Source organism: Ranitomeya variabilis, chromosome 1, assembly GCF_051348905.1.
Source record: "Ranitomeya variabilis isolate aRanVar5 chromosome 1, aRanVar5.hap1, whole genome shotgun sequence".
In the NCBI taxonomy this organism is placed as follows: domain Eukaryota; kingdom Metazoa; phylum Chordata; class Amphibia; order Anura; family Dendrobatidae; genus Ranitomeya; species Ranitomeya variabilis.
In genome coordinates this window covers 172,362,865-172,425,779 of record NC_135232.1, presented here as the reverse complement: position 1 = coordinate 172,425,779, position 62,915 = coordinate 172,362,865, and the positions used below count along the sequence as shown (strand labels likewise).

At 47.1% G+C, this 62,915-nt stretch overlaps 1 protein-coding gene across 1 annotated transcript; it reads right to left on the bottom strand.

The window, feature by feature from the left end:
* Window positions 1-22,089: 22,089 nt before the first annotated feature.
* ARL14EPL (ARF like GTPase 14 effector protein like) lies at window positions 22,090-60,742 on the bottom strand. Its single transcript, XM_077280790.1, has 4 exons — window positions 60,681-60,742; window positions 50,983-51,083; window positions 43,386-43,519; window positions 22,090-23,689 (listed from the first exon to the last, which is right to left on the bottom strand). The coding sequence occupies exons 2-4, from the start codon at window positions 51,073-51,075 to the stop codon at window positions 23,464-23,466; spliced, it is 453 nt and encodes a 150-aa protein (XP_077136905.1). The 5' UTR covers window positions 51,076-51,083; window positions 60,681-60,742; the 3' UTR covers window positions 22,090-23,463.
* Between the last annotated feature and the right edge of the window lie 2,173 nt (window positions 60,743-62,915).

Sequence of the window (62,915 nt, the reverse complement as noted above, 5' to 3'; positions counted from 1 at the left end):
ACTACAATGTACTGGGCACTGCAATGTACTGGTGACTACAATGCAGTGGGCACTACAATGTACTGGTGACTACAATGTACTGGGCACTACAACGTACTGGTGACTACAATGTACTGGTGACTACAATGTACTGGTGACTACAACGTACTGGTGACTACAATGTCCTGGTGACTACAGCGTACTGGTGACTACAATGTACTGGGCACTCCAATGTACTGGTGACTACAATGCAGTGGGCACTACAATGTACTGGTGACTACAATGCACTGGGCACTGCAACGTACTGGTGACTACAATGTACTGGGCACTACAACGTACTGGTGACTACAATGTACTGGTGACTACAACGTACTGGTGACTACAATGTACTGGGCACTACAACGTACTGGTGACTACAACGTACTGGTGACTACAATGTACTGGTGACTACAACGTACTGGTGACTACAATGTCCTGGTGACTACAACGTACTGGTGACTACAATGTACTGGTGACTACAATGTACTGGGCACTGCAATGTACTGGTGACTACAATGCAGTGGGCACTACAATGTACTGGTGACTACAATGTACTGGGTACTACAACGTACTGGTGACTACAACGTACTGGTGACTACAATATACTGGTGACTACAACGTACTGGTGACTACAATGTCCTGGTGACTACAACGTACTGGTGACTACAATGTACTGGTGACTACATGTACTGGGCACTCCAATGTACTGGTGACTACAATGCAGTGGGCACTACAATGTACTGGTGACTACAATGCACTGGTGACTACAATGTACTGGTGACTACAATGTACTGGGCACTGCAACGTACTGGTGGCTACAATGTACTGGTGACTACAATGTACTGGTGACTACAACGTACTGGGCACTACAACGTACTGGTGGCTACAATGTACTGGTGACTACAATTTACTGGTGACTGCAATGTGCTGGGCACTGAAATGTACTGGTGACTACAACGTACTGGTGACTACAATGCACTGGGCACTACAACGTACTGGTGACTACAATGTACTGGTGACTACAACGTACTGGTGACTACAATGTCCTGGTGACTACAACGTACTGGTGACTACAATGTACTGGTGACTACAATGTACTGGGCACTGCAATGTACTGGTGACTACAATGCAGTGGGCACTACAATGTACTGGTGACTACAATGTACTGGGCACTACAACGTACTGGTGACTACAATGTACTGGTGACTACAATGTACTGGTGACTACAACGTACTGGTGACTACAATGTCCTGGTGACTACAGCGTACTGGTGACTACAATGTACTGGTGACTACAATGTACTGGGCACTCCAATGTACTGGTGACTACAATGCAGTGGGCACTACAATGTACTGGTGACTACAATGCACTGGGCACTGCAACGTACTGGTGACTACAATGTACTGGGCACTACAACGTACTGGTGACTACAATGTACTGGTGACTACAACGTACTGGTGACTACAATGTACTGGGCACTACAACGTACTGGTGACTACAATGTACTGGTGACTACAATGTACTGGTGACTACAACGTACTGGTGACTACAATGTCCTGGTGACTACAACGTACTGGTGACTACAATGTACTGGTGACTACAATGTACTGGGCACTGCAATGTACTGGTGACTACAATGCAGTGGGCACTACAATGTACTGGTGACTACAATGTACTGGGTACTACAACGTACTGGTGAATACAATGTACTGGTGACTACAATATACTGGTGACTACAACGTACTGGTGACTACAATGTCCTGGTGACTACAACGTACTGGTGACTACAATATACTGGTGACTACATGTACTGGGCACTCCAATGTACTGGTGACTACAATGCAGTGGGCACTACAATGTACTGGTGACTACAATGCACTGGTGACTACAATGTACTGGTGACTACAATGTACTGGGCACTGCAACGTACTGGTGGCTACAATGTACTGGTGACTACAATGTACTGGTGACTACAACGTACTGGGCACTGCAACGTACTGGTGGCTACAATGTACTGGTGACTACAATTTACTGGTGACTGCAATGTGCTGGGCACTGAAATGTACTGGTGACTACAACGTACTGGTGACTACAATGCACTGGGCACTACAACGTACTGGTGACTACAATGTACTGGGCACTACAACATACTGGTGACTACAATATACTGGGCACTGCAATGTACTGGTGACTACAATGTACTGGGCACTGCAATGTACTGGGCACTGCAATTTACTGGTGACTACAATGTACTGGTGACTACAACGTACTGGTGACTACAATGTACTGGGCACTACAATGTACTGGTGACTATAATGTACTGGTGACTACAATGTACTGGGCACTGCAACGTACTGGTGACTACAATGTACTGGGCACTACAACGTACTGGTGACTACAATGTACTGGGCACTGCAACGTACTGGTGGCTACAATGTACTGGTGACTACAATGTACTGGTGACTGCAATGTGCTGGGCACTGCAATGTACTGGTGACTACAACGTACTGGTGACTACAATGCACTGGGCACTACAACGTACTGGTGACTACAATGTACTGGTGACTACAACGTACTGGGCACTGCAACGTACTCGTGACTACAATGTACTGGGCACTGCAACGTACTGGTGACTACAATGTACTGGGCACTGCAACGTACTGGTGACTACAACGTACTGGGCACTGCAACGTACTGGTGACTACAATGTACTGGGCACTGCAATGTACTGGTGACTACAACGTACTGGGCACTGCAACGTACTGGTGACTACAACGTACTGGTGACTACAACGTACTGGTGACTACAATGTACTGGTGACTACAACGTACTGGTGACTACAATGTACTGGGCACTACAACGTACTGGTGACTACAATGTACTGGTGACTACAACGTACTGGTGACTACAATGTACTGGCCACTACAACGTACTGGTGACTACAATGTACTGGTGACTACAATGTACTGGTGACTACAACGTACTGGTGACTACAATGTCCTGGTGACTACAACGTACTGGTGACTACAATGTACTGGTGACTACAATGTACTGGGCACTGCAATGTACTGGTGACTACAATGTACTGGGCACTCCAATGTACTGGTGACTACAATGCAGTGGGCACTACAATGTACTGGTGACTACAATGCACTGGGCACTGCAACGTACTGGTGACTACAATGTACTGGGCACTACAACGTACTGGTGACTACAATGTTCTGGGCACTACAACGTACTGGTGACTACAATGTACTGGGCACTACAATGTACTGGGCACTACAACGTACTGGTGACTACAACGTACTGGTGACTACAATGTACTGGTGACTACAATGTACTGGTGACTACAATGTACTGGGCACTGCAATGTACTGGTGACTACAAAGTACTGGTGACTACAATGTACTGGTGACTACAATGTACTGGGCACTGCAACATACTGGTGACTACAATGTACTGGGCACTACAACGTACTGGTGATTACAATGTACTGGGCACTGCAACGTACTGGTGGCTACAATGTACTGGTGACTACAATGTACTGGTGACTGCAATGTGCTGGGCACTGCAATGTACTGGTGACTACAACGTACTGGTGACTACAATGCACTGGGCACTACAACGTACTGGTGACTACAATGTACTGGGCACTACAACGTACTGGTGACTACAATATACTGGGCACTGCAATGTACTGGTGACTACAATGTACTGGGCACTGCAATGTACTGGGCACTGCAATTTACTGGTGACTACAATGTACTGGTGACTACAACGTACTGGTGACTACAATGTACTGGGCACTACAATGTACTGGTGACTATAATGTACTGGTGACTACAATGTACTGGTGACTACAACGTACTGGTGACTACAATGTACTGGTGACTACAATGTACTGGGCACTGCAATGTACTGGTGACTACAATGTACTGGGCACTCCAATGCACTGGGGACTACAATGCACTGGGCACTACCATGTACTGGTGACTACAATGCACTGGGCACTACAAAGTACTGGGCAATACAACGCACTGGTGACTACAATATACTGGGCACTGCAACGTACTGGTGACTACAATGTACTGGGCACTACAATGTACTGGGCACTGCAATGTACTGGTGACTACAATGTACTGGGCGCTGCAATGTACTGGGCACTGCAATGCACTGGTGATTACAGTGTACTGGGCACTGCAATGCACTGGGCACTTCAATGTACTGGTGACTACAATGCACTGGGCACTACAATGTACTGGTGACTACAATGCACTGGGCACTACAATGTACTAGTGACTACAATGTACTGGGCACTGCAATGTACTGGTGACTACAATGTACTGGGCACTGCAACGTACTGGTGACTACAACGTACTGGGCACTGCAATGTACTGGTGGCTACAATGTACTGGTGACTACAATGTACTGGTGACTGCAATGTGCTGGGCACTGCAATGTACTGGTGACTACAACGTACTGGTGACTACAATGCACTGGGCACTACAACGTACTGGTGACTACAATGTACTGGGCACTACAACATACTGGTGACTACAATATACTGGGCACTGCAATGTACTGGTGACTACAATGTACTGGGCACTGCAATGTACTGGGCACTGCAATTTACTGGTGACTACAATGTACTGGTGACTACAACGTACTGGTGACTACAATGTACTGGGCACTACAATGTACTGGTGACTATAATGTACTGGTGACTACAATGTACTGGGCACTGCAACGTACTGGTGACTACAATGTACTGGGCACTACAACGTACTGGTGACTACAATGTACTGGGCACTGCAACGTACTGGTGGCTACAATGTACTGGTGACTACAATGTACTGGTGACTGCAATGTGCTGGGCACTGCAATGTACTGGTGACTACAACGTACTGGTGACTACAATGCACTGGGCACTACAACGTACTGGTGACTACAATGTACTGGTGACTACAACGTACTGGGCACTGCAACGTACTGGTGACTACAATGTACTGGGCACTGCAACGTACTGGTGACTACAACGTACTGAGCACTGCAACGTACCGGTGACTACAATGTACTGGGCACTGCAACGTACTGGTGACTACAACGTACTGGGCACTGCAACGTACTGGTGACTACAACGTACTGGTGACTACAACGTACTGGTGACTACAATGTACTGGTGACTACAATGTACTGGTGACTACAACGTACTGGTGACTACAATGTACTGGGCACTACAACGTACTGGTGACTACAATGTACTGGTGACTACAACGTACTGGTGACTACAATTTACTGGGCACTACAACGTACTGGTGACTACAATGTACTGGTGACTACAACGTACTGGTGACTACAATGTCCTGGTGACTACAACGTACTGGTGACTACAATGTACTGGTGACTACAATGTACTGGGCACTGCAATGTACTGGTGACTACAATGTACTGGGCACTCCAATGTACTGGTGACTACAATGCAGTGGGCACTACAATGTAGTGGTGACTACAATGCACTGGGCACTGCAACGTACTGGTGACTACAATGTACTGGGCACTACAACGTACTGGTGACTACAATGTACTGGGCACTACAACGTACTGGTGACTACAATGTACTGGGCACTACAACGTACTGGTGACTACAACGTACTGGTGACTACAATGTACTGGTGACTACAATGTACTGGTGACTACAATGTACTGGGCACTGCAATGTACTGGGCACTGCAATGTACTGGTGACTACAAAGTACTGGTGACTACAATGTACTGGTGACTACAATGTACTGGGCACTGCAACATACTGGTGACTACAATGTACTGGGCACTACAACGTACTGGTGATTACAATGTACTGGGCACTACAATGTACTGGTGACTATAATGTACTGGTGACTACAATGTACTGGTGACTACAACGTACTGGTGACTACAATGTACTGGTGACTACAATGTACTGGGCACTGCAATGTACTGGTGACTACAATGTACTGGGCACTCCAATGCACTGGGGACTACAATGCACTGGGCACTACCATGTACTGGTGACTACAATGCACTGGGCACTACAATGTACTGGGCAATACAACGCACTGGTGACTACAATATACTGGGCACTGCAATGTACTGGTGACTACAATGTACTGGGCACTACAATGTACTGGGCACTGCAATGTACTGGTGACTACAATGTACTGGGCGCTGCAATGTACTATGCACTGCAATGCACTGGTGATTACAGTGTACTGGGCACTGCAATGCACTGGGCACTCCAATGTACTGGTGACTACAATGCACTGGGCACTACAATGTACTGGTGACTACAATGCACTGGGCACTACAATGTACTAGTGACTACAATGTACTGGGCACTGCAATGTACTGGTTACTACAATGTACTGGGCACTGCAACGTACTGGTGACTACAACGTACTGGGCACTGCAATGTACTGGTGACTACAATGTACTGGGCACTGCAACGTACTGGTGACTACAATGCACTGGGCACTCCAATGTATTGGTGACTACAATGCACTGGGCACTCCAATGTACTGGTGACTACAATGCACTGGGCACTACAATGTACTGGTGACTACAATGCACTGGGCACTACAATGTACTAGTGACTACAATGTACTGGGCACTGCAACGTACTGGTGACTACAACGTACTGGTGACTACAATGTACTGGGCACTCCAATGTACTGGTGACTACAATGCAGTGGGCACTACAATGTACTGGTGACTACAATGCACTGGGCACTGCAACGTACTGGTGACTACAATGTACTGGGCACTACAACGTACTGGTGACTACAATGTACTGGTGACTACAACGTACTGGTGACTACAATGTACTGGGCACTACAACGTACTGGTGACTACAATGTACTGGTGACTACAATGTACTGGTGACTACAACGTACTGGTGACTACAATGTCCTGGTGACTACAACGTACTGGTGACTACAATGTACTGGTGACTACAATGTACTGGGCACTGCAATGTACTGGTGACTACAATGCAGTGGGCACTACAATGTACTGGTGACTACAATGTACTGGGTACTACAACGTACTGGTGAATACAATGTACTGGTGACTACAATATACTGGTGACTACAACGTACTGGTGACTACAATGTCCTGGTGACTACAACGTACTGGTGACTACAATATACTGGTGACTACATGTACTGGGCACTCCAATGTACTGGTGACTACAATGCAGTGGGCACTACAATGTACTGGTGACTACAATGCACTGGTGACTACAATGTACTGGTGACTACAATGTACTGGGCACTGCAACGTACTGGTGGCTACAATGTACTGGTGACTACAATGTACTGGTGACTACAACGTACTGGGCACTGCAACGTACTGGTGGCTACAATGTACTGGTGACTACAATTTACTGGTGACTGCAATGTGCTGGGCACTGAAATGTACTGGTGACTACAACGTACTGGTGACTACAATGCACTGGGCACTACAACGTACTGGTGACTACAATGTACTGGGCACTACAACATACTGGTGACTACAATATACTGGGCACTGCAATGTACTGGTGACTACAATGTACTGGGCACTGCAATGTACTGGGCACTGCAATTTACTGGTGACTACAATGTACTGGTGACTACAACGTACTGGTGACTACAATGTACTGGGCACTACAATGTACTGGTGACTATAATGTACTGGTGACTACAATGTACTGGGCACTGCAACGTACTGGTGACTACAATGTACTGGGCACTACAACGTACTGGTGACTACAATGTACTGGGCACTGCAACGTACTGGTGGCTACAATGTACTGGTGACTACAATGTACTGGTGACTGCAATGTGCTGGGCACTGCAATGTACTGGTGACTACAACGTACTGGTGACTACAATGCACTGGGCACTACAACGTACTGGTGACTACAATGTACTGGTGACTACAACGTACTGGGCACTGCAACGTACTCGTGACTACAATGTACTGGGCACTGCAACGTACTGGTGACTACAATGTACTGGGCACTGCAACGTACTGGTGACTACAACGTACTGGGCACTGCAACGTACTGGTGACTACAATGTACTGGGCACTGCAATGTACTGGTGACTACAACGTACTGGGCACTGCAACGTACTGGTGACTACAACGTACTGGTGACTACAACGTACTGGTGACTACAATGTACTGGTGACTACAACGTACTGGTGACTACAATGTACTGGGCACTACAACGTACTGGTGACTACAATGTACTGGTGACTACAACGTACTGGTGACTACAATGTACTGGGCACTACAACGTACTGGTGACTACAATGTACTGGTGACTACAATGTACTGGTGACTACAACGTACTGGTGACTACAATGTCCTGGTGACTACAACGTACTGGTGACTACAATGTACTGGTGACTACAATGTACTGGGCACTGCAATGTACTGGTGACTACAATGTACTGGGCACTCCAATGTACTGGTGACTACAATGCAGTGGGCACTACAATGTACTGGTGACTACAATGCACTGGGCACTGCAACGTACTGGTGACTACAATGTACTGGGCACTACAACGTACTGGTGACTACAATGTTCTGGGCACTACAACGTACTGGTGACTACAATGTACTGGGCACTACAATGTACTGGGCACTACAACGTACTGGTGACTACAACGTACTGGTGACTACAATGTACTGGTGACTACAATGTACTGGTGACTACAATGTACTGGGCACTGCAATGTACTGGTGACTACAAAGTACTGGTGACTACAATGTACTGGTGACTACAATGTACTGGGCACTGCAACATACTGGTGACTACAATGTACTGGGCACTACAACGTACTGGTGATTACAATGTACTGGGCACTGCAACGTACTGGTGGCTACAATGTACTGGTGACTACAATGTACTGGTGACTGCAATGTGCTGGGCACTGCAATGTACTGGTGACTACAACGTACTGGTGACTACAATGCACTGGGCACTACAACGTACTGGTGACTACAATGTACTGGGCACTACAACGTACTGGTGACTACAATATACTGGGCACTGCAATGTACTGGTGACTACAATGTACTGGGCACTGCAATGTACTGGGCACTGCAATTTACTGGTGACTACAATGTACTGGTGACTACAACGTACTGGTGACTACAATGTACTGGGCACTACAATGTACTGGTGACTATAATGTACTGGTGACTACAATGTACTGGTGACTACAACGTACTGGTGACTACAATGTACTGGTGACTACAATGTACTGGGCACTGCAATGTACTGGTGACTACAATGTACTGGGCACTCCAATGCACTGGGGACTACAATGCACTGGGCACTACCATGTACTGGTGACTACAATGCACTGGGCACTACAAAGTACTGGGCAATACAACGCACTGGTGACTACAATATACTGGGCACTGCAACGTACTGGTGACTACAATGTACTGGGCACTACAATGTACTGGGCACTGCAATGTACTGGTGACTACAATGTACTGGGCGCTGCAATGTACTGGGCACTGCAATGCACTGGTGATTACAGTGTACTGGGCACTGCAATGCACTGGGCACTTCAATGTACTGGTGACTACAATGCACTGGGCACTACAATGTACTGGTGACTACAATGCACTGGGCACTACAATGTACTAGTGACTACAATGTACTGGGCACTGCAATGTACTGGTGACTACAATGTACTGGGCACTGCAACGTACTGGTGACTACAACGTACTGGGCACTGCAATGTACTGGTGGCTACAATGTACTGGTGACTACAATGTACTGGTGACTGCAATGTGCTGGGCACTGCAATGTACTGGTGACTACAACGTACTGGTGACTACAATGCACTGGGCACTACAACGTACTGGTGACTACAATGTACTGGGCACTACAACATACTGGTGACTACAATATACTGGGCACTGCAATGTACTGGTGACTACAATGTACTGGGCACTGCAATGTACTGGGCACTGCAATTTACTGGTGACTACAATGTACTGGTGACTACAACGTACTGGTGACTACAATGTACTGGGCACTACAATGTACTGGTGACTATAATGTACTGGTGACTACAATGTACTGGGCACTGCAACGTACTGGTGACTACAATGTACTGGGCACTACAACGTACTGGTGACTACAATGTACTGGGCACTGCAACGTACTGGTGGCTACAATGTACTGGTGACTACAATGTACTGGTGACTGCAATGTGCTGGGCACTGCAATGTACTGGTGACTACAACGTACTGGTGACTACAATGCACTGGGCACTACAACGTACTGGTGACTACAATGTACTGGTGACTACAACGTACTGGGCACTGCAACGTACTGGTGACTACAATGTACTGGGCACTGCAACGTACTGGTGACTACAACGTACTGAGCACTGCAACGTACCGGTGACTACAATGTACTGGGCACTGCAACGTACTGGTGACTACAACGTACTGGGCACTGCAACGTACTGGTGACTACAACGTACTGGTGACTACAACGTACTGGTGACTACAATGTACTGGTGACTACAATGTACTGGTGACTACAACGTACTGGTGACTACAATGTACTGGGCACTACAACGTACTGGTGACTACAATGTACTGGTGACTACAACGTACTGGTGACTACAATTTACTGGGCACTACAACGTACTGGTGACTACAATGTACTGGTGACTACAACGTACTGGTGACTACAATGTCCTGGTGACTACAACGTACTGGTGACTACAATGTACTGGTGACTACAATGTACTGGGCACTGCAATGTACTGGTGACTACAATGTACTGGGCACTCCAATGTACTGGTGACTACAATGCAGTGGGCACTACAATGTAGTGGTGACTACAATGCACTGGGCACTGCAACGTACTGGTGACTACAATGTACTGGGCACTACAACGTACTGGTGACTACAATGTACTGGGCACTACAACGTACTGGTGACTACAATGTACTGGGCACTACAACGTACTGGTGACTACAACGTACTGGTGACTACAATGTACTGGTGACTACAATGTACTGGTGACTACAATGTACTGGGCACTGCAATGTACTGGGCACTGCAATGTACTGGTGACTACAAAGTACTGGTGACTACAATGTACTGGTGACTACAATGTACTGGGCACTGCAACATACTGGTGACTACAATGTACTGGGCACTACAACGTACTGGTGATTACAATGTACTGGGCACTACAATGTACTGGTGACTATAATGTACTGGTGACTACAATGTACTGGTGACTACAACGTACTGGTGACTACAATGTACTGGTGACTACAATGTACTGGGCACTGCAATGTACTGGTGACTACAATGTACTGGGCACTCCAATGCACTGGGGACTACAATGCACTGGGCACTACCATGTACTGGTGACTACAATGCACTGGGCACTACAATGTACTGGGCAATACAACGCACTGGTGACTACAATATACTGGGCACTGCAATGTACTGGTGACTACAATGTACTGGGCACTACAATGTACTGGGCACTGCAATGTACTGGTGACTACAATGTACTGGGCGCTGCAATGTACTATGCACTGCAATGCACTGGTGATTACAGTGTACTGGGCACTGCAATGCACTGGGCACTCCAATGTACTGGTGACTACAATGCACTGGGCACTACAATGTACTGGTGACTACAATGCACTGGGCACTACAATGTACTAGTGACTACAATGTACTGGGCACTGCAATGTACTGGTTACTACAATGTACTGGGCACTGCAACGTACTGGTGACTACAACGTACTGGGCACTGCAATGTACTGGTGACTACAATGTACTGGGCACTGCAACGTACTGGTGACTACAATGCACTGGGCACTCCAATGTATTGGTGACTACAATGCACTGGGCACTCCAATGTACTGGTGACTACAATGCACTGGGCACTACAATGTACTGGTGACTACAATGCACTGGGCACTACAATGTACTAGTGACTACAATGTACTGGGCACTGCAACGTACTGGTGACTACAACGTACTGGTGACTACAATGTACTGGGCACTACAACGTACTGGTGACTACAATATACTGGGCACGGCAATGTACTGGTGACTACAATGTACTGGGCACTGCAATGTACTGGGCACTGCAATTTACTGGTGACTACAATGTACTGGTGACTACAACGTACTGGTGACTACAACGTACTGGTGACTACAATGTACTGGGCACTACAATGTACTGGTGACTATAATGTACTGGTGACTACAATGTACTGGTGACTACAACGTACTGGTGACTACAATGTACTGGGCAATACAACGCACTGGTGACTACAATATACTGGGCACTGCAACGTACTGGTGACTACAATGTACTGGGCACTACAATGTACTGGGCACTGCAATGTACTGGTGACTACAATGTACTGGGCACTACAATGTACTGGGCACTCCAATGCACTGGGGACTACAATGCACTGGGCACTACCATGTACTGGTGACTACAATGCACTGGGCACTACAATGTACTGGGCAATACAACGCACTGGTGACTACAATATACTGGGCACTGCAACGTACTGGTGACTACAATGTACTGGGCACTACAATGTACTGGGCACTGCAATGTACTGGTGACTACAATGTACTGGGCGCTGCAATGTACTGGGCACTGCAATGCACTGGTGATTACAGTGTACTGGGCACTGCAATGCACTGGGCACTCCAATGTACTGGTGACTACAATGCACTGGGCACTACAATGTACTGGTGACTACAATGCACTGGGCACTACAATGTACTAGTGACTACAATGTACTGGGCACTGCAATGTACTGGTGACTACAATGTACTGGGCACTGCAACGTACTGGTGACTACAACGTACTGGGCACTGCAATGTACTGGTGACTACAATGTACTGGGCACTGCAACGTACTGGTGACTACAATGCACTGGGCACTCCAATGTATTGGTGACTACAATGCACTGGGCACTCCAATGTACTGGTGACTACAATGCACTGGGCACTACAATGTACTGGTGACTACAATGCACTGGGCACTACAATGTACTAGTGACTACAATGTACTGGGCACTGCAACGTACTGGTGACTACAACGTACTGGGCACTACAACATACTGGGCACTACAACGTACTAGTGACTACAACGTACTGGGCACTGCAATGTACTGGTGACTGCAATGCACTGGGCACTACAACGTACTGGTGACTGCAATGCACTGGGCACTACAACGTACTGGTGACTACAGTGTACTGGGCACTGCAATGCTAGTTTGCAATTTTCACTTAGAAACACTACTGCTTGTTGCTGGAAAATACTCATGGTGTCAAGATCATCACTACACCTGTAGACAAACTCACAAAGGGGTATAATTTCCAAAATGGGATCACTTGAAGGGGGATTCAGCCCTTCTAACACTCTGTATATGAAGTCTGCAAAGTATTCTAGCAAAATCCTCATTCCAGGAGCTCCATTCCTCCAGAGCCTTCAGTAGAAATTGCGGGGCAAATTTTGGTGCCATTTTTACCCATTCCCCAGTGTGAAAATAAATGTAAACTCTGGGGTTAAAGTAAAACTTTGGTGGTAAAAATTTAATTATTTTTCTTATCTGCCCAATGGTATAAAATTCTGTTGTGTCAATATGATCACTGCACCCCTAGATGAATTTAATGAGAGGTGTAGTTTGTAAAATAGGGTCACTTATTGGGGATCTGCTGTCCTGGTACCTCAGGGGCTCTAACAATGTGACATGTGAAAGAAGAATGATCTCCAGCATGAATTTTCATGGAGTTAAAAATAACAATTTATTAGAGACATGCTTTAAAACCAATGTTGGGCTATATGCATGATGAAAAAGGGGTCCCTTGTGTTCCAAACTGACGCGTTTCGACCGCTCAGGTCTTATTCATGGTACCATGTCTCTAATAAATTTTTATTTTTAATTCCATGAAAATTCAACTCTTTCTTCTTTCACACTTTGCTATAGACAAAGGCTTTGATCAGGGCGGCTCTGTGTGTGGGTGAACATTGGATTTCTTCTGAAATTGGTGAGCTGACAATTTTCCTATTTTTTTCCCTACCCTCCATGTATACTATTGTGACATGGCACCCTCAAACCAGTCCATCAAAATGTGAACTTCAATATGGCACCTATTCCCTTCTGAGCTTTGCACTGTGCCTCAAAAGTAGTTTTTGACCACATAGGGGTATTGGTGTACTCAAAATTAATTGCACAACAATTTTTGCTGTCCAATTTCTCCTGTTACCCTTGTAAAAATAAAAATAAAAATATGGGGGCTAAAAAAACATTTCTGTGGGGAAAATGTGCTTTTTTTTGTTTTTTCATCTTCATGGCTCAATGTTATAAACTTCTGTGAAGCACCTGGGGGTTCAAAGTGCTCACCACACATGTAGATAAATTCTTGAGGGGTCTAGTTTCCAAAACGATGTCACTTATGGGGTTTCCACTGTTTAGGCACATCAGGGGCTGTCCAAACGCAACATGACACCCGAAATCTGTGTTCCAAAACGTCACTTCATCTTTTCTGAGCCCTGCTGTGCTTCCAAACAGTAGTTTTCCAACACAAATGGGTTATCGACGTACTCAGGAGACACTGCACATTACATTTTAGAGTCCATTTTCTCCTTTTACTCTTGTGAAAATAAAAAATTTGTCGCTAAAAACATTTTTGTGGGGAAATTGTGATTATTTATTTATTTATTTATTTTTCACGGCTCAACATTATAAACTTCTATGAAGCACCTGGGGGGTTGAAAGTGCTCACCACACATCTAGATAAGTTCCTTAAAGAGTCTAGTTTTTAAAATGGGGTCACTTGTGGGGGGTTTTCCACGCTTTGGAAACATCAAGGGCTCTTCAAACACAACATCTGCTAATGATTCCAGAAAATTTAGCATTCAAAAAGTCAAATGGCGCTCCTTCCCTTCCAAAACCTGCCGTGCGCCCATCAGTAGTTTTCCTCCACATGTTGGTTATCTGCTGTGACGGATCGCACAGGGGAAGTGGTGTGTCGACTTCACTCACCTCTGGGGAGGGGAGAGAAGGACCCAGCAGGGGATCGGCTCTCTGGCGCCACCACTTGCCCCAGGTCAATCAGGGAACTGCACCGAGGGCAAATAGTCACCGGAAAGGCTTCCCTTATAGGTACGAGTTATTGAGGCCCTCCCAGTAAGGGGTGATATACATCACCTGTCCAGGCCGGGGACATATATGTATACCACCCGGCTGTCACTATCAGATTTCTTCACTAACAGTACGGTATGCTGCCACCAGTTCCTCGTTAGATATAAGCCCCGTCCGACAATACGCTTATATCGGGTCAGATAACCACCCGGGTAGCGTATAATAACCAACTGAACGTGCAAACATGGGGATTTGTGAATTGAGATAAAAGAGCAGGCCAAGATCAATTTTATATTTAATTGCCAAAAGGCGCACTAGAAATATACAGGTATATACAAAAACAGATATGCAAGTATACAATCAGGAGTGTAGTACAAGGGTAGAGTATAGATAGATTGCAATTACCGTGTTGTGTAGCATGAGACCACAGGGAGGCGCTGATGGATCACAGGTCCAAATCTTAGTTACGTGATTCCCTGGCCGTGTCAGGTAACAGACCTCCTGCCAGTAGAAAGACTGGGTCCAAAATGACGATCTACCTGCTCCCTCCCACACGCTGCGCCCACCTCCCTCCTCCCATAGAGTATGATTTTCCAGGTACAACCGTGGAAGGGCCATAACTTTTTGTCCGAAGGTCCAAATAAGGCGGCAGTGGCTCCACTGGATTTTATCTGTGCAGGGAGACCAAATATGACTACTGCATTTATTTCCTGGTAGCTATGCTTTGTAACTCAATAACATAGTGCTAGGGGTGGCTGGATGTTATGGGCTCGTGGGGAAAGGAATGCCGATTCCGATTATGTGCTCGGCTAGGCTCAGAGATGTTGCATTCTGTTATTATAGGTCATTTTCCAGATTCAATACCTCAGATCCTTGCTGTGACCTGTGGTGCCACGATGTCTCCATGTGCTTGAGTCAGACAAAGGAATGCAGTTTGGCTGGTCATTGAGGAGAGTTCACACTTATGTGATAATTACCAGGGGCACAGGGTCTATACCTATGCCCCCCCCTGGAGTGAGCTTCAAAGGGGTTGTTACTTGAGTTCATTAAAGGAAAACATTGGACTGCTCTGTCCAAGGAAGTGCCTTCACGGGATAATGAGGTCCCTTTGACTGATGTGCATTTCATTCCCCTTTATGACCTGGGAGAATATGCAAGGGTGGGGGCTGAGTTTGGAGCAGGTATTTTGGGCAAACTGTATCTTATAGAGAAGTCCATCAGATAGAAAAATGATATCAAGTAGATAAATATTTTCCCATATCTCACATCTGCGTACTCAGGAGAAATTGCACAACAAATTGTGTGGTGCATTTTCTCCTGTTACCCTTGTGAAAATAAAAAAATTGGGGCTAAAATAACATATTTGTAGGAAAAATGAGATTTTTTATTTGTACGGCTCAACGTTATAAACTTCTGTGAAGCACCTGGGGATTCAAGGTGCTCACTACACATCTAGATAAGTTCCCTTGGTGGTTTATTTTACAAAATGCTTTCACTTTCCACTGTTTAGGCACGCTAGGGGCTCTCCATATGCGACATGGCGTCCACTAATTATTCCAACAAATTTTACATTCAGAAAATCAAATGGCGCTCCTTTCCTTCTAAGCCCTGCCATGTGCCCAAACAGTGGTTATCATATGAAGTATCAACATACATAGGAGAAATTGCACAACAAATTTTAATGGACAAAAGGTCCATTTTTTCCTGTTACCCTTGCAAAAATAACAAAATTTGGGTCTAAAGTTTAAAGTTAAATTTTTGTGAAAAAAAAGTTAAGTTCATTTTTTTTTCTTCCATATTCCTCTATGATGAGGAACTTGTTTGTGCTTCTGGGTGGCCTGTGGGCAGGTCTCTTCTTGGTTTCTCTGGCCTAGAGCAGGAAGATAAGACTCTGCCTACAGTCCTGCCCCGGAGCACGAGCATCTCATTAAAGGGAACCTGTCGCCCTGCCTGTGAATCCCAGCCCCGCAACGTGAATAAATCAGAAGACACTGCGGGGCTGGGATTCACAGACAGGGCAGCCGCACAGGCGCAGTCAGCTAGACTGCATATGAGGACGGGCAGCGCTCACTGCGCCTGCACCAGACAGGAGAAAAGAGCGCAGGCGCCGGATCATTTCAAAACAGCGGTGAGGAGGAGGCGGCGCCAAGAAGATTTGAGTGACGGCTGTGTGGCGTCTGCCGCAGGAGGGAAAGGCCTGCCTCCTTGACTGAAGACAAGGTATTTAGGACAAATTACAAAACTGACTATTTCTGCAGTTACAGCACCCAGAACTAAAAGAGCCACCTTGTCAGAATGCAGCATTACTGCTGCACAAGGTGGCTCTTTTAGTTACAAACGCCTGGGGGGGGGGGGGGGGTGACAGGTTCTCTTTAACTGAAAACTTGGAACACTGATTACACAGAACCACAAGATGGATTTCTACACCCCAGGAACAGTGACAACCTGACAATGCCTGTAATTTACTTGGCAAAATCCTGCTGACACGTTTGCTTTAGCTATTTTGTGTGACATAACTCTGATTTAAGAACATAAAAATTCAAAGTTTTAAAATTGCTAAATTTTTGCAAACTTTCTGAAATTTTCACAAATAAATGCAAGTCATATTGAAGAAGTTTTATCACTGTCATCAAGTACAATATGTTACGAAAAACAATCTCAGAATCAGTGGGATATGTTGAAGCATTGTGATAAAGTGACAGTGGTCAGAATTGTAAAATTTGGCCTGGTCATGAAGGTGAAAACAGGCTTCGGGATGAAGGGGTTAAATGAATATTCCCATCTTCAAGATCCTTTCCCAATAAAGTAGTAGGTGTAATAATATTAGCAAATATGTACCTCCAATTATAAATGTATAGTTCTTCCATGTCACTTACGCCAAATAAAGCTGCTTTGTTTTTTATTCTTCCTGGTTTTTGGCTTTGAAACAACTTTTTTGCGACTCACATGTGATTTTGATGCATTTCCACAGCGGAAAGACACGAAAAACGCATGTGTGCTTTTTACCTGCAAATGTTTCACCTGTAATGCAAGTCTATGGGAAAATCTGCACTGAAAGCTGAGAGAAATTGACATGCTGCAGATGACGTGCTTATAAGCATAAATCAGCTGCTGGCATCACAACAGGACGCTGTGAGGGAGCGAAGGGAAGGGACGTAGAATGGTGTGGGGGTTTTCTGATGGGGGCCATGCAACCCAGGAAAGGGATGAGGGGGCCCTGCATACCAGGAAAGGGATGAGAGGGCCATGCATACCAGGATAGGGATGAGGGGGCCCATGCATAGCAGGATAGGGATGATGAGCCATGCAGACCAGGATAGCAATGAGGTGACCATGCCTACCAGGATAGGGACAATGGTACCATGTATACCAGGATGGGGAATGAGGGGACCATGTATACCAGGATGGGGGATGAGGGGACTATGCATGCCAGGATGGGGCATGAGAGGACCATGTAAACCAGTATGGGGATGAGGAGACCATGTATAACTGGACTATGACTGGATTGGGGACATATATATACCAGGATTTTTTATACCAGAAATTTTTTTTCTCCTCTAAACCATAGGTGCGTCTTTTGGTCCAGTGCGTCTTATAGTCCAAAAAATATGGTATATGCATATATGCATATAAGTTAATTACAATGCAATTCTGAAAGTGAAATCTATAGAAACTTGGTGCAAAGTAATGCACACAAATAGTGCAGTGCAATACACAAAATTAAAGGGAACCTGTCACCTCATTTTTCGCATATGAGCTGCGGCCACTGCCATTAGGGGGCTTATCTACCGCATTCTGTAATGCTGTAGATAAGCGCCTGATGTAACCTGAAAGATAAGAAAAACAAGTTAGATTATACTCACCCAGGGGCGGTCGGGTGCGGTCTGGTCCGATGGGCGTTGCAGGTCTGGGTGCGGCGCCTCCCATCTTCATACGATGTCGTCATCCTCCTTGCTTCCTGTCGCGGCTCCTGCGCAGGTGTACTGATCTGCCCTGCTGAGGGCAGAGTAAAGTACTGCAGTGCGCAGGCACCAGGAAAGGTCAGAGAGGCCCTGGGCACTGCAGTACCTTGCGCTGATCTCAACAGGGCAGAGAATTACACCTGCGCAGGAGCCGCGAAAGAAGCAAGGAAGTGGACGTCATTGCATGAAGATGGGAGGACCCAGACCTGCGATGCCCATCAGTCCGGACCGCCCCTGGGTGAGTATAATATAACCTGTTTTTCCTATCTTTCAGGTTACATCGGGGGCTTATTTACAGCATTACAGAATGTTGTAGATAAGCCCCTTATGCCGGTGGCTGCAGCTTATATACGAAAAATGAGGTGACAGATTCCCTTTAAATCCATAGTAGAGAGATAAAGATGCATTACAGTCAGACATATCCAAGATTAAAAATAGACTGTGTCACCATATTGACCTCTACCTTGACCCTATTTTTTCTGGGTGTCTTTTCAATTGAGCTTACCAGCACTGGTTTTGAAGCTGGCAGTGCACTGTTACCTCTAATTCTACCCATCTTCAGCGCAGTGCTTACAAACCAGACAGCAGCTGTGGTTGGTATCATAGACAACAAGCTATAAACAAAAAAAAAGTATTATCTCAAGAAAGGCTGCAAAATGTATTAAGTAGTATATTGCAAAAGTTGTTTTTACAAGTGCTAAGTAACAATATCAATGTATGAAGATGGGAATCACCCTTGTAATCCCTTTTAAGTTTTTGGAAGAAACTTCCCTATGCTTGAGGGAGGACTCTGAAATGTTACAGTAAGCCCTGATCAGAGGGGCATGGAAAGACTCTGAAGAGAGATGTTCTTAAGAGAGACATTTTGAAGATTATAACATTCCATATGTTTCTTGCCTTTACTGAACTTGGGAGGTAACTGTAATAATAAAAAAAAATAAAATAAACCAAGATCTAGATGCCGAGACAGCAAAAAAAGGATATTATTCATCAATGCAAAAATGTCATCATTGGTAGAATGGTAATCCTGAATTAGAGGGATGTGCAAGAATAAAGTGATAGATAAGGAGGGAACAGCAAAAAAGCAACACAAATCTAACTAGAGCTTTGAAAGCCAAAAATAATTTTTTTATTTTCATTTGACCAAAACAAATGATAAAACTTGGTGACAATAAGTAACAAATAACATCCACAGATAAATACACTATGCTTATGAAAAATAGAAACAATTCTGAATATAAAATTTAACTTTATTTGTCCAAAATAGAAAACCTGTACAAAAGTACCAAACGTTAGAAATATACGTATAAAACGAGCATAAACCTGGTTTATAAAAAGAGACAAAGGACATAAAAATAACAGAAAGTATTGTTCAAGCAATGGCTTGCATAGTCACACACTGGAAAATGAACTGATCTCTTCACAACAACAAACTTCAAATAAAATATACTATAGCATTAAAATAAAATATAACATTCAAATATTTTTGTAAACATTCTGGAAACTGCAGCCTGAGTCCTCATGTGCACAGCGGAGCTACATCGCACCTACTGATCTATGGGGGTTCTGGGCACTGTAATACTTTAAAGAGTAACCGCAGTTTTATTTATATTTTCATAAATCCATAATATAAGTGAAAGGAAGAAACTTTGTAATATATCTTATTACATCCTCTTTTCTACTCATGAACTGATCTTCACTGGTAAAATCTGTCTTCAGTAAATCAAAATGTTCCAGTTATGGAGATAGGAGATGACGGTGCTCATAAGTTCTATGTTGCAGGACAACTCCCAGTAGACGGTATGTCTCTTCCTCCTCTCTCCTCTCCATAGAATTGTAAAAGCACCAACTGTCATTTATCTCAGTAACGTGAACATGTCTTCACTGAACACAGATTTTACATATACATTGAGAGAGAAAGATCAGTCCAGGAGGAGAAAAAGGCAGATTTCTTTGTTAATATATTACAAAATTGCATATTTTCTTGCATACTATTAATTTAGGAAATAAAAATTACAACGACGGTTACTCTTTAAAATGATCCTATTAAGCAAGGACTCCTCCAAATAGAATATGCCACATTTTCTTTTTCATATGGAGACTATAGAAAAAAACAATGTATTCCTTTGATGGGTTCCGGGACACACGGATGTAAAGCAGGGCCTCGTAGAAGTCTGAGGTTTGCATTACATGCCACACAAAAATCCCAACTGTGCTGTCTGCTTACATGTAGAGTTACACATTGGTACATTGTTAATAAAAGCTTAAAAGACTGCCAATAAACTAGCCATTTACATAAACAGAAGTTAATGGGGTTGTTACAGAAATGACACGACCCAAACCAGGTCAGTTCTTCTTACCGACACTTAAAGGGAACCAGTCACCATGAAAATGAAGTCCAATCTGCAGGCGGAGGCAGAGTAGACTGATATATAGTTTTGTGAGAAAAGATTCAGTATAATCTGTGTTTCAATCAATTTACGGTAACCTCTGCTGGTTCTGAGATTTTGGGTTCAGTGGGCGGTCCTATCAGTGACTGACAGCCATCTCTGTGTGCCCTCTTATATAAGGAAAGCTGTCAGTCACTGATAGGACCGCCCACTGGACCAATGATATCACAAACAGAGGTTAAAATTATGTAATCACAGGTTATACTGAATCTTTTCTCACTAAACTATATATCAGTCTACTCCCCCTCTATAACATGGTGCCTGCAGATTAGACTGCATTTTTATGGTGACAGGTTCCCTTTAAAGTTGCTGTCATATCTATTCTTTTCAGTAAAGCTACTTTCACACTAGCGTCGTGCACTGCGTCGCTATGCGTCGTTTTGTAGAAAAAACGCATCCTGCAAAAGTGCTTGCAGGATGCGTTTTTTCTCCATTGACTTGCATTAGCGACGCAGTGCGTCGCATTGCCACATGTCGCAGCCGTCGTGCGACGGATGCGTCGTGTTGCGTCGGACCGTCGCCACCAAAAAACGTTGCATGTAACGTTTTTTGGTGCGTCGTGTCCGCCATTTCCGACCGCACATGCGCGGCCGGAACTCCGCCCCCTCCTCCCCGCACCTCACAATGGGGCAGCGGATGCGTTGAAAAACAGCATCCGCTGCCCCCGTTGTGCGGCACTTTCACTGCAATTCGTCATGCGTCGTACGACGCTAGTGTGAAAGTAGCCTAAGAGTAATTGTACCACATTTTTCCGATCAGGACCATTCTGTGGGTCTGTGAAGCTTAGTAGCAGCTGAACAGAAATTATTCAAATTATTATGACTTATCTGACTGACATATGAGTCACTTTTGGGATAATTCCTACTTATTTAAAGGGGTTGTCCACTCCAAATTGATAATTCTGCAGGTACTCTGTGTGAGCGCTTGTACTGTGCTTTGTGGGGATACACTGGTTTCTGAGCGGGGACCAAAGGGTATATGTGAGTTACACATACTCCTGGCCAGTGGGCGGGGCCTCGCTTCCATACAATTGTATTGAGCAAAGCCGCTCCCTCTAGTTGGAGGGCCGCATCACTAGAGGGGGCGTGTATGGAGCGGGGCCACATCCACTAGAAGTGCCCTGGCCGGGAGTATGTGTAACGCATACCCTCCGTCCCCGCTCAGAAACTGGCGATTTTCCGCAGTGCACAGTGCGCGTATTGGGGGGGATTCATAAGTCTGCAGTCACACAGAGGGACTTCAGAGTTATCGATTTGGACTGGATAACCCCTTTTAAAGAACGGCCATCAACAACTTTCTTTCACAAACTGCCATAAGTACTTATGTATTTTAATGTAAGTGTATTATTGATCGTGGTCGTTTCCAGCATCAGTCCGCTGCTCTTCCTGCCCACATGACCTGCATACACAGGGTTTATGTGTGAAGTCACTCCATCTGTGTCCCGGCTGTGTCAGATGTCCGTCACAATCGGTCTGATGTCAGATCCAAAGCACGGGCTGGCTGCACAGATCCGAGAAATATATGAAGCCATGACGCTCGGGTCAGGAGATGTGCGGCCGGCCCCTGCATTGTGAGCTGATATCAGACCCATTATCATGGAATCTGACACAGCCCTAAGTCTTCGGAGGCTCGTTCTGAGGTGCCATAGGCTTGTATTGAAGGAACTAGCTCTGCCCTACACAACGGAGAAACCGGAGAAGATGGCGATCACTAAGTATAGCAATACACTTACACCTCAGTCATTACATATGTAATTAGGTAGGTTTATAAAATAAGAATGTTGTCTGGACTTCTCCTTTAAACACATCCCTTACATAACTGTGTAGAAAACCTTCCTCTATTAATCAGGTACATAAAACGGCATCTTGCTAATGATGTCTCCAGCCTCGGTCTGTATTCGGTCATACACCCACTTCCTGTTGCAGCGGCACTCGGGGCCACACTTGCAGGAGCCGCACTTGGGGCAAGGATAGAAGCAGCCTTTGCAGCTCTCCTCCAGGCAGTCACACAGGTCCCGGTTATTACACAGGAGTTTACCCTGCTTGTCATATTTCTTTACAGCGACCCTGAGAAAGACAAAACCGTTGTGTCAGATGATACAGCATGCCACCATCACTGTTCCTCAGTCAGCGTAGGGCAAGTCATTACTTCATTATTAGCATATTGCCAAAGATACCGCATAAAGACTTGAATAAAAAACAGAACTTTTATTCTATAAATCAATAATTAGAAGGAAGTGTACTAAAAATTATAACCACACAGTGCGATGGATAAAAGTCCTATATCGAGATAGCGTCACTTTTATAGGAATTTCCAAATCATAATTATCCCCAAATAGAGTGAGGTAATAAATTATTACTTATATCTGAGAGCTGTGTGGCCGCGGTCCACAGTATAGTCTGATCCCTATCCTGTAAGTATTGATTTGAGCCCAACATCACACTTGCTATTAAAAGATGAAAACCATTAGGGTATGTGCACACGTCAGGATTTCTTTCAGAAATTTTCCTGACAAAAAAACGGAAATTTCTGCCAGAAATCCGCATGCGTTTTTTTTCGCGGTTTTTGACGCTTTTTTGACGCGTTTTTGATGCGTTTTTTGTGCGTTTTTTCCCAGATGCATAGAATTGCGGGAAAAACGCAGAAAATCCACAAAATTAATGAACATGCTCATTTTTTTACTGCGATGCGTTTTTTTCACGGAAAAAACCGCATCCATGTGCACAAAACATGCAGAATGCATTCTAAATGATAGAATATATAATGCATGCGTTTTTAATGAGTTTTTATAGCGTTTTTAGCGCGAAAAAACGCGAAAAAACCTGATCGTGTGCACATAGCCTTAGCCTCCCGAACATGTTTCACCAAACTGGCATCATCAGGGGATTGAGGCTACAGTGAGCCGGCTCATAGACAGACTGCCCTTATAAAGGTTTGGTTGTGTCACCACTATGACCAAGCAATAGTAGCCTCCCCTACCAGGGTAGCCAAAGTGCTCCCTTCAACAGCCAGCCTCCTCCAATCATCTTCATGGTCTTAAAAATCATGAATTTCATACATTCCCATTAGGTATCAATCATGTCAATTACACTGCGCTCCTTTAATAAAAAGTGTCCCCCATTGTGGGAGCAGCTGTATCCAACAAGGGGGGATGTGTCATGTAAATATAAAGGGATGATACAAGATGTTACTGGTTAATCTAGTGCTATAGGCTAACGGTATTAAAGGGAATCTGTCTGCAGGTTTTTGTTACCTCATCTGAGAGCAACATGATTTAGGCAAAGAGACCCTAAATCCAATGATGTATCACTTAGATGACTGGGTGCAGCCATTCTGACACAATCAGTATTTTTAGATTTCGAAATGAAGCAGATCTGAGGGAGCTAACCCCGCCCACACCACAGCTAACTCCGCCCATATCACGCTCTGTATATACAATATCTATAGACAGTGAGCTGCTTATCACAGGAGGGGGTGGAGTCAGACTACCAGGAACTGCGCTGCTGGGTCCCAGCAATGATAAGCTCCTGGTGCAAAAACAATGCAACTAAACAGCATAAAGCTGTCATGTCAGATGCTGTTCATACTAGGGCGTTCGACAGACAGGGGTAATTCCGCTTTTGTCCACTATGCGCTCAGTGGCGTCGGCTAGTTTTTATCTAGCTGGTCCAGGGTTAATTTAGCTGGTGCTCGGATTGGAAGCTGGGTCACGCCCACTGCCTTTAAATAGTTCTTCTGAACATTGGGCGTCGCCGATTATAGCTTCTGTCGGTGTATAAGATACACAAGGTGTTCCACAGATCTCTTTTAACGAAGGTGGTGGGTTCCGTGGACGCGGCGCTGATGCCACCTCCAGTCTTGGTGGATGGTAATTTTGAATTTGAAGTCTCCAAGGTGGTTGACTCTCGTGTAGTGCGCCGCACCTTACAGTACTTGGTACACTGGCGTGGTTATGGGCCTGAGGAGAGGTCTTGGGTACCAGCCTCGGACATTCATGCGGATCGGCTGGTCAGTATGTTTCACCGCCGCCATCCGGACAAGCCGGGGCCTATAAGTCGTGAGGGCTCTGGGGTCCCTCGTAGAAGGCGGGGTACTGTCATGTCGGACGCTGTTCATACTAGGTATCCGGTGTCCCCTGCGTTGGCTCAGGCTCCTTGTATCAGGTGATATGCATACTATTTTGCCTCTTCATGTCTGTAGCCTTATTGCTGCCTAATGGTATGGGAATTGTATAGAAAGTATTGTTTTGGCTACTCTTCACTGACGTTGTATTATTGTCTATGACATGTTGTATGCTTCTATAATCCTGTGCTGTACCTGGGCTATCGTTGGGGCCACAAAAACTTTGGGTGACTACTGTTTCATGTTGCTTTTGGCATTTTATTGTCATCTGCTAGCCTCATTACACATTGTCTGGTCTTTTTGTAAGTGCAATTTTATTGATTATTAATAAAAGTTGTTTTTATTGGATTCTATGACTGCAAATTCTTTTGTTTTTGGTTGTTACTCACCACACACACACACACTGTATACACCATACGCACCACACACACACACACTCTATACGCCGTACGCACCGCACACACAAACACACTATATATGCCGTACTCACCACACACACACTGTATACGCCATACGCACCATACACACACACTGTATATGCCATACTCCCCACACACACATACACTGTATATGCCGTACTCACCACACACATACACTGTATATGCCGTACTCACCACACACACACACACTGTATACGCCATACGCACCACACACACACACACACTATATGCCGTATTCACCACACACACACACACACACACTGTATACGCCATATGCACCACACACACACTGTACACTCACCGGCCACTTTATTAGGTACACCATGCTAGTAACGGGTTGGACCCCCTTTTGCCTTCAGAACTGCCTCAATTCTTCGTGGCATAGATTCAACAAGGTGCTGGAAGCATTCCTCAGAGATTTTGGTCCATATTGACATGATGGCATCACACAGTTGCCGCAGATTTGTCGCCTGCACATCCCAAAGATGCTCCATACAAGGCAGGATGGATCCATGCTTTCATGTTGTTTACGCCAAATTCTGACCCTACCATCCGAATGTCGCAGCAGAAATCGAGACTCATCAGACCAAGCAACGTTTTTCCAATCTTCTACTGTCCAATTTCGATGAGCTTGTACAAATTGTAGCCTCAGTTTTCTGTTCTTAGCTGAAAGGAGTGGTACCCGGTGTGGTCTTCTGCTGCTGTAGCCCATCTGCCTCAAAGTTCGATGCACTGTGCGTTCAGAGATGCTCTTAGGCCTACCTTGGTTGTAACGGGTGGCGATTTGAGTCACTGTTGCCTTTCTATCAGCTCGAATCAGTCTGCCCATTCTCCTCTGACCTCTGGCATCAACAAGGCATTTCCGCCCACAGAACTGCCGCTCACTGGATTTTTTTTCTTTTTCGGACCATTCTCTGTAAACCCTAGAGATGGTTGTGCGTGAAAATCCCAGTAGATCAGCAGTTTCTGAAATACTCAGACCAGCCCTTCTGGCACCAACAACCATGCCACGTTCAAAGGCACTCAAATCACCTTTCTTCCCCATACTGATGCTCGGTTTGAACTGCAGGAGATTGTCTTGACCATGTCTACATGCCTAAATGCACTGAGTTGCCGCCATGTGATTGGCTGATTAGAAATTAAGTGTTAACAAGAAGTTGGACAGGTGTACCTAATAAAGTGGCCAGTGAGTGTATATGCCGTATGCACCACACATACACACACACAATGTATACGCCGTACGCAGCCTCTTGCACGGTACCACCAGCGGAACACCATCGCGAACATGCCGCCGACGGGATCAGTCAAATGATTCACTGACCACCGCCATCTTTGTACAGGAGGAGCGCATGTGCAGAGAAGACAGCAGATGGGGAGAGAGAAAGCACACAGGGTTGAGAGAGACAGAGCACAGGGGGGAGACAGCTCAAACGGGACAGCACATGAGGGGAGAACACAGCACAGGAAGGAGACAGCAGACAAGGGGGACAGCACATGGGGTAGACAGGTCAAAGAAGAGAGCACAGACGGGAGAAGTCAGCACATCTGGAAAGAGGGAATGGATAGGTGGGTGAACACATGGGGGGATTCTCAACGCTGCAAAGCCCGCCCCCATCGTGACATTACGGCCCCCCCCCCCGATGCGATAGCATCGGGCCTCCATCTAATTATCTCTATACACATTAAGGGTATGTGCCCATGTCATCTTTAAGACGCTGGCGTACCCTTTAGTTTTTACAATCGTAAGCCACTTTGGGAAAATGTTACCAGTGTTTTTTTTTTTTTTAAATTATTATTTTTCATTTCATATATAAGATAGTGGCCACTTCCAACCACAAACTGCCAGACAAATGGACGAATCACTTCTTTTAGCCACTTCACGGTTTCGAAACCTGACGCAGTTAAAGCAAGTGGTGAAAAACAGAACATATCACAGCAAGTCATTTTGACATTGCCAAGCATTATGTTTTGTATTTGGTTTTTTTTTCCTTCCCCTGCATGTTTTCTCATTTTAATTCCTTGATGCCAATACACAGTTGGCTTTATCTTTCCATTTGGATCAATTTCGCCTTGCATTCTCCCTTCTGACTTCTAATTAATCCCGTCCTGTGTCTGTGACCAGTCTCCCTGCTGCCCCTCCCTCCTGATCACACCTGGCCTATTTCATGTGCACTTAGCTTGTTATAAATTCAGAGACACAGGTCTGTCTGTACCTTGGTCTCTCTAGAAGGATAACATCAGAAATATGTCAGAAGTGAACAGAAGGTAAGACTAACCACTGTTAATAAATGTACTAAATTTCTTTCCCTTTTCATCACACTCTCATCATGCTGACATACGCTCTAACAGTTTTGGCTCCATTACTCCTCACTCTCCTCGCTATCCCCAAACCCCAGCACCCTCTAAGCAAATAATCTCTCCTTCCCTCTTGACTCCACACCTGACCTGCTCCTCAACCTCAGATCTCTCCTAATAAAACACAAAACAAACCGCCCACTTTCCTTCTCCCACCTGCTCTCTCTCTCTGCTTCTCCTCACTGCTGGCAACATATCTCCCAATCCTGGACCCCCACAGCTCATACCTCCCATTACTACCCCCTCCTATCACTCCCAACCCAATATAAACAGCCAAAATCTTGCCCACCTCAAATCCGTGCCCATGACGCCCACCCCCCTGCACCCTCTCTCTGGATCACTATGGAATGCTCGCTTCATCTGCAATAAACTCCACGTGATTCACGACCTCTTAACCTCTCGTAATCTTTTCTTTCTGGGCATCACTGAAATATGGCTGACATCCTCTGACACAGCCTCCCCTGCTGCACTATGTTACCGTGGCCTCCACTTCACCCACACTCCTCACCCTGGCAACAAACATGGTGGAGGAGTAGGCCTTCTCCTTTCTTCCAACTGTACCTTTAACCCAATCCCACCTCTACCCTCCCTTATTCTCCCCTCTTTTCAAGTCCACTCTGTCCTCATCTACTCCCCCTACAACCTCCAAATGGCCGTCATATACCGACCTCCAGGTCCGACCACTGCCTTTATTGATCAATTCTCCACCTGGCTCCTTTACTTTCTCTCTGCTAAAATTCCCACCATCATCATGGGTGATGTTATGATCCTTTGTGGTTGAGGATCACAAATTACTCCAGCTAAGTAACAAACATAGGACAAGCTCTAGGGAGGTGGCAAACTGGACTGACCGCAAATCTGAACCAATCCAAACACACTAGAAGTAGCCGGTGAACGTGCCTAAAAATCCTAGACGTCTCGAGCCAGCCTGAGGAACTAACTACCCCTAGAGAGAAAGAAAGACCTCTCTTGCCTCCAGAGAAATAATCCCCAAAGATATAGAAGCCCCCAACAGATAATAACGGTGAGGTAAGAGGAAGGCACATACACAGGGGTGAAAGCAGATTCAGCAAATGAGGCCCACTAATACTAGATAGCAGAAAATAGAAAAGAGAATCTATGCGGTCAGTAAAAAACCCTTACAAAATATCCACTCTGAGATTTCAAGAACCCCCACACCAACTAACGGTGTGGGGGGAGAAACTCAGTCCCCTAGAGCAACCAGCAAGCGAGGAAATCACATTTTAGCGAGCTGGACAAAAAAACATAATGAACACTGATAATCAAAAAATGATCAAACAAAAACTTAGCTTGTCTTGGAGAGACTGGGAGCAAGGTAGACACAAGGAATCTGAAGAGCACTGAATACATTGATAGCAGGCAAGGAACTGAGTCTCCAGGTGAGCTAAATAGGAAACCAACCAAGGATAACGAACCAGCTGATGCAGCCAACCTGCAGAAAGACAACACTACACAGTACCGCTTGTGACCACTAGAGGGAGCCCAAAAATAGAATTCACAACAGTACCCCCCCCCTTGAGGAGGGGTCACCGAACCCTCATCAAGACCCCCAGGGCGATCAGGATGAGCCGCGTGGAAGGCACGAACCAAATCGGCCGCATGAACATCAGAGGCGACAACCCAGGAATTATCCTCCTGACCATAGCCCTTCCACTTAACCAAATACTGAAGTCTCCGTCTAGAGATACGAGAATCCAAAATCTTCTCCACCACGTACTCCAATTCGCCCTCGACCAGCACCGGAGCAGGAGGCTCAACAGAAGGAACCACAGGTACCACATACAGTTAGGTCCATATATATTTGGACAGAGACAACATTTTTCTAATTTTGGTTATAGATATTACCACAATGAATTTTAAACAAAACAATTCAGATGCAGTTGACGTTCAGACTTTCAGCTTTCATTTGAGGGTATCCACATTAAAATTGGATGAAGGGTTTAGGAGTTTCAACTCCTAAACAGGTGCCACCCTGTTTTTAAAGGGACCAAAAGTAATTGGACAGATCCAATAATTTTTAATGAAATGTTCATTTTTAGTACTTGGTTGAAAACCCTTTGTTGGCAATGACGGCCTGAAGTCTTGAACTCATGGACATCACCAGATGATGTGTTTCCTCCTTTTTCATGGTCTGCCAGGCCTTCACTGCGGTGGTTTTCAGTTGCTGTTTGTTTGTGGGCCTTTCTGTCTGAAGTTTAGTCTTTAACAAGGGAAATGCATGCTCAATTGGGTTGAGATCAAGTGACTGACTTGGCCATTCAAGAATATTCCACTTCTTTGCTTTAATAAACTCCTGGGTTGCTTTAGCTTTATGTTTTGGGTCAGTGTCAATCTGAAGTATGAAACGACGACCAATCAGTTTGGCTGCATTTGACTGGCTCTGAGCACACAGTATGGCTCTGAAGACCTCAGAATTCATTCGGCTGCTTCTGTCCTGTGTCACATCATCAATAAACACTAAGGACCCAGTGCCACTGGCAGCCATGCATGCCCAAGCCATCACACTGCCTCCGCCGTGTTTTACAGATGATGTGGTATGCTTTGGACCGTGAGCTGTACCACGCCTTCGCCATACTTTTCTCTTTCCATCATTCTGGTAGAGGTTGATCTTGGTTTCATCTGTCCAAAAAATGTTCTTCCAGAACTGTGCTGGCTTTTTTAGATGTTTTTTAGCAAAGTCCAGTCTAGCCTTTTTATTCTTGATGTTTATGAGTGGCTTGCACCGTGCAGTGAACCCTCTGTATTTACTTTCATGCAGTCTTCTCTTTAGGGTAGATTTGGATATTGATACACCTACCTCCTGGAGAGTGTTGTTCACTTGGTTGGCTGTTGTGAAGGGGTTTCTCTTCACCATGGAGATTATTCTGCGATCATCCACCACTGTTGTCTTCTGTGGGTGCCCAGGTCTTTTTGCATTGATGAGTTCACCAGTGCTTTCTTTCCTTCTCAGGATGTACCAAACTGTAGATTTTGCCACTCCTAATAATGTAGCAATTTCTCGGATGAGTTTTTTCTGTTTTCGCAGCTTAAGGATGGCTTGTTTCACATGCATGGAGAGCTCCTTTGACCACATGTTTACTTAACAGCAAAACCTTCCAAATGCAAGCACCACACCTCAAATCAACTCCAGGCCTTTTATATGCTTAATTGAGAATTACATATTGAAGGGATTGCCCACACCTGTCCATGAAATAGCCTTGGAGTCAATTGTCCAATTACTTTTGGTCCCTTTAAAAACAGGGTGGCACAGGTTAAGGAGCTGAAACTCCTAAACCCTTCATCCAATTTTAATGTGGATACCCTCAAATGAAAGCTGAAAGTCTGAACTTCAACTGCATCTGAATTGTTTTGTTTAAAATTCATTGTGGTAATGCCTATTACCAAAAGTAGAAAAATGTTGTCTTTGTCAAAATATATATGGACCTAACTGTACCTCCGCAACAAAGACCTATGGAACACATTATGAATGGCAAACGATGCTGGGAGATCCAAACGAAAAGACACCGGGTTAAGGATTTCCAAGATCTTATAAGGACCGATGAAGCGAGGCTTGAATTTAGGAGAGGAGACCTTCATAGGAACATACCGAGAAGACAGCCACACCAAATCCCCAACACGAAGTCGGGGACCCACACCGCGGCGGCGGTTGGCAAAGCGCTGAGCCTTCTCCTGTGACAGCCTCAAATTGTCCACCACATGGTTCCAAATCTGCTGCAACCTATCTACCACAGAATCCACCCCAGGACAGTCAGAAGGCTCAACCTGACCCGAGGAAAAACGAGGATGGAAACCAGAATTGCAGAAAAAAGGCGAAACCAAAGTAGCAGAACTAGCCCGATTATTAAGGGCAAACTCGGCCAATGGCAAAAAAGTCACCCAATCATCCTGATCAGCAGAAACAAAACATCTCAAATAAGTTTCCAACGTCTGATTAGTTCGCTCGGTTTGGCCATTAGTCTGAGGATGGAAGGCCGACGAAAAAGACAAATCAATGCCCATCTTAGCACAAAAAGTCCGCCAAAACCTGGACACAAACTGGGATCCTCTATCAGACACAATATTTTCAGGAATGCCGTGCAAGCGAACCACATTCTGAAAAAATAGAGGAACCAAATCGGAGGAAGAAGGCAACTTAGGCAAGGGCACCAAATGGACCATCTTGGAAAAACGATCACACACCACCCAGATGACAGACATTTTCTGAGATACTGGAAGATCCGAAATAAAATCCATGGAAATGTGCGTCCAAGGCCTTTTCGGAACAGGCAAAGGCAAAAGCAAACTGCTGGCACGAGAACAGCAAGGCTTAGCCCGAGCACAAATCCCACAAGACTGCACAAAGGAACGCACATACCGCGACAAGGAAGGCCACCAGAAGGACCTAGCCACCAAATCTCTGGTACCAAAAATCCCAGGATGACCCGCCAACACCGAAGAATGAACCTCGGAAATAACTTTGCTGGTCCATCTATCCGGGACAAACAGTCTCTCTGGTGGACAACGGTCAGGTCTATCCGCCTGAAATTTCTGCAGCACTCGTCGCAAATCTGGGGAAATGGCAAACAAAATCACTCCCTCTCTGAGAATACCAGCCGGCTCAGAAACTCCCGGAGAGTCAGGCACAAAACTCCTAGAAAGTGCATCAGCTTTCACGTTATTCGAACCAGGCAGGTATGAGACCACGAAGTTGAAACGGGAGAAAAACAACGACCAACGAGCCTGTCTAGGATTCAGGCGCTTGGCAGATTCAAGGTAAATCAGATTTTTGTGATCAGTCAAGACCACCACACGATGCTTAGCTCCTTCGAGCCAATGTCGCCACTCCTCAAATGCCCACTTCATAGCCAACAACTCCCGATTACCAACATCATAATTCCGCTCGGCAGGCGAAAACTTTCTTGAAAAGAAAGCACATGGCTTCATCACAGAGCCATCAGAGCTTCTCTGCGACAAAACAGCCCCTGCTCCAATCTCAGAAGCATCAACCTCGACCTGGAAGGGGAGAGAGACATCTGGCTGACATAAGACTGGAGCTGAAGAAAACCGGTGCTTCAGCTCCCGAAAGGCCTCCACGGCCGCAGGAGACCAATTAGTCACATCAGAACCCTTCTTGGTCAAATCCGTCAAAGGTTTAACCACGCTAGAAAAATTAGCGACGAAACGACGGTAAAAATTAGCGAAACCCAAGAACTTCTGAAGACTCTTAACAGACGTGGGCTGAGTCCAGTCATGAATAGCCTGGACCTTGACTGGGTCCATCTCCAGAGTAGAAGGAGAAAAAATAAAACCCAAAAAGGAGACCTTCTGTACTCCGAAGAGGCATTTTGAGCCCTTCACAAATAAAGCATTAGCACACAGGACCTGAAACACCATCCTGACCTGCTTCACATGGGACTCCCAATCATCAGAAAAGACCAAAATGTCATCCAAATAAACAATCATAAATTTATCCAGATATTCTCGGAAGATGTCATGCATGAAGGACTGAAACACAGAAGGAGCATTAGAGAGTCCAAAAGGCATCACCAAGTACTCAAAATGGCCTTCGGGCGTATTAAATGCTGTTTTCCATTCATCTCCCTGCTTAATGCGCACAAGGTTATACGCACCACGGAGATCTATCTTGGTGAACCAACTGGCACCCTTAATCCGAGCAAACAAATCAGACAATAGTGGCAAAGGATACTGAAATTTGACTGTGATTTTATTCAGAAGACGATAATCTATACAAGGTCTCTCAAAGAACCGTCCTTCTTGGCCACAAAAAAAAATCCTGCACCAAGAGGGGAAGAGGATGGGCGAATATGTCCCTTCTCCAAAGACTCCTTTATATAACTCCGCATCGCGGCGTGCTCTGGTATAGACAAATTAAAAAGTCGTCCCTTAGGGAATTTACTACCAGGAATTAAATTTATAGCACAGTCACAATCCCTATGAGGAGGCAGGGCACAGGACCTGGGCTCATCAAATACATCCTGGTAGTCAGACAAAAACTCAGGGACCTCAGAAGGAGTGGAAGAAGCAATAGACACCAACGGAGTATCGCCATGAATTCCCTGACAACCCCAACTTGACACAGACATAGCTTTCCAATCTAAAACTGGATTATGAGCTTGCAGCCATGGCAGACCCAAAACGACAACATCATGCAAATTATGCAGAACAAGAAAGCGAATCACCTCCTGATGTACGGGAGTCATGCACATGGTCATTTGCGTCCAATACTGAGGCTTATTCTCAGCCAATGGCGTAGCATCAATTCCCCTCAGAGGAATAGGAAATTCCAAAGGCTCCAGGACAAAACCACAGCGCCTGGCAAACGACAAATCCATCAGATTCAGGGCCGCACCCGAACCCACAAAAGCCATAACCGGGTAGGACGACAAAGAACAAATCAAAGTAACAGACAAAATAAATTTAGGCTGTATAGTACCAATGGTGACAGGTTTAGCGATTTTTTTAAGCGTTTAGAGCATGCTGAGATAACATGAGTAGAATCACCACAGTAAAAGCACAACCCATTTTGACGTCTATGACTTTGACGCTCAATTCTGGTCAGAGTTCGGTCACATTGCATAGACTCAGGTCTCTGTTTGGAAAATACCGCCAAAGGATGAGCAGATTTGCGCTCCCGCAAACGCCGATCAACCTGAATGGCTAAAGCCATAGAATCACTCAGACTTGCAGGGGTGGGAAAACCCACCATAACATTCTTAACGGCCTCAGAAAGACCTTCTCTGAAATTTGCAGCCAGGGCACACTCATTCCATCGAGTAAGCACCGACCATTTCCGAAATTTTTGACAATACACCTCTGCTTCATCCTGACCTTGAGAGATAGCCAGCAACGCTTTTTCTGCCTGATTCTCAAGATTAGGCTCCTCATAAAGCAGTCCAAGAGCCAGAAAAAATGCATCTACATTAAGCAATGCAGGATCTCCTGGCGCCAGAGAGAAAGCCCAATCTTGAGGGTCGCCACGCAACAAGGAGATAACAATTTTAACTTGCTGAGCGGAATCACCAGAGGAACGAGGTCTCAGAGATAGAAATAACTTACAATTATTCTTAAAATTTAGAAACCTAGATCTATCTCCAGAAAACAACTCAGGAATGGGTATCTTTGGTTCTGACATATGGCTATGAATAACAAAATCCTGAATACTTTGCACCCGTGCAGTAAGATGATCCACACTAGAAGTCAGAGTCTGAACATTCATGTCTGCAGCTGAGCTCAAAACCACCCAGAGTTCAAGGGGATGAAAGAAGCTAAACAGACTGCAGCAAAGGAAAAGCGGAAGGAAAAAAAAAAAATGTACTCAGGTCTTCTTTTTATCCCACTTCTGCGATGCATTAAACACTTTTAGGCCTGCTATACTGTTATGATCCTTAGTGGTTGAGGATCACAAATTACTCCAGCTAAGTAACAAACATAGGACAAGCTCTAGGGAGGTGGCAAACTGGACTGACCGCAAATCTGAACCTATCCAAACACACTAGAAGTAGCCGGTGAACGTGCCTAAAAATCCTAGACGTCTCGAGCCAGCCTGAGGAACTAACTACCCCTAGAGAGAAAGAAAGACCTCTCTTGCCTCCAGAGAAATAATCCCCAAAGATATAGAAGCCCCCAACAGATAATAACGGTGAGGTAAGAGGAAGGCACATACACAGGGGTGAAAGCAGATTCAGCAAATGAGGCCCACTAATACTAGATAGCAGAAAATAGAAAAGAGAATCTTTGCGGTCAGTAAAAAACCCTTACAAAATATCCACTCTGAGATTTCAAGAACCCCCACACCAACTAACGGTGTGGGGGAGAAACTCAGTCCCCTAGAGCAACCAGCAAGCGAGGAAATCACATTTTAGCGAGCTGGACAGAAAAACATAATGAACACTGATAATCAAAAAATGATCAAACAAAAACTTAGCTTGTCTTGGAGAGACTGGGAGCAAGGTAGACACAAGGAATCTGAAGAGCACTGAATACATTGATAGCAGGCAAGGAACTGAGTCTCCAGGTGAGCTAAATAGGAAACCAACCAAGGATAACGAACCAGCTGATGCAGCCAACCTGCAGAAAGACAACACTACACAGTACCGCTTGTGACCACTACAGGGAGCCCAAAAATAGAATTCACAACAGGGTGACTTCAACATCCCCACACCCACCAGTCAGCAGCCTCCAAACTCCTGTCCCTTACTTCATATTTTGGACTTACTCAGTGGTCCTCCTCAGTCACCCACACAGATGGACACACATTAGACCTTGTCTTCACCCATTTCTGCTCCCTATCTAACTTCACAACCTTCCCTCTATCTGACCACCATCTACTCACTTTCTCATCCCTGTCCTCCTCACCTGTCACCCATGTCCAGCAACATGCGCACCCACGCAGGAACCTCGCACACCTAGACACCCACACACTCTGACTCTATCCTACCACTAGCATTCATATCCTCCATGACACAGACACTGCCACTGCTTTCTATCATGTCACTCTTGCATCAGCTACTGACACGGTCACCCCTGTCATGCATAACAGAGTGCGACAAATCAATAGACAACCCTGGCACAATAACATCACTAAAAAGCTTTGGCAAGTATCTAGAGTTGCAGAACGGCATTGGAAGAAAACACATTCGCAAGATGATTTCACTGCACTCAAACAAGCAACACTCGCATTCAAATCAGCTCTCACCTCTGGTAAACAGGTCTATTTTACATTCCTCGTATCTTCTTTATCCCACAACCCCAAACAGTTGTTCAACACTTTTAACTCCCTCCTCCGCCCACTGCTGCCCCCTACGAGTTCCTTAATCGTTGCCGAGGACTTTGCCACGCACTTCAAAAATAAGATTGACCAAACAAGGCAAGTCTTTGCTGTCAAAGACAGCTTGACCCCATCCAATCCCACCTCCTCCCCAACCTCACCACCACACTAATCCCATCCCTAACCCATCTGTTCAACTTATCACTAACTTCTGGTACCTTCGCCACTCCTTTCAAACATGCCACAATCACACCTATCCTCAAAAAGCCATTCCTTGACCCAAGTGCTTTGTCCAGTTATCGCACCATATCTTTGCTCCCATTTGCTTCCAAACTCCTTGAGCAGCACGTCCATGCTGAATTTTCCTCTCACTTTGCATCTACCTCTCTCTTTGACAACCTACAATCTGGCTTCCGTCCCCACCATTCCATTGAGACTGCCCTGACCAAAATTACTAATGACTTACTTACAGCCAAAGCTAACAGACAATTCTCTATACTCCTCCTTCTAGACCTGTCCTCTGCCTTCGACACAGTTGACCACTGCCTCCTACAACAGATCCTCTCTTCCTTTGGTGTCAAAGACCTTGCCCTATCTTGGATCTCCTCATACCTTACCAACAGCACATTTAGCTTTTCCTACTCCCATACTACCTCTTCATCTCGTCCCTCTATGTTGGTGTCCCTCAAGGCTCTGTCCTAGGGCCCTTACTCTTCTCAATCTATACACTCGGCCTGGGACAACTCATAAGGTCCTATGGCTTCCAGTACCATCTATATGCTGATGACACTCAGAGCTACCTCTCTGGCCCAGATGTTATTTCTCTGCTCTCCAGAATCCCAGAATGTCTATCAGCCATATCCTCCTTCTTCTCCTCTCGCTTCCTCAAGCTCAATGTGGACAAATCTGAACTAATTATATTTCCTCCATCTTGCATATCTTCCTTACCTGATCTATCTATCAAAATAAATGAAATCACACTTTCCCCTGTCCCCAAAATCTGCTGCCTCAGAGTAACCCTTGACTCTGCCCTGTCCTTCAAACCGTACATCCAAGCTCTCGCCATCTCCTGTCGCCTCCAGCTCAAAAATATTTCCAGAATCCATCCTTTCCTCAACCCTCACTCTACCAAAATGCTCGTGCATGCCCTAATCATCTCCCGCCTCAACTACTGCAGCATCCTCCTCTGTGGCCTACCTTCTAGCACTCTCGCACTCCTCCAGTCCATCCTTAACTCTGCTGCCCGACTAATTAATCTCTCTCCTCGCTACACTCCTGCTTCCACTCTTTGCAAATCCCTTCACTGGCTCCCAATTTCCCAGCGTATCCAGTTTAAACTACTAACACTGATCTACAAAGCCATTCATAACCTTTCTCCTCCGTATATTTCCAAAATAATCTCTCAATATCTTCCCTCACGTAATCTCCAGTCCTCCCAAGACCTCCTTCTCTCCTCCACGTTTATTCGCTCCTCACCCAATCGCCTCCAAGACCTCCCGAATATCCCCCATCCTCTGGAATTCTGTACCCCAACACGTCCGGTTATCCACCACATTTGGATCCTTTAAAAGAAACCTGAAAACCCATCTCTTCAAAGAAGCTTACAACCTGTAATAACCACATGGCCACCTCAACACCATCGGAGCTACTGCAACCTGCGACCTGCTGTCTCCTTCCCCATAATCCTGTAGAATATAAGCCTGCAAGGGCAGGGTCCTCTTCCCTCTGTACCAGTCTGTCATTGTTAGTTTTGTTTACTGTAAGTGATGTTTGTATTTTGATGTAACCCCTTCTCATGTACAGCACCATGGAATTAATGGTGCTATATATATGAATAAAACATAATAATAATAATAATAATAATAATGTTAGTTATTTTTGGAGTGTTTTTAGCATTTTTTTTTTTTTCAGGCAACTTCCAGGCACAATCTGTCTGAAAAACACTTACCGTGTATATACTCGAGTATAAGCCGAGATTTTCAGCCCCAAAAAATGGGCTGAAAGTGCCCCTCTCGGCTTATACTCGAGTCATGGAAGGCGGGGGGGTCAGCGGGTGAGGGGGAGCGATGCCTGTCAAATACTCACCTGCTCCCGGCGCTCCTGACTCGGTCCCTGCATGTCCCACGGTCTTGGGGTGCGGCAGCTTCTTCCCCTGTTCAGTAGTCACTGGTACCTCTTATTAAAGTAATGAATATGGACTCCACTCTCATAGGGGTGGAGTCGCATATTCATTACTGTAATGAGCGGTACCATGTGACCGCTCACTACAGGAAGAAGCTGCCGCTCCCAAAGACCGTGGGACATGCAGGGACCGCGTCAGGAGCGCCGGGAGCAGGTGAGTATTTCATATTCACCTTCCTTCGTTCCACCGCCGTCCCGTCTTCCGTGTCCTCTGCTGTGACTGTTCAGGTCAGAGGGCGTGATGACGTATTAGTGTGCGCGCCATCCTCTGCCTGAACAGTCACTGCGGAGAGATGGGACGCTAAGGAGCAGCGACGGGAGGTGAGTATGTCATTTTTTTATTTTTTTTTAGTGCAGCAGCAGCAGCATTACATGTGGCACAATGCTATATGGAGTGTCTATGGGGCCATAAAGAACTACATGGAGCATTATATGGAGCATCTATGGGGCCATAACTGCATGGAGCATTATATGGGCATCTATGGGGCCATAACTGCATGGAGCATTATATGGGGCATCTATGGTGCCATAAAGAACTGCATGGAGCATTATATGGAGCATTACATGGGGCCATAAAGAACTGCATGGAGCATTATATGGGGCATCTATGGGGCCATAAAGAACTGCATGGAGCATTATATGGAGCATTACATGGGGCCATAAAGAACTGCATGGAGCACTATATGGGGCCATAAAGAACTGCATGGGGCATCTATGGGGCCATAAAGAACTGCATGGAGCATTATATGGAGCATCTATGGGGCCATAAAGAACTGAATGGAGCATTATATGGGGCATCTTATGGGGCCATAAAGAACTGCATGGAGCATTATATGGGGGATATTCAGTGGCGTAACTACAAAGTTATGGGCCCCGGTGCGAACTTCCAAATGGGGCCCCCCCCCTACCCCCCCCTACCCCCCCACCTTCCCCCGCACCCGCAACCCCCCCACCTTCCCCCGCCCCGCTTCCCCTAGATACGCCTCGGACTGTTGCAGGAATCTCCTGCACTGCAACATGGTGTTGGGTGCCAGCACAGCCCGCACAGTGGTATATCCAGCACAGCCCGCACAGTGGTATATCCAGCACAGACCGCACAGTGGTATATCCAGCACAGACCGCACAGTGGTATATCCAGCACAGCCCTCACAGTGGTATATCCAGCACAGACCGCACAGTGGTATATACAGCACAGCCCGCACAGGGGTATATACAGCACAGCCCGCACAGTGGTATATCCAGCACAGACCGCACAGTGGTATATCCAGCACAGACCGCACAGTGGTATATCCAGCACAGACCGCACAGTGGTATATCCAGCACAGACCGCACAGTGGTATATCCAGCACAGACCGCACAGTGGTATATCCAGCACAGCCCTCACAGTGGTATATACAGCACAGACAGCACAGTGGTATATCCAGCACAGACAGCACAGTGGTATATCCAGCACAGACCGCACAGTGGTATATCCAGCAGAGCCCGCACAGTGGTATATAGAGCACAGCCCGCACAGTGTTATATACAGCAGAGCCCGCACAGTGGTATATACAGCAGAGCCCGCACAGTGGTATATACAGCAGAGCCCGCACAGTGGTATATACAGCAGAGCCCGCACAGGGATATATACAGCAGAGCCCGCACAGGGATATATACAGCACAGCCCCCACAGGGGTATATACAGCAGAGCCCGCACAGGGATATATACAGCACAGCCCCACAGGGGTATATACAGCACAGCCCGCACAGGGGTATATAGAGCACAGCCCACATCTCATCTCATCCCCCCCCCCCGATAATGGCCCCACAGTCCGGTTAAAAAGAAAAAAAAAAAAAAACTCTCCTCACCTTTCCTTTTGCCCGCGCTGCTCCTGGCGGCTGCAGTCTGCCCAGGACACTGCAGGTGCGCGATGATATGACGTCATCGCGCACCCGCAGTGTACTGTCAGAGGCAGAGCGGGGAATGATGGGAGAGGAAGCGTCAGGTGACGCTCTCTCCTCCCATCATTGCATTGAACTATACCGGTGTCATAGACGCCGGTATAGTTAAATGCGGCGGCGGCGGCGGCACTGGGGGGGTTCCGGGGGAGGAACAGTGCAGCGGCCCACTACTGGCATCGGCTCTTCTGGCATTTGCCAGAAGTGCCCGATGGCCAGCCTGGCCCTGCTCAGACCTGCCGGCCCGGGGCCCCTGACCTGCGGGGCCCGGTCGCAATGGCGACCGCTGCGACCGCGGTAGTTACGCCCCTGGGGATATTTGTATATGCAGCATCTTATGGGGCCATAATGAACTTTAGGGAGCATTATATGGGGCTCCTGATTCAATATGGATATTCAAAAACACTTAACCTACTGATGTCTCAATAAATTTTACTTTTATTGGTATCTATTTTTATTTTTGACATTTTCCGGTAGCTGCTGCATTTTCCACCCTAGGCTTATACTCGAGTCATTAAGTTTTCCCAGTTTTTTGTTGCAAAATTAGGGGGGGTCGGCTTATACTCGGGTCGGCTTATACTCGAGTGTATACGGTAATTATTTAATAAATAAAGTTACATTCTGTAGTGCTATAACATGTAAACATGAAATACAGTTGTGTGAAAAAGTGTTTACCCCCTTCCTGATTTCCTATTCTTTTACATGTTTGTCACACTTACCGTATATACTCGTGTATAAGTCGACCTGAGTGTAAGCCGAGGCACCTAATTTTGCCTCGAAAACCTGGGAAAACGTATTGACTCGAGTATAAGCCAGGTATGCATTGTCCCTATTCTGGTATGCATGGCTTCTTATTCCCATCCTTGTATGTGATCGCACATCAGAGGAGAGAGAGAAATAGGGTCCCCCAATCCCCCCAATACCTCTGTTGTCCCTGCAACCCCCCGTGCAGTCCCCCGAGCCACCGGCATCTTCTTCCTAGAGAAAATGGCAGGCGCATGCACAGTGTGCCTACCGAGATCTGTCTGCTGGCCGGCACCCGGCACCAATAGGACATTTTTCCTATTGGTTCATATTGAGCACTGTGATAGACCCCAGGAAAAGTAAAAAAAATCAAAAAAATTATGATTAAGGCCCTTAGTTATATTTTATATGCACAGACTATGCTATGAATTCATCAATCTCTCAATTTCTAGCAAAATAATCTCCTTTTGAGCATATTTTTAAAAGTAACATGTCAGGAGATTCTTGCTGTCTGAACATTGGGCAGTATGAAATAGAGACAGTCTCACTCATAACCGATATCTATAATTTAGGCTGAATTTCACACATCTGTGCTTTTTCATCTGAACTTGGACCACAATTCAGTAATTTTGTGCTGACAACTTTACTTCAAAAAGTAGCTGGGAATAGGGAGAGAAGTCATCTGGTCAACACCTCGCCAGAGAAGTCATCTGGTCGACACCTCGCCAGAGAAGTCATCTGGTCGACACCTCGCCAAAGAAGTCATCTGGTCGACACCTCGCCAGAGAAGTCATCTGGTCGACACCTCGCCAGAGAAGTCATCTGGTCGACACCTCGCCAAAGAAGTCATCTGGTCGACACCTCGCCAAAGAAGTCATCTGGTCGACACCTCGCCAGAGAAGTCATCTGGGTGACACCTCGCCAGAGAAGTCATCTGGGTGACACCTCGCCAGAGAAGTCATCTGGGCTACATCTCGCCAGAGAAGTCACCTGGGCAGCACCTCGCCAGAGAAGTCACCTGGGCGACACCTCACCTGAGGATTCATTTGGCCGGCACTTCGCCAGAGATGTCATCTGAGCGGCACCTCACAAGCTTCTTCTTGCCCATTTCAGCTGGATTGGCAGATCTCTCGCAACCCACAGATAAGAGAGAAAACAAATGTTCCCAGTTTGATATAATCTTATAAGCCTTACTTGTTGGTAGTATAATATCCATTCATCTGAGACATGTAGGCTTTCTTCTTTTGTTTTCGAGTTTCAGGATTAAAGTCTGCGACCTGAGGTCCAGGGTTCTGGAAAGCTAAACATTTCAACTGTCGCTCAATTTGCTGGGAAAACAATAATGACAAAAGTTATAATGAATTATTTGTACTTTATGCAGTCTCCATGCCACTCCCACACCTATATTATTATTATTAGTAGTAGTAGTAGTAGTAGTATGAACTTGGCATGTACTAAAAAAGAACATTTGCAAAAAGTTCTGTCCGTGAAACTATTGTTCTGATAACAGTTTTCAGACAATCCTGGTGAAGTTGATTGAGGGCAGATGATGGACAAGCTATTTTTCATAATGTAATTCTTAAAGGGGTTCCCAGCTGTAGTTTGTTACTCAACATCCCTAGTTCCAGCACTGAGTCTCTAGCATTGTTCTCGGTGTCCAGTAACAAAGGAGAGGGTGGAAAAGACGATCACATAGTAACAATGTTATAAAATGTAACAATTCGTTATTAAGCATGAAGTAAAAAACAGGTAGGAAAGGGCGTGGATACACAACACATACAATGCACAAGGACACAACAGGCAGTGGATTATGCTATGTAAAAGAGAAAAATGTTCCAGCTTCTTAGATAAAATGTAAAACTTTAATCCATCATATAAAATAGTAGAGGACACACTCCTGGGACAATGCCATATCACAAGTGAAGAAAGCTACGCGTTTCGACCATACGGTCTTTGTCACAGCTGGATTATGCTATGTAACAAGTAAACAGATGAAATGTATGCAGTGTATATAGCAAATGTTCATGAAAAAACAGCCGCACTCCAGTAGTATGAAGATTTATGCCAAAAGTATTATATCTTTATTTGTGCGTACAGACATCACCAGGTGCTTTATGACGTATACAGGTTGCGGACGTAGGGAAGCTATGCATCACCAATGGTACGGACATAGCTTCCCCACGTTCCTACAGGCACCGCCTTTATTGGACTGACACTTTTTTTCCTCTCTGCACCCCTACCATAAGTGAGGTTTTGACAAAGACGGCCCCCGGTTGAAACGTTAACCTTATTGTCAGCAACCTGTATACGTCATAAAACACCTGGTGATGTCTGTATGCACAAATAAAGATGTAATACTTTTGGCATAAATCTTCATACTACTGGAGTGCGGCTGTTTTTTCATGAACATTGGGACTTTTCGTTCAGCCTGCACCCGCCTACTTTTGTTTACAGAGTGCTCATCATTCCCTTTGATTTGACTGTATATATAGCAAAGACACAGCACCTAAGTATAGGCCCCGTATTATAAGCCAGATGGTATGGTGTGCAAAGCATGTACATAGACTAGGCAGGGGTAGAAATATGACAGAAGTACAATGTTGGCATAAAGTTTTAACACACTATAATAATGGAAGTACGGTATTGTATCCCAAATAACACTAACCAAAAAAAGTGTATAATACACACAAAGGCTACACCTGTAGATTGCACACAAAAGGAACGGGGGCTCACACTGCCTGTGCGTCCTCCCCAACACGCCTTTCGGAACCAATCTTCGTCAGGGGGCATGAGGCATGGTAGCGGGCTGGGTTTTTTTTCGGAAATGCGCTTTGGGGTGAACGCACAGGCAGTGTGAGCCCCTGTTCCTTTAGGTGTGCAATCTACAGGTATATGTCTCATGACGATCTGTCCTTACTTGGTCCATCATTTAGCAGCATTTATGGTATTTTCTTGATACAATTCTGTACATATCCATAATATAAAAATGCCATTTTTTTCAATAAGCTGCTGGTATGTCCAGTAGTGGCTGCGGTGCTGATGACACGATGACAGCACTATAGCCAATAAGTGAGTAAACAGAACACCCACTTCAGAACCGCTAAGCTCACTGATCGGCTGCCATGCTGTTGACGTATCGTACGTACCACAGACCATACCGGACAGTGGGAAGAGCATCAGAAACTCAGCACTAGACCTGGGGATAGTGAGGAAAGGGCAGTTTGTTATTTTATAATAAACTGCAACTCGGGATGAAGATTTCCTGAATGGAAACAACCCCTTTAATGCACTTTATACCAGAATGCCAAGCACAATATACCATTAGCTGAATTTCAGTTTATAAATATAAATCTATGTACTTAGCACACTGAAATGTATGCCTTTATAGTCAGTTCTAGTGATGAGCGAGTATACGCAGTGCTCGGATTTTCCTGAGCATGCTCGGGTGGTCTCCGAGTATTTCGGCGTGCTCGGGGATTTAGTTTATGTTGACGCAGCTGCATGATTTACGGCTGCTAGCCAGCCTGAGTACTTGTGGGGGTTGCCTGTTTGTTAGGGAATCCCCACATGTATTCAGCCTGTCTAGCAGCCGCAAATCATGCAGGTGCATAGACATAAACTAAATTCCTGAGCACACGGAAATACTCTGAGACCACCCGAGCATGCTCAGCAAAACCCAAGCACCGAGTATACTCGCTCATCACTAGTCAGTTCCCATTTAAAGGGAACCTGTCACCCCGGTTTTTCACTCGGAGATAAAAATACCGCTACATAGGGCATGAGCTGTGCTTTACAAAAGTGTTTTTTTTCTACCCTGATTCCCCACCTAAGCTGCCAAAATTACTTACCAAAGTCGCCGTTTTCGCTTGTCAATCATGCTGGTCTGGTCATAGGGGCGTGGTGACAAAGCTGTTTCTTCCCCCAGATCTTGCTTAGGTTTCCGTTGGTGGCGTAGTGGTTTGCGACTGCGCAGGTGACGAAAAACAGCGCGCTCTGCGCTATATCCCTGGTGATCGGTGGGGGCGGCCATCTTCCTGTGGCCGCGCGTGCGCAGTTGGAGCACTCTGCTGCCCGGGGCTTCAGGAAAATGGCCGCGGGATGCTGCGCATGCGCAGATGAAGATCGCGGCGGCCATTTTCCTGAAGCCGAGATGCAAACTCTGCTTAAGGAAAATGGCCGCCGCGATCCCCATCTGCGCACGCGCGGCATCCCGGGGCCATTTTCCTGAAGCCCCGGGCAGCAGAGCGCTCCAACTGCACACGCGCGGCCACAGGAAGATGGCCGCCCCCACCGATCACCAGGGATATAGCGCAGAGCGCGCTGTTTTTCGTCACCTGCGCAGTCGCAAACCACTACGCCACCAACGGAAACCTAAGCAAGATCTGGGGGAAGAAACAGCTTTGTCACCACGCCCCTATGACCAGACCAGCATGATTGACAAGCGAAAACGGCGACTTTGGTAAGTAATTTCGGCAGCTTAGGTGGGGAATCAGGGTAGAAAAAAAACACTTTTGTAAAGCACAGCTCAGGCCCTATGTAGCGGTATTTTTATCTCCGAGTGAAAAACCGGGGTGACAGGTTCCCTTTAATGCATGACAATTTTAAGTGCTGTGGAATATTATAGTGCTATATAAGCAAAGCAAAATAAATCATTTTACAGAATTTACTAAACTCACAAAAAAGAAAGATCACCTAGAAGAGTAGGCATTTTTCCTTGGTGGTCCAATGGAGGCACCAGGGGCGAATGCCTGCACAGTAGTGTGGCATTTGCCATGAGCATTATAGCTAGCACTCTAAAAGGAGCACTGTGTATATTACTAGTTCAGGTGTAACAGGCCAAATTAACCCCTGTCCAGATTAAACTCGGGTATTGTTTGTCCCAGGCCAGAGTATACCGCAAACTAAATTTGTTTTCAGCCAAATTATACCCGGGGTGTAAAATAGCCTAGGCCAAACTATACCCCTCCGCTACATTATACCCCTCTATTTTATGAGACCTTGTTAATGAAATAGGTTTTAGATGCCATTTTTTAATAACTTAAAACGGACTTCCCCGTAGTGGGAAGGTATATGCGTTGTTAGGCCGGCGTCACACATGCGAGTTTTACGGACGTAAGAGCGCAGAAACTACGTCCGTAAAACTCGCATAACATACGGCACAATTATTCTCAATGGGGCTGCTCCTATCAGCCGTATATTACGGATCCGTAATATACGGCTTTCTACGGCCGTACAAAATCGCAGCATGCTGCGTTTGTCAGCGTATTGCGCAAAAAAATCGCCAATGAAAGTCTATGGGGGCGAGAAAAATACGGATTCCACACGGACCAGCAGTGTGACTTGCGAGAAATACGCAGCGGTGTTAGTGAAAAGTCGGTAATTCAATTGCCGCCTTTTCATTTCTCCTTCACAAACCCAACATGATATGAGACATGGTTTACATACAGTAAACCATCTCATATCCCCATTTTTTTTGCATATTCCACACTACTAATGTTAGTAGTGTGTATGTGCAAAATTTCAGCGCTGTAGCTGCTAAAATAAAGGTTTAAATGGCGGAAAAAATTGGCGTGGGCTCCCGCGCAATTATCTCTGCCAGAATGGTAAAGCCAGTGACTGAGGGCAGATATTAATAGCCAGGAGAGGGTCCATGGTTATTGGCCCCCCCGTGGCTAAAAACATCTGCCCCCAGCCACCCCAGAAAAGGCACATCTGGAAGATGCGCCTATTCTGGCACTTGGCCACTCTCTTCCCACTCCCGTGTAGCGGTGGGATATGGGGTAATGAAGGGTTAATGCCACCTTGCTATTGTAAGGTGACATTAAGCCAGATTAATAATGGAGAGGCGTCAGTTATGACACCTATCCATTATTAATCCAATTGTTTGAAAGGGTTAAAAAACACACACACATGATTTAAAAGTATTTTAATGAAATAAACACAGCGGTTGTTTTAATAATTTATTGCTCTCTCAATCCATTTGCAGACCCTCGCTTGGCAAAATAATAAACACACAAGATACATACCCTCAGCTGAACCGTCACGTCCCACGAGGTAATCCATCTGAAGGGGTTAAAATAATTTACAAGCAGGAGCCCTGCTAATGCAGCTGTGTGCTCGTGCTTGTAATTCCCCGGCGAATGAAGGAAATGTAGGTCATTGACCTACATTTCCTTCAGTCACGGTGATGCGCCCCCTGGTGGATGTCCTCATATGACCTGGAGCGTGGGAAAAAGTTCCCAGGCTGCAGTTCATGAGAACATCCAGCAGGGGCGCATCACCGCGACTCAATGTAAGTACAGATCCAGCTTTCCTTTCAGCACCCGGGGATTACAGGCACGAGCGAGTGGTTTATCGTAGCTCGTGCCTGTAATATTAGTTAACCCCTTCAGATGGATTACATCGTTGGACGTGATAGGACATCAGAAGGTATGTATCTTGTGTGTTTATTATTTTGCCAAGCGAGGGTGTTCCTGATGGATTGAGAGAGCAATAAATTATTAAAACAACCGCTGTGTTTATTTCATTAAAATACTTTTAAATCATGTGTGTGTGTGTTTTTTAACCCTTTCATACAATTGGATTAATAATGGATAGGTGTCATAATTGACGCCTCTCCATTATTAATCTGGCTTAATGTCACCTTTCAATAGCAAGGTGGCATTAACCCTTCATTACCCCATATCCCACCGCTACAGGGAGTGGGAAGAGAGTGGCCAAGTGCCAGAATAGGTGCATCTTCCAGATGTGCCTTTTCTGGGGTGGCTGGGGGCAGATGTTTTTAGCCACGGGGGGGCCAATAACCATGGACCCTCTCCTGGCTATTAATATCTGCCCTCAGTCGCTGGCTTTACCGCTCTGGCGGAGAAAATTGCGCGGGAGCCCACGCCAATTTTTCCCGCCATTTAACCCTTTATTTTAGCAGCTACAGCGCTGAAATTTTGCACATACACACTACTAACAGTAATTCCTATGTATATCACTCAACACTGCTAATATCAAGTGGGGTATAATCTGGCATGAGGGGGTATAAAATCACTTAGGCCATGCTATACCCGGGGTAAAACCAAGCCTAGGTCGCTTTAACCCCGGGTATAGTCTGGACTTGGGGTCTACTATGGCCTGTTACACCTGGGATACTGTGGCCTTCAGTATTTCATCTCTCTTTTCTGGGGTGAGGATTATGTCCCTGGAAGCAGACAAGTGTGATCTGTACATAGTATATTGCTGGTTCCTGCAGCCACAGCACTGAGGTAAGGTCTGCTGGAGAGCAGAATGAAAATGTGGAATAAGCAGGCTTGGACTGGCTCCGGTTCTCCGGTGGGCCCAGGCGCTGACACCTGCTGGCATACTGGCCAGCAGCTTCCTAGGGCCCCCACTGCTCCAGGGGCCCCTTGCCAATGGCTATAGGGCCCCTGAGTCAAGGGGGCCTGCCCTGTGCCAGTAACAGCAGCTGGAGACAGGATCCTGTCCCCGCTGCTAAAGCCAAATGAATATTTACGCTTCCCCACGCCCCTATGGGCGTGGAGAGGCGTGAATACCATTTCTCTTTAATAGCGGGCAGCGTTAGCCGCAGGGTGCAGCTAACACTGCCCGCATGTAAAGCCGCACCAGACACACACACAGCACTGCACACATACACACGCAGGCACACAGACTCACAGAGCAACTCACCTACCGGCGTCCTGCTTCCTGTCTGAGACAGCCCAGCTGGATGATGTCATCATCCAGAGTGCTGCTGTCTCAGTCAGAAAGCTTCCAGGAATCCAGCGAGGAAGAGGCTGCTGGAATGCGCTGCTGCTGCGGGGAGGTGAGCTGTGCTGCGTGCCTGCCTGCATGTGTGTGTGTGTGAGAGTGTGTGAGAGAGTGTGTGTGATGAGCTGCTGCTGCGGTGAGCTGTGGGTGTGTGGTGAAGGACAATGATATTGGGGGGGGAGACAATGATGGAGGTGATGGGCAATGATGGTGGTGGGGGGAGACAATGATAGAGGTGGTGGGCAATGATGGTGGGAGGGAAGACAATGATGGAGGTGATGGGCAATGATGGTGGTGGTGGGGAGGCAATGATAGAGGTGAGGGGAGGCAATGATGGAAGTGATGGGCAATGATGGTGGGGGAGACAATGATGGAGGCGATGGGCAATCATAATGAGGGAGGGAATGATGGAGGTGATGGGCAATGAGGGTGAGGGGAGGCAATGATGGTGGGGGAGGCAATGATGGAGGTGATAAGTAATGATGATATGAGAGGCAATGATGGAGGTGATGGGCAATTTTGGTGGTGGGGGGAGGCAATGATGGAGGTGATGGGCAATGGTGGTGGTGGGAGGCGATGATGGAGGTGATGAAATGGGCAATGGTGGGGGAGAGGCAATGATGGAGGTGATGGGCAATGGTGGTGGTGGGAGGCAGTGATGGAGGTGATGAAATGGGCAATGATGGTGGTGGGGGAGGCAATGATGGAAGTGATGGGCAACGATGGTGGTGGGGGAGGCAATGATGGAGGTGATGGGCAATGATGGTGGTGGGGGAGGCAATGATGGAGGTGATGATGGAGGTGATGAATTGGACAATGATGGTGGGGAAGGAGGCAATGATGCAGGTGGTGGAATGGGCAGTGATGGAGGTGGCGGGAGAGAATGATAGGGGTGGTGGGGGAGAAGGCAATGATGGAGGTGGTGATGAGGACAATGATGGGGGTGGAGAGGGGCTGCATTATACTTTATGAGGGGGCTACATTATGTTCTGTGGGGGGACTGAATAAAATGAAAGGTACATTGTGAAATTCCTACCAACTGCTTCAGAGGTCTGGGGTTGTCATCTTTCACAGGCTCTATCCCCGTGCCTTCTTCTCCTTCATTATTTTTAGCCGATTTTTCACTCATTGTGATTGCTATAATATAAAAAAAATGTATTTGCAGAATAAGAAGTAGAAATATCAGGTGTTTTTATTTTTTAGAAATAAACTAGTTTTGTACACTGTTCATCTTTTGCATATGCACATCCAGGGGCGGACACTGAAAGCAAAGGGCCTCTGTGCAATTGTGCATCCTAAAGGGCTTTTCCCTGTTAAAATGGTTGCCCGGTCAAAAGTGATAATTCTGCAGTCACTCTGTGCGCTGCTGGGATTCACCAGTTTCAGACCCGGGAACAGAGGATATGTATGAGTTATACACACCCCCAGCCAGTGGGCGTGGCCTCGCTCTTCATACATAAGTATGGAGTGAGGCCGCGCCCTCTAGTCAGACACGCCCACTGGACAACAACATCACTAGATGGGGCGTGGCATTGGCTCCATGCAAGTGTATGGAACTCATACATACCCTCTGTTCCCGGTGTAACCCAGATTAACCCCCCCGCCCAGAATATACCCAGGGTTAAAGTGGCCTAGGCCAGAATGTACCCCAGCTGCTGTAGATCAGATTTTTCATGCTTTTGAGAACCATTGAGTGATATACTTAATAACAGGGCCCCAGTCAGTGCACAGGGGCCCCAGGAAGCACACAGGGGCCCCAAGAAGTGCACAGGGGGACAGAGACAGCATGGGGCCCCAGACATCGCACAGGATTGAGTGATATACTCAAGAATGGGGCCCCAGGCAGTGCACAGGGCGACAGAGACAGCGAACAGGGCCCCAGACAGTGCACAGGGCCCTGGGCAGCACACGGGGGCCCCAGGTAGCACACGGGGGCCCCAGGCAGTGCACAGGGCCCCAGACAGCACACAGGGGCCCCAGGCAGCACCCAGGGGCAGAGACAGTGAACAGGGTCCCAGGCAGCACACGGGGGCCCCAGGCAGCACACAGGGCCCCAGGCAGCACACGGGGCAGAGACAGCGAACGGGGCCCCAGGCAGCACACAGGGCCCCAGGCAGCACACAGGGGCCCCAGGCAGCACACAGGGGCCCCAGGCAGCGAACGGGGTCCCAGGCAGCACACGGGGCCCAAGGCAGCCATGAGGGCCCCAAGCAGTGCACAGGGCCCCAGGCAGCACACAAACCCCAGGCAGCATACGGGGCCCCAGGCAGCACACGGGGCCCCAGGCAATGCACAGGGCCCTGGGCAGTACACGTGGGTCCCAGGCAACACACGTTGGGCAGCGACAGCGCACAGGGCCCCAGGCAACACACGGGCCCCAGGCAGCACCCAGGGGCAGAGACAGCGGACAGGGTCCCAGGCAGCACACGGGGCCCCAGGGAGCACACAGGCCCCAGGAAGCACACCAGGCCCCAGGCAGCGCACAGGGGCCCCAGACAGCATACAGAGGGCCCAAGCAGTGCACAGGGCCCCAGGCTGTACACGGGGCCCCAGGCAATGCACAGGGCCCTGGGCAGTACACGTGGGTCCCAGGCAACACACGGGGGGCAGAGACAGCGCACAGGGCCCCAGGCAGCACCCAGGGGCAGAGACAGCGAACAGGGTCCCAGGCAGCACACGGGGCCCCAGGAAGCACACCAGGCCCCAGGCAACGCACAGGGGCCCCAGACAGCGTACAGAGGGCCCTAGCAGTGCACAGGGCCCCAGGCTGCACACGGGGGCCCCAGGTAACGCACAGGGCCCTGGGCAGCACACGTGGGTCCCAGGCAACACACGGGGGGCAGAGACAGCACACGGGGCCCCAGGCTGCGCACAGGACCCCAGGCAGCACACGGGGGCCCCAGGCAGTGCACAGGGGACCCAAGCAGTGCATCAGGGCCACAGAGATCGCACGGGATTGAGTGATATGCTCAAGAATGGGGCCCCAGACAATGCACAAGGGGTCCCACCCAGCGCACAGGGGGTCCCAGACAGCATACAGGGGGCAGAGACAGCGCACAGGGGACCTGCGTGCTGTCTTTCCCCCCTTGTGCGCTGTCTCCCCCCTTGCGCTCTGTCTCTGCCCCCTTGTGCGCTGTTTGGGGTCCCATGCGCTGTCTCTGCCCCTCTGTGCACAGCCTGGGGCCCCTGTGCACAGCTTGGGGCCTCTGTGCACAGCCTGGGGCCCCTGTGTGCTGCCTGGGGCCCCTGTGTGCTGCCTGGGACCCCTGTGTGCTGCTTAGGGCCCCAGAATGCTCCATGGGGCCCCTGTGCACTGCCTGAGGTCCCTGTGCGCTGCCTTGGGCTCTGTGCGCTGCCTGGGGCCCCTGTGTACTGCCTGGGGCCCTGTGCGCTTCCTGGAGCCCCCGTGTGCTCCCTGGGGCCCTGTGTGCTGCCTGGGACCCTGTTCACTGTCTCTGCCCCCCATGTGCTGCCTGCGGCCACTGTGTGCTGCCTGGTGCCCTATACGCTACCTGGGGACCCCATGTGCTGCCACAGGCCCCAGTATGCTGCCTGGGGCCACTGTGTGCTGCTAGAGCCCTTATATGCTTCCTGGGGTCCTGTGCGCTGCCTGGGGTCCTGTGCGCTGCCTGGGGCCCCTGTGTGCTGCTAGAGCCCTTATATGCTTCCTGGGGTCCTGTGCGCTGCCTGGGGTCCTGTGCGCTGCCTGGGGCCCTGTGTGCTGCCTGGTGCCCCGTGTACTGCCTGGGGTCCTTGTGCGCTGCCAGGGGCCTCTGTATGCTGCCTGGGGCCCCGTGCATTGCCAGGGCCCCTGTATGCTGCCTGGGGCCACTATGCACTGCCTGGAACCCTGTGTGCTGCCTGGGGCCCCGTGTGCTGCCTGGGATTCCGTTCGCTGTCTCTGCCCCCCGTGTGCTGCCTGGGGCCCCATGTGCTGCCTGGAGCCCCCATTTGCTGCCTGAGGCCCAGTGTGCTACCTGGGGCTCTGTTCGCTGTCTCTGCCCCCATGTGCTGCCTGGGGCCACTGTATGCTGCCTGGGGTCCTGTGCACTGCCTGGGGCCCCCTTGTGCTGACTGGGGCCCCATATGTTGCCAGGGGCCGCTGTATGCTGCCTAGGGCCACTGTGCACTGCCTGGCACCCTGTGTGCTGCCTGGGGCCCCGTGTGCTGCCTGGTACCCCGTTTGCTGTCTCTGCCTCCCGTGGGCTGCCTGAGGCCCCGTTCGCTGTCTCTGCCCCCATGTGCTACCTAGGACCCCGTGTTCTGCCTGGGACCCCGTGTGCTGCCTGGGGCCTCGTTATTGAGTTTATCACTCAATGGTTCTCAAAAGCCTGAAAAATCTGATCTACAGCAGCTGGAGTATATTCTGACCCGGAGGGGTATAATCTGGCCTAGTCCAATTTATACCCGAGGTATATTCTGGGCGGGGGTTAATCTGGCCTGTTACACCGGCCCCGGGTCTGAAACAGAGTGACTGCAGACTTACCGGTTTTGACAGGACAACCCGTTTAAGCTTTTTTTATGCCAATTGGTTTTTACTGGGCAAAAAATAATAAAACCAGACTTCCTGAATCCAGAGATGCCTCCCTGCTACTGCTCCAGTCTATGTTTACAGGCCGCAGTGGTGGTGTCACAATTAAACAAACATGACCTTCAGCCACTCACTGGGTTCAGCAGCTTGCGCTATCCACCTTGACATAACTGTTGAGCTTAGTGATTGACTGCAGTGGTCATGTGTGTTGTAGGTATGACATCACCACTGCAGCCTGTAAACATAAACCATAGCAGTAGCAGAGAGACATCGGAGAGAATAAGTAACTCTGACTTTATTATTTCTTGCTGGTGCAAGCCAATGGGCATAAAAAGGTGAAAATGGAAAATCAGATTAATTAACATATTTCTCAAAACAAAAACATGATAAACATACATCTGAAAATCATAGTGCACATGTTATGTAGCACACCACGCAGGATGCACCGATGTACAGCACACATGCCTAATAAGCACAGCACACACATCAGACACATCACACAGGCACAGCACACACATCAGACACATCACACAGGCACAGCACATACATCAGACACATCACACAGGCACAGCACATACATCAGACACATCACACAGGCACAGCATATACATCAGACACATCACACAGGCACAGCACATACATCAGGCACGTCACACAAGAACTGCACACACATCTCACACGTCACACAAGCACTGCACATACATCTCACATGTCACACAAGAATTGTACACACATCACACATGTCTCAAGCACCGCACACACATCACACACGTCACACAAGAATTGTACACACAGATCACACAAGCACTGCACACACATCATGCACATCACACAAGAATTGTACACACGTCACACAAGCACAATGCACACATCACTGAAGTGCAGTATACACATTGAACATATACAACAGTCAAGCACAAACACAGCATGCGAACAATTAGTGCACAAGTGATGAGAGCATATACTCATTACTAGAGCATGCTCGGGGGTCCTCCGGGTATTTTTTAGTGCTCGGAGATTTAGTTTTCATCGCCGCAGCTGAATGATTTACACCTGTTAGCCAGCATAAGTACATGTGGGGGTTGCCTGGTTGCTAGGGAATCCCCATATGTAATCAAGCTGGCTAAGAGATGTAAATCATTCAGCTGAGGCGATGAAAACTAAGGGTATGTGCACATGTTGCGGATTTCCTGCAGATTCGCAGCGTTTTTTGCGGTGCAGAAATGCTGCAGATCCGCAAGTGATTTACAGTACAATGTAAATCAATTGTAAAAAAAAAAAAAAAGCTGTGCTAATGGTGCGGAAAATTCCATGCGGAAACGCTTCGGATTAAAAGAAGGAGCATGTCATTTCTTTTTTGCAGATCTGCAGCGTTTTTGTACCCATTCCATTATAGAAATCCGCAGGGGTAAAAAACGCCCAAAATCCGCACAAAATCCACAGCAAAAACGCACAAAATCCGCACAAAAAACGCCTCAAATCCGCACCTGCGTTTTCTGCGAAGACATGCAGAATCCGCACCAGAAATTCCTAAGCCTAATCCGCAACATGTGCACATAGCCTGAATCTCCGAGCACTAAAAAATACTCAGAGCATGTATATGTCAGTCATACAGCTAGGCTTACAGCGCAGGTCACTCTTGTACGAGTCAGACCCCCTCCTCTCTGGGCCTCGGCACGCATCCAGTGTTTATGGAATCATTAGGGGCTTCTGACCCCATAATTAGACATTTTGACTATGGCCATGTTTACTACTGATATGATGTGGGAACAGAACAATATATAACCCAGCTAGGTCCTTTTCCAGCAGCAGTCAGAAAGTGGCAGATAGCAGTGGATGTGTGGGCATCACAGTGACATCCTGGTAGTAATGTCCAGATACATTCACCTGGTGGAAGCCAGAGACTGGGCAGGCAACTGTACAGCAGTGACAAGTCCGACTACAACAATGTGGGAGCCAACAAGGGACCGTACTTCTGCCCCCGCTAATACATATAGATGTCCGTGGTCGGTTGCGTCTCTTCTCACCATGTTTCTCCTGCACTAGTGTCTGATGTGTTCCTAAAGTCCCAGCCCAGCACTAATGTACTTGATTTCTACACCAGTCACAACCTCTGTAGTACAGAATAACACACTAAATTCATTCTTTAGGATACAGGGCTGATAGCACGGCTCCCTGGAGGCAGGCTCTAGGGAGGCCGGCTCTAGGGAGGCCGGCTCTAGGGAGGCCGGCTCTAGGGAGGCAGGCTCTAGGGAGGCCGGCTCTAGGGAGGCCGGCTCTAGGGAGGCAGGCTCTAGGGAGGCCGGCTCTAGGGAGGCCGGCGCGGTGTGATCTGTATACAGTTTGGGGGTCCAGTCTAGGCTCCCAGGTTCTGTACTATTAGTCCAGAGATGATTGATGCTTTATGAGCAGCGCTTTCCATGTCTCGCTTGGGTACTTGGTGCTTCCTTGCTGCCAGCTCCACCATCATCTGTTTGTGGATGGTGAGATCAGAAGTATTGACCCCAGTGCATCGAGAAGCAAATGTAAGTTACACTTTGGGGGTGATACTGTATATTGATTGGTTTTCGTATTTGAGTACCCTCCGTAAGGCTAGATAGCGGGAGTGTTATGTGTGACTGTATACCCTGCTTGTAAGCATATTAGAAGGCAGTATCTGATCTGAATGGTTTACGAAAAGGTCTAGTTAAAGAGACGGTAAGACCCCGAGATCCAAATAGTTTTTTTTATAAGCTAATCAGTGCTGTACTGCAATATACAACAGTCACAACAACACCCCTATACGTTTAGGTTTTTTTTCGTCCTTTTCTTCCTGAATTTCACTTCATTCACTGCACCGGCTTTGATTACCTGCAGCTCTATGGAATGTGACAGCTCCTTGTGCTTTATTATCTAATATCTAGCCTCCCAGCCAGAGCTGGCACCTCCAGGCCTCACTGTCCTGCCCTGCCCTCTGCTCACTGATTGGCTGTCAGTAATCTGCCCCTGCGCTGACCTCTCTCTGTCCACACTCCAGTACTGGAAATAACAGCACACAGTGTCCTGGGAATGTGGAAAGCAGCACAATCACTACACTCCACACTACATCCACAGTGGTGATAGAGCTTCACATGTCCCCACACTACATCCACAGCAGTGATAGAGCTTCACATGTCCCACACCACATCCACAGCAGTGATAGAGCTTCACATGTCCCACACCACATCCACAGCGGTGATAGAGCTTCACATGTCCCCACATCACATCCACAGTGGTGATAGAGCTTCACATGTCCCCTCACCACATCCACAGTGGTGATAGAGCTTCACATGTCCACACATCACATCCACAGTGGTGATAGAGCATCACATGTCCACACATCACATCCACAGTGGTGATAGAGCTTCACATGTCCTCACATCACATCCACAGTGGTGATAGAGCTTCACATGTCCACACATCACATCCACAGTGGCGATAGAGCTTCACATGTCTCCACATCACATCCACAGTGGTGATAGAGCTTCACATGTCCTCACATCACATCCACAGTGGTGATAGAGCATCACATGTCCCCACATCACATCCACAGTGGTGATAGAGCTTCACATGTCCTTACTCCACATTCACAGTGGTGATAGAGCTTCACATGTCTCCACATCACATCCACTGTGGTGATAGAGAATCACATGTCCCACACCACATCCACAGTGGTGATAGAGCTTCACATGTCCACACATCACATCCACAGTGGCGATAGAGCTTCACATGTCTCCACATCACATCCACTGTGGTGATAGAGATTCACATGTCCCACACCACATCCACAGTGGTGATAGAGCTTCACATGTCTCCACATCACATCCACAGTGGTGATAGAGCTTCACATGTCCCCACATCACATCCACAGTGGTGATAGAGCTTCACATGTCCTCACATCACATCCACGGTGGTGATAGAGCTTCACATGTCCCCACATGACATCCACAGTGGTGATAGAGATTCACATGTCCCACACCACATCCACAGTGGTGATAGAGCTTCACATGTGCTCACATCACATCCACAGTGGTGACAGAGCATCACATGTCCCCACATCACATCCACAGTGGTGATAGAGCATCACATATCCACACATCACATCCACAGTGGTGATAGAGCTTCACATGTCCTTACTCCACATTCACAGTGGTGATAGAGATTCACATGTCCCACACCACATCCACATTGGTGATAGAGCTTCACATGTCCACACATCACATCCACAGTGGCGATAGAGCTTCACATGTCTCCACATCACATCCACAGTGGTGATAGAGATTCACATGTCCCACACCACATCCACAGTGGTGATAGAGCATCACATGTCTCCACATCACATCCACAGTGGTGATAGAGCTTCACATGTCTCCACATCACATCCACAGTGGTGATAGAGATTCACATGTCCCACACCACATCCACAGTGGTGATAGAGCATCACATGTCTCCACATCACATCCACAGTGGTGATAGAGATTCACATGTCCCACACCACATCCACAGTGGTGATAGAGCATCACATGTTTCCACATCACATCCACAGTGGCGATAGAGCTTCACATGTCCCCACATCACATCCACAGTGGTGATAGAGCTTCACATGTCCTCACATCACATCCACAGCAGTGATAGAGCTTCACATGTCCCCTCACCACATCCACAGCAGTGATAGAGCTTCACATGTCCTCACATCACATCCACAGTGGTGATAGAGCATCACATGTCCCCACATCACATCCACAGTGGTGATAGAGCTTCACATGTCCTTACTCCACATTCACAGTGGTGATAGAGATTCACATGTCCCACACCACATCCACAGTGGTGATAGAGCTTCACATGTCCACACATCACATCCACAGTGGCGATAGAGCTTCACATGTCTCCACATCACATCCACAGTGGTGATAGAGCTTCACATGTCCTCACATCACATCCACAGTGGTGATAGAGCATCACATGTCTCCACATCACATCCACAGTGGTGATAGTGCTTCACATGTCCCCACATCACATCCACAGTGGTGATAGAGCTTCACATGTCCTCACATCACATCCACAGTGGTGATAGAGCTTCACATGTTCCCACATCACATCCACAGTGGTGATAGAGCTTCACATGTCTCCTCACCACATCCACAGTGGTGATAGAGCTTCACATGTCCCCACACCACATCCACAGTGGTGATAGAGCTTCACATGTCTCCTCACCACATCCACAGTGGTGATAGAGCTTCACATGTCCACACATCACATCCACAGTGGTGATAGAGCTTCACATGTCTCCTCACCACATCCACAGTGGTGATAGAGCTTCACATGTCCCCACACCACATCCACAGTGGTGATAGAGCTTCACATGTCTCCTCACCACATCCACAGTGGTGATAGAGCTTCACATGTCCACACATCACATCCACAGTGGCGATAGAGCTTCACATGTCTCCACATCACATCCACAGTGGTGATAGAGATTCACATGTCCCACACCACATCCACAGTGGTGATAGAGCTTTACATGTCCTCACATCACATCCACAGTGGTGATAGAGCATCACATGTCCCCACATCACATCCACAGTGGTGATAGAGCATCACATGTCCACACATCACATCCACAGTGGTGATAGAGCTTCACATGTCCTTACTCCACATTCACAGTGGTGATAGAGATTCACATGTCCCACACCACATCCACAGTGGTGATAGAGCTTCACATGTCTCCACATCACATCCACAGTGGTGATAGAGCTTCACATGTCCCCTCACCACATACATAGTAGTAATTGAGCTTAACATGTCCTCACATCACATCCACAGTGGTGATAGAGCTTCACATGCCTCCACATAACATCCACAGTGGTGATAGAGCTTCACATGTCCCCTCACCACATCCACAGTGGTGATAGAGTTTCACATGTCTCAACATCACATCCACAGTGGTGATAGAGCTTCACATGTTTCCACATCACATCCACAGTGGTGATAGAGCTTCACTTGTCCCCCACACCATATCCACAGTGATGATCAATGGTGGGCTGGGCTAGGTGGCAGAGAGGCATTTGCCCCCCGGGCTGGTTAATTACCAACAGTTCAGGGCCATCTGCCCACCCCGCAGCGTGTACTATGAAAGACCTGGCCGTGGCACGCGTTAGTTCGGGAGAGTGGCCGGCCACACAAACCTGACAGCGGGAGGGAATCACTGCAGGCTGAGTCAGCGGTTGACAGGGAGTTTGGATTAGAGGCAGGCTGGGATTGGTTAAGCCAGCACAGGTTCAGAGGCGTGTCATGTACAGCGTGCTACTGTCATGTCGGACGATGTTCACACCAGGGTGTCCGACAGTCAGCGGTAATTCCATTTACAGCCACTATATGCTCAGTGGCGTCGGCTAGACTTGTTTTAGGTTGTCCGGGGTTAATCTAGCTGGTAATCGGGTTGGAGGCTGGGTCACACCCACGGCCTTTAAATAGTTGTGCTGGACTTTGGGCGTCGCCGATTATAGCTTGTGCCTCGTGCCTAGTGAATCTGGTCTGGAGTGGTGATCTTGGAGAAGAAATATTATCTGGTGGTGTATTATCCTTTGTTTATATTTCTCCTTCTTATATTTGTATTTTGGTTTTGCCCTGCGCACATTATTGTGTTTTCCTGTGCGTCCACGACGTGGTGCGTTTTAAGTTTTCCCTGTCTGTATTGTCTCTGGAGTTTGGTGTTAGGTCTTTTCATTGGGTGGCGGGTGGTGGTTTCAGCATAGGGCTGAAACAGGAGTCAGGGCCCTCTCCCTCTGGGAGAGAGACAGACAGGGTTTTTCCCTAGTCTGAGGGATATTGCAGGGGCCCGGGAAATTTGCCTTAGCCTTCTAGGCTCCCCGTAACAGCTACGTAAGCACGCCTATGAACCTGTCTGAACTCTCCGAAGTGCTGTGAAGACCAGTAGTGGTGCACCATTACTGTCTGAGAGGCTGGAGGCCGCCATTACAGTGTGAGAGAGAGAAGGCCAGTCTGAGTCCCACTCCCTGCTGCCTAGTGCCTGCAATAACTGTCCACATCCATATCCTGCACATACTGCTGTTAGCGGCCATCTGACTGCAGCAGTACTCATGTGACATGATCATGATCTATTCATCATATTCTCTCATGATATATTGATCTGTTGACAATAGATCAATATATCATGAGAATTGTGTATAGTACCTGTGTATTACACATAGCAGGTAGTATATAGAGGGTGCAGTATACACAGTGTATTGCACCCTGTATATTCTGCACCCTGTAAATACTACCGCCTGTATATAGTACCTGTTTATTATACCCAGGTACTATATACAGGGTGCAGTATATACAGGTGCAGTATTTACAGGGTGCAGAGTATATTGGGTGCTGTATACACAGGTACTATATACAGGTAAACGGTCAGGACCCCCAAGACACCAACTTTCTATCTTTTACCCAAGGTCCACATGGACGCCGCCGACCCTCCCGGACGTCCAATAGTGTCTGGTATTTAGGGATTGACTGACCCAATCTGCAAATTTATAGACCACTTTCTGAAACCATTGGTGAAAAATTTACCATCTTATGTACGCGACACGACGGATGTCCTTACGAGGGTCGATGGCGTCTCGGTGGACCAGGATGTTCTATTGGTCACTGTGGATATCCAGACCCTCTATACATGTATTGATCATACCCACGGTCTGTATGCAGTCCGCTTCTTCTTGGGGACCATTGACCTGGACATCTCTCTCTGTGAACTGATCGTCGAGCTGCTGTGCTTTGTCCTCACCCATAATTTCTTTGTGTTTAAAGATATTTTCTATTTACAGAAGCGCGGCACAGCCATGGGTGCGGCCTGTGCACCCTTGTATGCTAATCTCTTCTTAGGACACTGGGAGAGATTCCTTTTTGGCGACAGGGGCGCGGAGGCCGCTGACCATGTGCTGTGCTGGCTGAGATATATCGGTGATATTTTTTTCATGTGGAGTGGGACGGCACGGCAGCTCAAGGAATTCATGTTTAAACTTAACTCTAATTCCTATAATATCAGGCTGACTTATCAATACCATCCTACTAGGGTGGACTTTTTGGATGTCACTCTGGAGCTTGACAACAGTCGATGTGTCCAGATTGACGTCTATAGAAAACCCACATCCGTGAATGCTCTAATTCGGTCTGATTCAGCCCATAATCCTTCTACTATTAGAGCTGTCCCATTCGGACAGTTCCTAAGAATGAGGCGGATCTGCTCATCGGATCAAAAGTTTTACACCCAGGCAGCTGACTTACAATCCCGGTTTGAATCACGTGGTCACAGCCACAGGAGCATCAGACGTGGGTTTGATAGGACTAGGAGGGTCCAACGCAGTGACCTATTATATGGAACAAATACTCGTACTAAAAAGGGTAATAACGATACTGTT

Bases quoted from the DNA above. Each gene is read 5' to 3' on its own strand.
- ARL14EPL (XM_077280790.1), bottom strand. From the start codon at position 51,075: ATGAGTGAAAAATCGGCTAAAAATAATGAAGGAGAAGAAGGCACGGGG. The intron at 43,520-50,982 runs GTAGGAATTTCA...TTGTTTTCCCAG, and splicing joins CCAGACCTCTGAAGCAGTTG to CAAATTGAGCGACAGTTGAA. The intron at 23,690-43,385 runs GTAAGGCTTATA...TGTCTTTCTCAG, and splicing joins GGATATTATACTACCAACAA to GGTCGCTGTAAAGAAATATG.